Source organism: Seriola lalandi, unplaced genomic scaffold (assembly GCF_002814215.2).
Source record: "Seriola lalandi dorsalis isolate HSWRI2012SDOR001 ecotype SW California unplaced genomic scaffold, Sedor1 jcf7180002053690, whole genome shotgun sequence".
NCBI lineage: Eukaryota > Metazoa > Chordata > Actinopteri > Carangiformes > Carangidae > Seriola > Seriola lalandi.
In genome coordinates, this window is record NW_019524243.1 from 816,738 (window position 1) to 880,534 (window position 63,797).

The 63,797-nt window shown below is 40.3% G+C and overlaps 2 protein-coding genes across 2 annotated transcripts; one reads left to right on the forward strand and one right to left on the reverse strand.

The window, feature by feature from the left end:
* Positions 1–11,065: 11,065 nt before the first annotated feature.
* On the forward strand, positions 11,066–16,070 carry ccnh (cyclin H). The gene is made up of 9 exons (XM_023401534.2): positions 11,066–11,418; positions 11,514–11,636; positions 11,726–11,799; positions 12,312–12,525; positions 12,665–12,828; positions 13,296–13,366; positions 13,500–13,605; positions 15,652–15,715; positions 15,831–16,070. Exons 1-9 carry the CDS (start codon positions 11,302–11,304, stop codon positions 15,855–15,857), a joined length of 960 nt encoding a protein of 319 aa, XP_023257302.1. The 5' UTR covers positions 11,066–11,301; the 3' UTR covers positions 15,858–16,070.
* Positions 16,071–16,182: 112 nt separating this feature from the next.
* Positions 16,183–42,690, reverse strand: rasa1a (RAS p21 protein activator (GTPase activating protein) 1a). The gene is made up of 25 exons (XM_023401533.2): positions 41,442–42,690; positions 28,525–28,677; positions 25,875–26,010; positions 24,882–24,952; positions 23,984–24,101; positions 23,685–23,716; positions 22,929–22,981; positions 22,607–22,757; positions 22,310–22,388; positions 21,902–22,025; positions 21,617–21,773; positions 21,372–21,459; positions 21,068–21,148; positions 20,500–20,657; positions 20,251–20,327; positions 19,942–20,114; positions 19,681–19,840; positions 19,341–19,483; positions 18,645–18,760; positions 18,413–18,499; positions 18,186–18,253; positions 18,005–18,093; positions 17,804–17,881; positions 17,311–17,445; positions 16,183–17,222 (listed from the first exon to the last, which is right to left on the reverse strand). Exons 1-25 carry the CDS (start codon positions 41,978–41,980, stop codon positions 17,139–17,141), a joined length of 3,150 nt encoding a protein of 1,049 aa, XP_023257301.2. The 5' UTR covers positions 41,981–42,690; the 3' UTR covers positions 16,183–17,138.
* Positions 42,691–63,797: the final 21,107 nt, after the last annotated feature.

A 63,797-nucleotide genomic window follows, 5' to 3' on the forward strand; every position in this document is an offset into this window, starting at 1 on the left:
GAAGTGTTTTCCCACGATCATGACTCCAAATTGATTTGCACATTTATTACACAAAATGTGAATCAGAACAATGTAAAAACTTAAGCTGATATCTTCATATTTTTATGCTGAAACAACAGATTTCATTCTTCTCAAAAAGGTAAAAATGGCAAGTATAGAAATAAAGAGCATCTTTTTGGACAATATAGATGAGGATCATCAAAACTGACAGTTCTTATCCATAAGTCACTCGTCATGTGAACTTCGTGATTGTATTGGCCATTCATTTCTGACTGACCGCAAATTCACGTGAAAAGCAGACTTATAGGCAGAGAGTCACACTGTGCATTACCTATAATGAATCAGTAGGGTAGAACAGCAGCAGTACTGAAATGCAGTATTTCATAGCTTTTTACTCCCAGGGTTTGGTGTTGACATTGTTAGAGTACATCTACAAACCAGGCTGGATTTATCAACTGCCCCTGCTCTTATCCCTCTCGCTGTCTGTCCATTTCTATAAGCAAAAAGGTTCCAGGGAGCAAAGAGATGTACAAGGTGCAATGAAAGAGAAACACACTCTCTGTTAGAAGTCGAATTGCTGAATCCTTTCATGTGCCTGAGGCCACACTTGCCTCATGTAAGACTAAATAAACCTCTTTTAAACAGAGATCCCGTTATATTGCCGCTAAGAAGACCTCTCATTATGCCAGTTCTGCTTTTTTACATTGAGCCAAACAAAGCTCTGCCCCTAAGACTACCTGACCATATATGAAATAAATAAAAAAAACCACAGGGCTTAGACTGAGCTGGTGAGGTTTTAAGTTGCAAGAATAAAAGCAAAACTCCTATAACTAGATTTAAAAACATCTTGCACTGTCTGCTTTTTTTTTTATCATATTGGAGATATTGGTTACTGCATGATTCCTAAATAATCTCTCATGACTTCACTGTCTTAGACATTTTACTAATACTGTATCTCCCTAATGTCTTTCTCCTGCACCATTTCTCTGCTTCTGCAGTGGCATTTTGTTGCACTCCACACACATGGAACAATTACACTCTTGAAAATAACTGAGACGTGCAGGTTGGTTCTGACTCATGTACATGCCAGGAGGTGGAGTCAGGTAGTCTGATTGTCTGAGGCTAATAACAGTAGAGTGGGAGGAAGAGGTGCACAGAGGAGATGTTAAAAAGGCTATAAGGCTTACAGTGGGTGTAGGAGGATGTCTGGGTCTAAACGTGTGTGTGTGTGTGTGTGTGTTTGCATGAGGGCACAGTGTAAGTGTAGGCACAGTGTGATATGCTAACCCTATTCTGATGAATGTGTGGGATGTGAGGACAGTTGCGGAGCCCCAGAGCCAATCTGTTCAGGACCCTCACTGTAGCCTGAGGGCCTCCTCAGTGCCTTCCTCTACCTGTCTGTCTCTATTTTCCACTGTTCTGCTACTCAAACACTCCTGGATTGTCTGAATAAAAATGTTTCCCTTGTAGTTTTGAGTGGATGCATTTCTAACTTTTTTGTGGGAAATTCCACAGCTTAAGTCCTAAAAAAAAAAATCTGAAAAATGACTCAGAAGTATTAATCAATAAATAAAAGTTGAGATGTGTTGAGTTGTGATTTGATTTTATAATGCTCCGCGCTATTATGCAAGAAAATATGATTCGACAAATCAAATTCACATCCAACTAACTATTCTTCAAAAGATAAACCTTGTCAATAATTAGCTGAAAATGTATTTTTAATATTTCTCCAAGCCATTATTAGCATTATTTTTGCTGACAAGTCCATCCCATCATTAAAAATGGCTCACATTAAGCCAAATGCATAATGCCCTCCTCTGTTGAGACTGTGAATTAGCTGCTTCGTTACAATACAGTACAGAGGGAAGCCTCACGACAATCACTCCGCAGCAACACTGTAATAACTGTGCTGTGCATCAACAAATAGACATTACAAAATGTGTGAAATATAGATGACACAAACACTTTGTAAATGTAATTTTTGCATTTGAACTGATAAGTGGTGTAATATACAGAGCTGGAATCAAATAAAGATTGTGTGAGAGGAAGAAGAGAGTGATGCAGGATGAGTGTGTGATGGAGCCGAACAGCAGACAGAATAAGGTGGTTTTGATCAGAGTTTCTCTGGGATAATTGTCAGGATCTGCTGTTTGGAAGATGACTGACAAAAGGAAAAATATGACAGTGGAATTTGTTGAGGAAACATGAAAATGTGTCAAACATCCGTCAAACAAAGAAATGCAATATTTATGGATTCTTGAAGAACCTCTCTCTCTCTCTCTCTCTCTCTAGACACACACACACACACACACACACACAAACACACACACACACAGACACACACACACACACACGGCGACACAAACATGCATGCATATTGTTCAAGTCTTCTCAGCGCCTTCTCCACAAATCATTTCCCATGTCGTCATGCGTCTCCCTAACGTTCTCTCGTAAAGGGATTAACATGCAAAAAAGGCTGTTTACATAACAATGACAAGAGTGTTTAAAAATCCACACTTCAAAACATGATTATGATAAGCATGTGCAAGTCTTAACAGAGCTCGAGCACACGGGAGAGGATTTTTATTCTTCTTCTACTCGTAATGGTTTTGATGATTGAAGGACTACAGGTACAGTACAACACACTGACCGCTTCATATAATGTTCAGTGTTTATACCTGAAAATTGAAAGAAAACTGCAGCAATCCACTTCATAATGTGCTTTTTGATACTCTTTTTTTGTAGGACCTTGAATTCTTTTCTATTTTATCTTCACTATTATGAGAGTGTACACAAATCCTGACGAAAGGTTGGTAGAAACAAGGAAAATAAAATAAAATTACTTAACCAATATTTAAATTCAACAGATGACTTGATGTTTGATATTAAATGTGTATAAAAATCATATATTTGTATTTATGAAATATTAAATCAAAGTAAGATTTATTATGCCCACTCATCAAGCTATTGACACATAACACCCAACATGCACTTGCACAGGTGGTAAACAGATATACACACTGTCATTGCTAATAGTAATACAGAGAAAGAAAGAAAGAAAGAAAGAAAGAAAGAAAGAAAGAAAGAAAGAAAGAAAGAAAGAAAGAAAGATTTTTTTTTTTTTCAAAGAGAGCCTGTTGATTAATTAGAGCTAAAGTCTGAAGACCTCCGGGTATCCCTCACCTCTCTCACACACACACACACACACACACACACACACACACACACACACACACACACACACACACACACACACACACACACACACACACACACACACACACACACACACACACAAACAGTCACACACAAACAGTCACACTCACACACCTACTAAGAAAACAAAACCCCACTAATCATTTGAAGCCTGTGCTTTGTAGGTGGGGCCCAGTCATTATCAGGCCTCAGCAGTGTGGGTTTTTGTTGGTTTTAGTTTTGCATCCTCAATCAATCGCTAACAGGAAGAGCTTTAATCAGGGTTTTTAAAGCAGCTGTACAAGAGGTGGGCCGGCCCTTTGTCCGGGTCTGAAAGGCTGATCGGAGGGGAGTCCTCTCGCGTTTCTTTACATTCACCTGCTGGGCCCTATTGGGTCTCTTTCTGAAAGAAAAGGACAAGGGAAATGAATAAAGAACACAGGCAAAGTGTGGGTCTGCTCAACCAGCCTATGGGTTAATCAAGGATCTACTTGTCATCTCCACAGAGTCTCACAGTTCTGGTGGTTAAGCTCTCCCCTTCTCTTTCCCATGCCAATTCAAAACACTGAGGAGCTGGGCCGGGACGAACAACAGTGCGACATAACACAACCATGAGCTAATGATATGCTACTTTGAAATGAATGTATGAAGCGGGACGGGAGGGTGCTGGCAAAGGAGAAAGACAGAGAGGAGAAACTTTATGAATCACAGAGAAACACAATTTTGAGAGTCTGAATATATGGGAAAAAGAATGAAATGAAATCTAAAACAGATTCAAAAATATTGCGCTGCAGGAAAACGTGTTTTTCAGAAAGTTATTTCGTTTAATACAAACACTAGTTACAGACAGGCACCCACAATAGGCCTGTTTCAAACTGGAGTAGATGCTCCACATTGAGCTTACAAAATCACTAAGGCAATCCAACATGCGCAAACGCACAAGCACACGCACACACACACACACACACACACACACACACACACACATATATATATATATATTCTGTTTTTCTTTTTTGTTATTTTGATTTTTTCTTCTTATTTAGGCACTTGAGTTACTATAGCTTACACCCCAGCCATGCACATAAACTAATTTGAGGAAAAAACACTTCAAACACCTCCCTTAGAGATTTAACACATGCGCAACCTCCTAAGGTGGTGTAAGTTCAGATCTTACCAAGACCCTGAATTTGAAGAAAATCTAAATATATATATACATATATATCTATACATATGTATAGATATATATGTACATATATAGTTTTATCAAGAAATTGTTATTTGCAAAGGTGCAGTGGGGCAACATCTGCTCAGTTTCAAAACCTAGTAAATGATGCTCTTACCCCATCTAGTGAAAAGAGATAGTAATTCACACAAGTGAATGAGTCTGTGTGTGTGTGTGTGTGTGCGTGCGTGTGTGTGCATGCGTGTGTGTGTGTGTTTGAGCGTACATAGAATGTGGTGGTGGGTTCTTAAAAGAACCTCTAAAAGAACTTAAAAGAGGAAACAAAGGTATTAATATAATTCAAAATGTGATGCAAGCATTGGAAAATATTTATAGACTTAGTGAAAGGAAAAAAATCATTAAAAAAATTTAATAAATAAAAAAATATTACACTGTTGATTATATTAATTTGCTTCCCTTTAATATTCCTCACACAAAGACTAAAATAGGGTTTTATTTAATCAGGGCGTCATGGAAAAATCTGTAACAGATAACAAGTTGAAAAAACATATTATATTATTATTATATTATTAAACTATACTATACTATTATCATTGTTGTTGATTTGTAGTTGTTGTTGTTGATGATGGTTTTATCAACATTCATCGATCATCATCACAATTCAGAACAGCAAAAAAATGCTTTTCATAGCATTCAAATTTGTATTTCAAAAATGTGGTAAATATGAATTTAGAATTACAATTCCAATGTCAACTTTAGAAAAAAATTATTTAAAAAAATAATAAATTACTAAGCCATACCAGCATTATATGATGATGATAATCATTGTTAACAATTACATTTATTTATTTATTTATATGTTTTCTATTGCTATCCATTTGTTGAATTCAGTTGAAACTGAGCAAAGGTCCAAATCAACATTTTGTATCAACATGTTTTCTGTAAAAAGAGAAAATAAAAAAAAAATTCAACCTAACGTTTATGACATTTCCAGGATAAAAAGTGTGCAATTTGTGGACCACAGAGAGTGCTTTGGAATTATGCATGTACTTTAAACGTCAGATTTGTCAGAGACAATGTAGACTGGTGACTAATGGCTGATCCACCTGACAGGGCTTTTTGTTGGAGTCCACAGGAAGTCCACAGGAAACCTTCAGTGCTCTCCAGCAGGGACTGATGCACTTATAAGAATGCGCTCTAACAAAAGGGATGGCGGCAATTAGGAAAACAAAAGAGGGGAGGGTGCCAGTGATTATAGCAGGAGCACTTCAACAGCCAACACCCAGCTTTCACACTGTCAATTAGAGAAGCCATGAAGAGCATCAGAAAATACCCCTTCTACTGGTTAATATTTGAGAAATTTGTTGCGGTAAAAGGTCTGTTATTACAGTTAAAGAAAATATGAATAAAAATATTATTCATTTCAAATATGTATTTGTGTGTGATTATTGTACCAAGTTGGATGTTATGTCTATATATATATATATATAAAAACATGGGGAAAAAAGTATTTTGACATTTTTTCCTTCGTCTGTTATTATATCTGTCTGTCATTATATTTGATTTTATTTCCTGGAATGAACGAGGCATGTAAACTGTGAACCCGTCTGAGTAGAAAATTGAAAATGAACATCGTGTTAAATTCATAATGACTGCATTTAGACTCACTTAAGCATGCTCAATTAACAAAAATTCAAAATGAGAAAAATACACTGTATGCATATGCAGGTTTAATTTTATTCACTGTAATTTTTACAAGCTACATTTTAAAAGCTTGTTTTGGCTGATTTGCAGTGTTTGAGTGTTGATTTTGACAAGCACTCATCGCAGAAGGTCAGCAATTCACCTGTAAGTCGGGAAATTACCCTGCCTAATTTTTGCTGTCCTTCAGGTGCAGCCTGACAGCCTCCTTTGCATTTTAATGCAGACAACCTGATTATTAAATCTTAGAGGGCTTTTTTTGTTTGAAATAAATGGTTTGGGTTGCTGGGCAACCTGACTTGATCAAACACGGTTCCCCTCCCCCATTTTGAAGCTCATAATTCCTCATTTATATTCAGGCATCTAGTTCTTAATTAGATTAAGATGCATAACCCCCCACTGTGAGCAAATTCAGACTGATGTACAAATCTCTCTCTCTCTGTCTCTCTCACACACACACACACACACACACACAATATATATATATATAGCTTTGCTTTAGTGATGTACACATCCATTAAAAAATCGTGGCTGATTTTTTGCAGGTGTCTAGTTTATAAATTAATTAATTCGTATGTAAAATAACAATAAATAAATAAAAAGCATTAATTTTAAATGTAACATTTAAAGCATAATGTTTTGTACAGTCCACTGTGGCATTAAAGGTCACTTTAATATCAGAATTTCAGTTGCAAACTGAACTTTACCTTTGTAATTCTGACAGAAAATATATAAAAATATTATCAAAATAAATTAAACATTTTGAAAGGGGAAAAAAACTGCCACACAACACAACATTCAGCTCAAATGGTAGGACACATTCATGTTCAAAATCATAAACACACTCCAGCACTTTGGTAAGAAAAAGAGAAGAGACGAGCCATATATTACTCTCGCAGCACACTACATGCATCCATTTCACCCAAATGGCCTGGCTATTTAGAAAGGTGAGGGCATAGCACGTTGATATAAAGGGTCATTTGGAGGACTTGTTGGAGCTTTGCACTGTGAAGGATGAGGTTTTCACCAGAATGGCTGCACTTTAACACCGTTCTGTCCGTCCCTCTCTACATTTCACTCAAAGCTAAGACGCTCAGAATGATGGAGCACAATGTGTGTTCTTCACTCCCCCGTGATTTAAATCCTGGCAACCATTTACAAATGAGCATGAATTACTTTGTTTTCTAAATAAAACACTTCCATCTAAACTCACTGAGGGAAAAAAAATCAGAAACGTTTTTGCACTGTTTGCATTTATCTTCAAGGTAAAGTTAAAATGGGTCATCAAATTTCCTCCAATTCTCACTGGTATGACTATGGAGGAAAAAGTTGTATGCATATAGCAAACCAAGGACAGTTGGATTTGCCATAAAGAGCATGCCATTTTTGCTGTCCCTAGAGCTATGGCTTTGATTGAATCCTGAAATGAGTTGAAATGTCACAAATCCCTACCAATATGCTAGAAATGAAAATTGGCCTTGGGGTTTTAAGGTTCCCATTAAGGGTGTGCTTAACACATTCTGTTAAGTGTGGTTCGAGTGCATCAAAAATACAACATAATTACGTGTCTCTATGCACTCAAGCAAAATGTCCTTAAAATTCCTCAATGCTGAAGTGCAAGAGAGCACAGGATCAGGCCTCAACAGGACTGAAGCGAGGGAAGAGCCAAGAGGCAGCTGGGTCCAAATTAAACCTAGCAATATTTGAGCAAAACGGGAGCAATTATCATGTCAGACCTGTACCAAAAAATCTAGCTAATTCCTTTATTTTCCGGCAGAATGTTAGTGATATGAACTTAAAGCAGAATTTTCTGAAAAAAAATCTGAAATCACATTCAGATTGGAGCAACAAAGCATTGATGTCTGAATACTGACACTCCTGTAAAAATGGCTGTCATCAGCAAATTCATTTGTATATCATAGTATATCTGGCTACTTGTATGTCGAATTATAGTATATGACACGCTCTGCAGTGTCTTGTTTTATTATAAATAATAAACTCTGCCTCTACATCGGCATTTCCTTTCAGACTGGTAACGCCTGCCTCGCTGTGAATGCACTGATTTGATACAACCGTCCTCCCTCCTCTCCATCCCTCATCTCTCAGGTAGCTGTATTTTCAGGAAACAGGAAAATGATTTTCCTCTCTGCTTACTATTCACGTCACGTAAAGTGGGTCTGTGTTCCTCATTTAGTTCTGTACTGTACAGCTGGGGAGCTGTCCGGCACGCGGCGGCAGTATGCAAATGAGACTGGATTTGAATGGAGATGGAGGTAGACACAAAGCTCAATTAGGGACAGGGAGAGAGGGAGACGGTGGGGGAGCATTGAGTGTCTGGAGGGGCGGGGGGAGGGGAACGAAAAACCCTGGGCTGCTAAATGCCAACCTGAGGAAACCAATGTACGGACACATTGAAACACAAAGGCACACAGAGATGTGAATGCACTTAAATAGCCAGACAGATTTCTGAATTCTCCGGGCAGGCAGCTGATATCTGAGGGGCTCAGACGGCTCATCTCTGTGATGTCTTTTGGTCACACCAGTCACAGTGAGAGTATCCCACATCATCCATATCACACATATCATCAAAACAGAAAGGTATCATGTGCACTTCCTCTTTTGTTTCAAGCCCAGTGAGAGACTCTCCCATGCAGCAAAAAATATGAGGGGGGAATGGCGGCCATTTTGTTCTTGGGTGTTAGTCGATGCCCAGCAGCAGTACATATCACCTGACCCAGCGCCTGCATGAGTGTCCTTGGAGGAGTCTTTGACATCAGCACTGCCACCCCTGGTTGCCACAGCAACCGCAGCACTATTAAGGGGGGGGGGGGCTTTTGTGCAGGATGAAGGGCAAAATAATTAATATGCACATACAGGGAGTTTGAATGAGGATTTAATTGTATTTGTTGGTGTGTGAAGCTGAAATGGATTGAACGCTGCAGCAAAAACGAGGAATATCAGAGAAGGGGAAAAAGAGATTAAGCGAGCTCATTGGTCAGAGACATCATTTGCATCGTTGTCAAGGTTATTTCCAAATTCCTTCCTTTCATACAAGAAAGTAACTTAATAGATGAGACGGTGGGGAGGTGGGCCACGGGGTGGGGATTATCCTCCTACAGCTTCTCCTTCTCCTCCTCCTCCTCCTCCTCCTCAGCATTATCATCATCATGAATAGTTTACAAAGCTGTGTACAGCCAAGGTGATGCTTCACACAGCACAAATCTGTCGGTCAACGATTGAATTTTAGCTGACTTTGTGTACAGGTACTCTGTGCCTGGAGAGGTTTTCATATGCAGCTGAAATATAACAGACAAGGAGTGCAAACTTACTCAAGGAGGATGAGACTAACTTGATCAGGGAGGCTCAGATATCATTCAGGGGATCTGGTGATGGCACAAAGTCACCCAGGTCTGATTTCCCATAAAACACTGCCTGTCAGATTATATAGGCACAATCTTTACTCACAGTGGCACACATGCCTGACCCAACATTTTGTGCCTCTCTTCAAAACCCCTCACACACACACTCATACAGAGAACGAGACTTTTACTATCTGCCTCAGTGTCAGTAGCATCCAAGCATTTCTTCTGTACAGCCAAAAAATATCAAATTCACACATATGTAAATATATAGATTTTTTTTTTGTTGTTTGTTGCAGAATTATGCGAAATAGCAGAGGGAAATATGTTTGGTTAGACTGACAACACAGACGTAGGCTACATGCGGTCACTCATGCACGCACGCACGCACGCATTATACGCCCTATCAGCGCGCGCACATACAGTAAACGTTGCCATGGTCTCATCAATAATGCATCGGCACTTCATGTTTATGCAATTTACAGGGCAAGACCGAGCGATGGATACTGTAGATGCATCCTAAGCCCGGCGCACACTGAACGTATAGCGTTACACAAGCCTATCACAGACAGAGCTCAGACATAAAAGTTCACATCTTTTCCGCCTGTAGAGAAAGAGATTAAGATAATAAAACAGTCTCCAGCACATACCTGTTAAAGCATTATTTCTTTGATTCTGGTTTATGCAGGCTCGAAGGGCTTCATGATAACACCGCACTAAGGAAATAAAACTGTAGCTGTGGTGATATGCAAATTAACGGCTCCCGCCGAATGCACGGGCATTTATTATTCATAAATTACTCATGTTTATGCAAATTACGGTATACGGAAACACTGGTGGGGGGTTGAGTGGCTCCCTCTAAACACACTGCGTGATTCAATTTCTGTTCTGCTCTTCCATCTAAAATGATCCAAAATCCAAGCATTTGACCCACATGGTCATGAAGCAGCTCAGTTGTCAAGTTTCACCTAGGTAGTCAGTCTGGGGGTGGGAAAAGCAAAAAAAGAAAGAAAAAAAGTGGAGAGAAGTGTGCAAACCAGGTATGGGGAAAATCCTGAAGCATATGGACAATTAGAGGAACACACCAGTGAGTGTAGGCCTATATTTGTGGACAAACCTTGGTATTTTATCTATTTATTCACCCTATCTATTCCCTATTTTATGTTGTTCTTCAAAAGCATGTTGGCTATGGCTTGCTGTCATGGAAAGTCTCTCAACCAGTAGGACGCAAAGGGGATGCATAGTGATACATTTTAATTTAAAATATATATATGTTAAGCATAAAGTATAGACTGTATCACTTAACTATGTTTGAAATCTACAATAATTGATATAGGTTATAATAGTGTTAGTTGCTACATTTGCAAAAATGAATCCAAATTGCAAACTGTTCTTACCTCACAGGTAAAGTTATTTGTTTAATATTTATAAGATTTAAGTCTTAAAAATAAGGGAAACGAAAAAGTGATTGTTTGAGTTTTGTGTGTGTGTGTGTGTGTGTGTGAGTGTGTGTGTGTGTATGTGAGAAAGAGAGAGAGAGAGAGAGAGAGAGAGAGAGAGCGAGAGAAGCCCATTTCTTTTGCGCGGTGTAGCGTACACTACGGTAGTCATCAGTAGGGGACGGCGTTGACGTAAAAGAGTGGCGACGCGCACCAACTTTGTTATTGCCAATTTTCGCCTCTTTTTATTTTTAGAAATCACTCAAATCGGGAACTAAATGGACTAACGTATATTTAGTAACAAAAAGCTTAAGTTAATTGATGCTATCGCGAGTCTGTCGCACTGTGAGCAGTAAACCAAGTCTAATTTTCGCTCACTGCTCGTGTTTGTTCGCCTTGTATCGGGCAGTTTTCTGCAACCATGTTCCACAACAGCTCACAGAGAAAATATTGGATTTTTAAAAGTGAAGACGAAGTTGAGCATATGAGATGCAAGGCCAATCATAAATTCCGTAACAAGATACTAGAAAGTGGGAAGGTAAGCGGCATATAAAAACAAACCAGGGTAACAGGTCAGTGTGTGATAGTTTGCTTTACCTCGTACTCCTGCTCCTGTCTGTCTGTGTGTCTCAGCCCGGGGTGAGTGAGTCCATGTTCCTGGAGCGTCACGAAGAAGACGTCTTATTTAGACACTATGAGAGGAGGCTGCTGGATTTCTGCAACGCTTTTAAGCCTGCAATGCCCAAGTCTGTGGTGGTATGTACAGTACTGTGAACTTTCTTCATCACAACAGTGTGACCTTAGTGCGGGAAGACGTGTGAACCATGTGTGTCTCACCTGTGCAGGGTACAGCCATCATGTACTTCAGAAGATTCTACCTGAACAACTCTATTATGGAGTATCACCCCCGGATTATCATGTGAGTATAGTGCTGATCATAGGCCTTATTTAAAGGGACTGTATCTGATTAAAATAGAACAGTGCACTGCACTGAGAGATATGTTTTAGGGGAGTATAAAATGGTGTGTGCATGTAATGTGCCAGTTCCCAATATTTGATCAGATCTTCATTATTGGAAACAAGTGATAAAGTGTTGTGGTATTTTTCCCAACTGAGGCAACTCCATTTTGGAAAAGAAGCTTTTCTACTGATGCAGGTAGATGGATGTTAGGTGGAGAAATAGTTCAGTTGAACACTTGAACGTTTTATTCAGTTCATTATCGCACATCAATCCAGGCTCATCTCTGTGTAGAATAAAGTATTATAAAGGCCAAAAGAGGAGGAATTGTTAAGCGTGGTATTTAGAAAAGATTAAGTTTGTCTTTGCATAGGGTATGTGTACAACAACCAAACTTGCTGATCAAAAAGTATTGTTTGCGCTCGTTCTTACCAGTCTATTCAAGTTATTTCAAAGTCACCTTCTTGTTTCAGGCTCACTTGTGCGTACCTGTCCTGTAAGGTGGATGAGTTCAACGTGTCCAGCACACAATTTGTCGGCAACCTTCTGCAGGAAAGCCCTGCCGGACAAGAGAGGGTTCTGGAGCAAATCCTGGAGTATGAGCTGCTGCTGATCCAACAACTCAATTTCCACCTGGTGGTCCACAACCCCTACAGACCCATGGAGGGCCTGCTCATTGACCTCAAGGTGGGCGGGCTCCGAGAGAGTTTTAAATGTTACTTTTGAACGCATACACTGTTCCTTTGCTAATCTAGCTCACTTAGAAGTTCTGATTATATGTCTTGTCTCAATTAATTATTGTCTTTTCATAAATGTCATGCCTCAGACTAGATACCCCACGCTGGAGAGCCCAGAATCACTGAGGAAGAGTGCTGATGACTTTCTGACTCAGGCAACCATGACAGACGCAGGGCTGCTGTTTCCCCCCTCTCAGATCGCTCTGACAGCTGTTCTGAACAGCGCCTCAAGAGCCGGTCTCAGTATGGAGAGGTGGGCCATTTATTTGTGCTCAAGTGAAAACATTTAACAGTGATCTGGTAGATTTTGAAATACTGTTTATCCTGTCTATTACTACCAAGGAATCCAATGAGAATTTAGAGCCTTCTTCACTTCAGTAAAAGAATACTTGGAATATTTAAAAAAAATTGTTTTCAATAACAATAAATGCAAACAGGCAAATTCAGGCACAGTAAGTTGCTAATGGAGAAATTGGACCCTAAACGCACAATTAAATGTTACATGGATTGTTTTTTTAAATATGCTTGGTATATGTGATATATTAGGTAAAATTTCTCTGAATTAGTTCTGTTGTCTGTATATTGCACCAAAGTGTCAGTGACATTTTAAATCAAAAATTTCATGTGAAAAGGTTGAGTCCTGATAATCGACTGGCTGCTATAATTCTTGTATGTGTTAATGGAAAATAATCCCCTTTGTTTGTTGTTTGAAATTCCCAGCTACCTGACTGAATGCATGGGACTGAGAGAGGACAAAGAGACGCTCTCAAAGATGTATGAATCGATGAGACGTGAGTAAACTGCACTTTCAGTGTGAAGCCACATGATGGTGATATTGAACTCAGTTTTACATTTCGTTGCCTTGTGGTACACAGTAGAGGTCTTATGTGAGATTTAAAGAAATGCTTTCCTCTGTACATCCAGGGATGAAAACCCTCCTAAAGAAGTATGAACTTCCCAAATCGGAGGAGGTGAATCCTTACAAACAGAGGTTGGAGAGGATTCATGCTGAATTTGCCACTTCAAGCAAGTAAGGAGAAATGACCTGCTCATGTTTGTTGTAGTGCATACTTAAGAGATTTCTTAAATCCAAGGCACATAGTAATATATTATCATATTAAGTCAGAATTTGTGATTGAATTTCTATACCCCACACCCAAGTGAACAACTCCAGGTTTCCACTGTCATATGTAGTAACAGTTTTATTTTAGCCAGGTAGTCGTATCTAAGATCCAAAAGGTTCAAGGTACAGTATCAGGTAGAAAAATAAAAAGGAACACATCATCATCAGCTGTATGAAATACAGAAAGGAAATACAACAGCACGCCACATTCCTACCTACATCATCCATACCATGAAGCCCAGCTGATATTGGTATCGCTGATGAGGAGACTTTTAGGCTCGTTTCATTATCACGCATCTGTCGCCAGTTTGTCTGTTAACACTTGGTGAGGTCGGTGAGGTCCGTGGTATCTTAAGTGCAGCTACAGTAAACAGTCTGGTAAACTCTTGAGCTATGACAGGCACAGATTCAGACGTTGCAGCTGCTTGAATCATCAGGAGGCACGTGAGGCCAACCCTTACAAACTAGAAGTTGATCAATCTGTGCATGGCATGAATTCTCAGGATGAATTCATATGAAAACAGTTGGTGCAGAGGTGTACTGAAAACACCACCTGTGATGGCGAGAGCGCAGGAGAGACTGCAAAATGCATGAAAGCTTTTGTTCACATCCCCAAGGCATAGAGGGAGTTCAGGTGATGTTTGTTAGAGCAGCATATATGTAGGCCCACACACTATAGCAGTATCCATTCAAGGTTAACACATGCACAGGAAAGGTTACAGATATCTCCTACAAACTCGTAGACTATCCCTCAGTTCTGTTCAGCTATGTCATACACAAACACCTTTTACTTCTATACAAGCCTAAGTATATATCAACAAACAAAGCAGCATATAAAAACAAGTGGTTCGAGTGCTGCGTGGTAGTTCATACACAAACATGGTGGAAATGGTTTTGAAGGAAGAGCTTATCATAAACTCAGGTGATGTGGGCAAGAGGATGGTGTGAAGAGAGGGAGTTAAGGCTTGTGTCGTCTTGGAGAGAGGTGCTATGTTTAAATTCCCTGATGACGGCAGAAAAAGCTACTTCAATGCTTTGGATTGCCGCCCCTCTGATGTCCTCACAAGTTTTGTCCAAGTAAAGCAGTGGCTGATCAGTGTGCCCCCATTTGTCTGGCTCCGTGTCAGTCACCAGCCATTACTGGTGAAACTTGTGAGGGAGTGGCAGGCATACCAGGATAAAAGAAGCTCAGACTTCTCTGCAGTTGACTGTATCTCAGGTCCATCTTCATAGAAATCATCTCGTACGTGACAAGGCTTCTTCTCAAAGTTTGATCAGTTCAACACACTGTTGGTGTCTGAAGAATTTTGGGAAGGGCTTTGGAAGGACAGTATTCAGATATGCAGCAAGTGGTTTCCCATGGAGAACAGCCATATTGCGTTTGAACTGCCAGGAATCTAGGCCACATGCTTATAAATACAAACTGACTTTAGTCTTCGGTCGTGCACCTCATGGGGTGAGGCCTCACTTTGGCTGGCTGGCTGTGTGGTCTGACTACCACACTTTGATTCTCGGGTGGAAATCCGTAAAACTCACATTACCTGGATGGCAGCAGCCAGTGACATGATGGTGCACTCTGTCCTGTAAGATAAAGTGGAATTGTTTGTGAAAGGCACACGTTTAGGAATCACTGTTTTGGCGTATATTAGGATCAGTCTGTATATAGCTATTCCCACATGGTGTAAACTAGTCTAAATTAAGTCAATGAAGCAATTAAAAATGAGACATGGAGAACTACAACTACTCATGGTGATCATGAAAATGTAGTGGACACTAGATGTCACTCTTTAACTGAGTGTTGATAATGGACGGTTCACATAAACACTGAAGATATGAAACACCAACAGTTCACCAACAATTACGGCTTGCAAAGACAACTTGTGATACACAGATTTCTTTCCAAAACTAATTGTACACTCAAGTTCTCAAAGTAAAAATGTCTTTGTATCGCAGCAAACGAAAGCGAGGGTATGAAGAAGATGGCCATGTAGCAAAAGAACCACGTTTGGCAGAAGAGGTGAGACAGTGTGTAGCTACAGGCTGACATTCACGCAAACTTTGTCCCAAGGTAAATGCCTTATTTTTTTGGGTAGAATTCTTCCTAAATCGGATCAACTTTTGTTTCATTTCAGGAATGGACAGATGAAGACCTGCTATGAACTCAACATAGTTGTGGAATCAAACAGAGTTTTAAGTTATTATACTGCTTAATTCCAGGATTTAACTGTCAATGACCAAACCTAGAAAACACAATAGTGTGTCACAAAGAGTTTGCAAGTATGCATGTCATATTTACTTTTCTACATGACACTGCAGTCAGTCTTTGGTTTGCCTTTGTTCTGCAGTGAGAATAAAGATATTTTTCTACATAATGTCGTGATGTTTCTGTGGATTAAAGGCAGAATGGTGACATATTCCTTTAAAGTAACAAAGCCACATACATTTCTCCACCTTTGTCAGGGGACAATGAAAGACTCCATAATCTACTTTACAAAAACTGTTTAATAAGTGCATGCATGTCTGATACATTCTGTACTATTCCAAAAAATTTACTGCTGTAAACACTTTCATTTTACTTGGTTTCTCTGATTATGTGTCTTGTCTGGCATTCAGAAGTTTCAAAAAAGACTTAACCAAATAATCAAAAAATAGCTGATACAATCGGAGGAAAAAAAAAATTCAGCTCATCTCTCTTATATACTCATGATTCCAGCAAGAGAATTTATTCTTAATATAAAATAACCATACTTTTCTGAAAGACTTTGTTCCAATCTAGAAACCAAAGAAAGAAAAAAAAAACAAAAAAAAAAAACAAAAAAAAAACAAATAGACAGAAATGCTAGTTTCAGCACTTTGCGGATATTGTCACAACCTTAAAATAAATCAGTCACTAATTACAGTATAAAAAGCATTATCGCTCATAATCCAGTTACCAGAAAAGGGGACCGAGAGAACTAGCTTCTTCTTGTCAGTTTCCTCATATTGAGCCAGAAGGGGAGGAGGGGTACACTTTGGCAACCTGTGCTGTCAAAACACATAGTGGGTACAAAGAAACCTCATTTGAAATCTTTATATTTGGCCCTTGTGATGAAGGGAATGAAATGTACCCAAGTCAGAATCATGAACACAGTTTATGAAGGAAAAATAATTTTCCTGTGCATACAGCTGTCAGTCACTGGCGCAAGTTTTTTTTTTCTTTTTGTTTTTAAAATACTGCATCAGTTGTTGTACTCAGCCGCTGTTGTTGCATAGCTCTCTTGTGGTGAACGGGACAAGATGGCAGGTGGGTGGGGATGGGCGGGACTATCAGAGGAGGACATGATGGAGGGTGGAGGGGTTGCCATGGTGATGAGGGTAGAGCATGCTAGGTCTCCTCTGTGCTGCACTCCGCTGGAGGAGACTTGACGGAAGGATGGGAAGATGGGAGGAGGAGTGCAGTACTACCTGTTGCTGTTGGACATGGCATACTGAGCCTGCTTCTGCTGGAGGAGCTCTGTGATGGCCAGCAGCTTTTTCAACACATGCTGCAGAGAGGAAAGAGGAATTAGATCAACCTTCTGAAACGGGGTGGCATAAATCGTGTGCTCAGCCGAGATATCATGGGTCTCTGACCTGCTGCGCTCCCCTCTCGTTGCTCAGCGTCCGGAGCTCGTCTGAGTGTGTGGCACAGACCTCATGCAGTGCAGCCAAGTTCCGGGACAGGTCTGTCCTAAAGTGCTCTGTGGCTTCAGGGAGGTCAGGGACATTCTAGTAAAACAGACACATGACTTGTCTAAGCTTGTGAAACAGAGTCAGAGCTGCATTAGAGCTGCAACTTCAAATTATCATTATTATTATTATTTTGTTTGTTATCTATTAACCAGCTGATTATTTTTTTGATTCATCATTTTGTCTAAAAATGTAAGGGTCCATTATAATTTCCCAGAAGCTAATATGACTAATATTTAAATTGCTTGCTTGATTTGACAAACAATCTATAACCAACAATATTGACTCTTCTCCCTAATGAAGAAAAATATAAAATCCCCTCTTAAAAAGATGTAAAGTTACTGAAATAATCAATTATCAAAAAAATTGTAATTCATTTTCTGTCCATGTGACTCACCCCTAACTCATCCAGAAACATGATCATCCTATGTTTGTTGTTTTTGATGAAAGGGTTCACACCCTCCATGTAGGGTTCCTGTTTGAGAACAAAAAGACAGCTGTGAAACACCAACAATATTCAAAAAGTGTTTTGCTGACATGTCCACTGTAAAAACAATACTTCTACTGAATGCTACCGCTTCCGGGAAGGAATTCATACCTTAGCACCAAACTCAACCAGGTTGGCCAGGTTTTGGACAGACTTGGCCACCAGTGTGAGGGTCCTGCCTGCTGTTGAGGATGGAGGGTCTGCGAGAAGCGATGGCAGTGCAAAGCACACATTGTAACATGTCACATGGAAAACAGGAAGGTTTTGGGTATGCTTTTCAGTGGATGCTCACCAGCAATGATGTTGAACATTCTGGGGTTGAGGATGGCAGGACAGATCAGTCTTAAAAAGACAAAGCCACTGGATAAAGAATGGATACGGTTAGGACAGCATCAGAAAAAACAATATATCGCATGCCAAAATTAAAGATGGTGATTGGAGGACAAAGATTTGCTGACGGCTGTTAAACTTTCAAAAGAAAAGAAGTGGAGGCCACATTGTTCACAGGTGTTTGATTACCTTACAACTCTGGTCCGCATGGTGTTGTTGGTGGGCCATTTCTGCTGCACAGACTTCTGCAGACAGCCGTAGATGAACCTCAGTGTCCTGGATGGGTCATCAAAGAGAGAGAGACAATGATTCATTATTTGAGTCTCTTGGGCTAAAAATGTGCATTTCTGTTTAATGTACTAATCAAATGACTTAGTGACAAAACTATACAACAAAGCTGTGTGTGGGTATATATGCTTACGGTGGTAGGATCTCAGCAGCCATGAAGATCTTCTCCACCAGCTCAGACAGGATGTTGAGGAGATGAGCCAGGTTCAGGTTCACATCCTCATTCTTTTCCAGTTTTGAAGGATTCAACTTAAAACGGATGGAGAGAGACAGAGCGAGAGAGGGGAAACAGACAAACAAATGAAGATGGATTAATTCAAATTCACAATGTATGGTTGTGAGCCATGAGATAAGAGACAGTTAATTTCATGAATTCATTATTCTACAGTAGCAGAAAATATTCAGTGCATGACATGTTGATAAATATTGTGTATTGTGTAGATATGGATTGGTAGAGATCGGTAAATTAATTTGTAATATTTGTTTTATTTAACTTAAAGCTACACAAGTTAAGAAAAACATCTGTGAAACACAATAACTTACACACTTTCATCTCAGTGGGTGTATGAAATCTATAAGAACCACACGATTTAAAATATTCATTGTGGCATTAAGGCTCAAAGAGCAGCCTTGAGACTCCATGTTGAAGCTGTGTCTCAGTTTTATGTATTTCTTTGGAACTACACAGCAACCTTGTGGAGCGGCTGCTTTGATATCACATAAATGCCATGTTTTTAACCTTGCACCACAGATAAAGGAGTGCTTGGTAGACTTAAAGGACTTATAGTGTAGTGAGTGTGAGAGAGAGAAAGCCTTTGTAGGTCTTTACCTCACAGGACTGTTTGCTCTCCATGATCTTGAGGATGGTGTCTTTGAGAGCGTGGTGGACGAAGGGTGTGGCTGTGGCCTTCATGTATTGCTCCATCAAGGTACTGGCCAGCGTGGTCGCTCTGAACAATGTTGTGGCCTCGTCTGGTAACAGTGCACGAGCAGAGGGGGTTATGCAAATATATGGGCACATGGTTGTACACATTTCTGAGCGGACACAACTCAATGAACACATCAAACAATTAACTGAGCCCTGCAAAATACTGCAGACTGACGTGTTGCTATCAAGTCGGATTGTCAGGTTCACATAAGTCCTTTCTTTTGTGTATGTGGTTTTTTACCCTCCATGTTAATCTCTCTGTCATTGAGTGTCCTGAGGAGGGGGGCTTCAGCCTTCTCGTGTCTGAAGATCCGCAGGAGGAGGCTTGCCAGTAGTGTGCGGTCCTGACCGCACACATGGGCCAGGGCGTAAATGACATGGAACTCTTTCTGCAAGATCATCTGCAGAGGACACACAACAATGAAATTGTCATTTCAAGTGAACAACAGAGCAGAAAACTTAATGGACATTGCAATCAAAACCACTTTTCGGTGGATGAGACCTCTTTGAACTCGCTGTACTCCTCTTCGGGCATGATCTTTTCCATGGAGTAGCGGGCACGTACACGTAAGGAGCCCGGCTCGATGCCCTTCAGAGGCACGTGGGAGCTGAGAGGGAACCACTCATCAATCATCTGGCCCTTTTGCAGACGGTTCAGCTGACACCGCATGAACACTGAGAGGGAGAGAGATTGAGGTGTGGAGGAAGACAGAAAGAAAAGGTGGGAGAGACATGAGAAATAAAAAGAGATAAGGCGAATGCAGAGACTTACAGAGATTGTATCCGTTTTAAAATTTACAGAGGTACTTACAGATGTCACTTTCTTTGCTCTTTTTTGTTTTGTTGCTCAGGCTGATTTCAAATCTGTTGATTTCACTTGACAAGTCACTGAAACGACAAACACATACATTTTGTAATTTTGCAAACAAGTAGAAAAATATTATTAATTCTAAGCAAGATAGGCTGCTAGGAATGTGAAGATGATAAAATACAGAGGGAGGACGAACAGCGGAAGAATCTAAGGGAGAAAAATATGCAAGGAGATACACAACAGACTCACTCAAAGATGAACTCCTCAGTGAAAACAGGGTTTTGCCCCTCCCTAGGGTGCGTCTTAGCCACCTGGACGCTGTTCAGGTAGATGTTACAGTAAGGGTTGGTGAAATACTTCACCGGCAGCTTGTGGGCCTCCTCCACATACAGCACTAGGCTGCTCACCTGACAGAAAATAAGGATTTAGCACACAAAACATATCCAGAGAAAAGTGTGAAACTCAATTTCAACAATGTTCTTAACTCAGGTAATTAATGCTTCACTGTGTCAATTCATCAGACTTTTGAAAAATAACATACACATAGATTTCTTTAGCTGACAAATACAAATACGCTACTACCGACTACACGGCTCATCTAAAATTAAAGATGTGGGATCAAAACAAAAATTTACATTTACTCATTTGGCAGACACAACACTAAGGCTTACAATTTGCGTGGGAATGGTGTTATCATGCTGCAACAAGTAAATATGAGTCAAGCCAGTCAGGATAAAAGGTCATTTTGTGTGTGTGTGTGTGTTTTTTTTTTGTTTTTTTTTTTCCTTTAACTGTTTTAACTGATGGGTATATGTACCTGTCTAAGCCTCTTGTTGGAGGTGGGCTGAGTGGTTTTCCTTAGGTTACTGCAGAAAGTTTGAAGGCATTTCATCCAATCCTGTAAAAACAGAACATGGTCAGTGCAGTTGCAAGACACAGTCGACATGGGCTCTGCCTCTACACAAAGTCGCAAAGAAAAAGTTAGAGCTATTTATATGAATAGGAACAGCAGTTCACAGCTTTGGGAGTCCGTTTGGAGGTAGAACATACAGTTTTAGTTGCTTCTACCATGTTTAATGAGACAGTTATCAGTGATAGGGAGGTGCTGGTTCTTCTGTTACCTGTGCCTGCTCTGGAGCTTCTCCTGCAAAGTAGAATATGTACTGTTCCTCACTAAAGTGCTGGACAACAATCTGGAAACAGTTTGGCCTGAAAAAGCAAACAGCAGAAAACATTTTAAATGACTTTGTACGGTATGAGACCTCATAAAAATAATTTTCTTATGTGTGGTGTCTGCGCAACTGAGCATTCAGAGCTGAGGGACAGCACTTTGCTGCCGACTAAAAACAATACTTTGACATCTCACCTGCCAAACAGACTGTCATGCACTCCATACACGGAGCACACACTTAGGTCGATCAGCCCTTTTGGTTTGGTGGCTCTCTTCTCGCTCTCAAAGTAGATGAGCTGGGCGTCGTTACCTTCCAGGATAAAGTAAAGGTTCTTCCACCGTTTACCTTTACCTGAAGGTGAGATGGACCACAGCAAAGTTGATTATAATGGTAACCACAAGAAAACACTGAGATAATATTATTCATCATATTAGAAGGGGCCACTCAAAGTTTATACTCAAGACAGATGTTACATGTACCTTTGTTGAACAGGAGGTAGCCTTTCTTGACAATGTTTTTGTAGAAAGCGTCTTTTGTTTTCCGCCTGATAGTGTTATAAATTTCTCTCCCATCCACTGTGTCAGTAAGTACTTGTTCCTGGTGCTGCAGTAAAATAAAATAATAAATCAAGCCATCACATACCCACAAAGGAAAAATCAATTCCATTCAAAGGGCTAGATTACATTACATTCCTTTTTTTTTTTTTTTAATCTGTTGCCCTGGACAGATTCTAGAAAGTCTTGCTTTTGAAGAAAACAAACACGAGAATGTCTGATGCTATAGATTTTCTTCAAAATATACAATTACAGATTCTCAAATATCATCCCATTCAGAGAAACATATGGAATCACACAGGCGCAGTAATGCTACTGTACAACTGTACCTACCTGCACTGAAACTGGTTCTTTCAGGTTGTAGCCCTCGACAATCTGTTCCTTCTTGTAATGGTCAATGATGTCATCGACGCTGCCAGAGAGAGAGAGAGAGAGAGAGAGAGAGAGAGAGAGAGAGAGAGAGAGAGAGAGAGAGAGAGAGAGAGCAGACGAGATGCAGCACGTCAGTAATTGCAAGTTGAAATACACAAAACATGCTGGCTACAACTTAAAAAATGCTTCAGTTTGGCATAATCTTTTTTTTTCTTATTTTATTCTGTGGTATGAAGGCAGGCACACTGCCACACATACCTGTTGTAGTACCTCCCCCCCATCATGTACTGATTGTTGGGCGTGGGGGAGATCTTAAACCTTTGGATATTTTCATTGGTGCGAAAAAAGAGGGAGTAGTCTCCAGGTGTGTTGTCTGATGGCCGAACAAGAAAACTGCACACCTGACCAACTATGAAATGAGAAGGAGCAGAAGAACGGAGGGAGAGAGAGGTTTTAATGCATGTTCAGCAGAATATTGTGACTTTGATGTTCAGAACCTATTTCAGAAGAAAAATAATCCATGGTAATGTCACAAGTGATTAATAACTTTGGCCTAATGAAAGGCAGAGAGGAATGGTACCTGTCATCAGCAGGTTGTAGGCCTCTTGCTTAGTGATCTTTCCATGATACCAGCTGTAAGAGATCCATCAAAGGCAACAGAAAGACGAGCGACAGAAAATTGAATTTGCTCAATCAACAAAGTACAGATGTTCAGGAGTGCCTACGACAAAAACATCATCTCTCAACACTGAAATCTTTAATGAATGGCGCCTCTGCTGGAGACATTCATCAGAGTAAAATGACTGTCCAGTGTTTGCACAATTAATCACTACTGTATGCAAATATATCACATATCATCTGCCCTGTCACATGTTTGATGTAATGTTCACAAGTGCTACAAGAAAAAAGGTGACCATAATTAAATTTATAACTTCCTCTTACAGAGAGCCCTGGGCATTTGGCAAGCTCACTTTTTAAAAAAAGATTTATTAGCTAGAGTCACTGCATCAAACTTGAAGATTTGCCAACGCTGAAGGACATGATGTGAATGAAGTGAAGAGACGATGACTCATGTTATGCCCTGTGCCGTCATGCTGTTCTAGTCAATATAAAAACATAATTCATATCTTGAGGATTAAGAAAACTAGGTTGTGTGCATGAAGGTTGATTAACTGCGTGTATATTATCCTGTAATGATATGTTGTATAAAAAAAGTAAGTAACAGGTTGCTGCATCATAGAGGATTATAGCTACTGAGGTGCATTTTTATGGATGTATGAACTATATCCTGCTTTAAAATGTTTTGAATAATGGAGTTCAATGCGATAAAACTTACACTTTTCCCTCATGTGGATCCTCCTCCCGCCCCTGAAAAATATCAGAAACAGAAATCTGTCAAGGCTCTACTGGACCAATGACTGCAGGTCTTCTGTCATCTATATGCTGTGTATTCATGTATTATATCACAACACTTGCTGCTATGCTGATGCCAACTTGGTGTGATATGTTGTAGTCACCTCACATTGGGTTCTTTTTACGTTGTTATGTTTTATGTTTACAGATGCCACCTTTGACTTTGTGATACACATCTTCTAATAAATTTGATATTGCTTTCCCATCTTGCACTGTACTTACCACCTCCTCCACCAGATCCTCCACAATGAGGCCCTGCTCCTCTGTGCGAACGTTGGTCACCCACATCCAGCCGTCTTCCAGTTCATTGTGAACAATAAACATGTCCCCTTTTAGGAAGCTGAGGATACATCGAGTCAAAATGGACATTAAAAGAGGAAACATTGTGACTTGTTGTGTAAATTGTATGAAGAAGGTAAAAATAAAGAAAGGTGTAAAATGCACTGTAAACTCTGCTGTATATAGATTGTTATAATATTGCATCATCTCTGCCTATCACACTGTTGCTGCATCCAGACAATGTCATCCTGATATGAAGGAAATTCCAGATCAGCAGATTTATAACTAAATCTATTTAATCTTCCAACTGAAGAAATTGTCAAGTGTCTATTTACTTAGTGTCGATTGTAATACCACAACATTGCCAGCAGGTGTCCCCCCTGAATCATAACATCTGAGGTAAATATTGCATGTCTATCTACTCAGTTAAGCCTGTGGCTCACTAGCAGACTCAGAGTTGACGTTGACTTCAGACAGATGTTTATCAGATTCAGGAAATCAGGGATAGCTGGGATCATCAGTAAGTGTGCCTACTGCAGCTTAATAACAGGGACAAGACTGTTTTTCATTAACAAGTCAGATGATGTGCTTTCTGAGCTGCTGTGAAGGGAACAGCAGGTCTATCACAGTGAAACTATGTACCTCTTTCAGATCAATACGGTCAAATACAACATTTTAAACCCAGGAAATCATCAGTGCCTGTCTGTGTCTCAAAGACAATGCATCATATTTTTGATAATATTTTAAGGGAAGCAGTGACTGGATATGAAAATGGTATACATTTTCATATATATATATATATATAGGACAAGAAAAGTCTCCTTTGCACACTGATACTCACCTGATCTCATCAGTATCTGGCACTTTGGTGTATGGAAGTATGGCCCTGACTCTCCTCCTGTCTTCTACAGGCTGCGGAAACATGCAAACAAAGAATATAAAATCTCATTCTTAGCCTTGACCTTCCAAAACCACATTGATGTTAAATCCCTCAATTATTTCCCGAAATCAAGTACTCTACTACAACTCCCTCTGGGAGATACTGCACCCGTCTGAAATAGGTAATGAGCATTAGCTGGAGCTTTGCCTTAAACAGTTCTGACTACCGCCTGAAGGTAAAAGAAAAGGGGATAAGGAGGACATGAAAAGTACTCCCTTCTACACTGAGCAAGTGGCTGAATAAAATAATCAAAGGCTGACTTCAAGTTAACTCAAAAAGGAATCTCAAAAATATTTTTCCACCCATCTTTCAACCCTTCAAAACACATAATCGGGTTAAAGAACTTTTAATGGACAAAATTTCAGGAGACTGTTTTCGTATATTTAGAATTGTTCAAATTCAGTTTTGCTAGATCTCTGGGGAATATTCTTTCTATCACATTTTGACAACCTGCATCAAAATGCTACTATCAAGCTTAAAGATTTCTATTTTAAAAGAAGCTAAATCACATTACTGACATGCCATCTGTCAGTCATACCAACAGAAAAAAACAAAACAAGACCTTCTTACACTATATATAGTCTTTAAAATGAAACAGAGAATGTTTAGAGAATATATAATATTACACAATTTCAGCTCAAATCAACACCCTTGACCTACTGGGAGTACCTCATAATATTTAGACAAGGTGTATTTCACAATATTTATTTTGAGAAACAACCAAGACGAGGAAAAAAAGCAAATATTAAGTAATGTCATGTCACACAAGCAAAGACTTAAGAATAATGTAAAATTGTAAGGGAATCCTGCAAAATCTTAAATATGCTAGAATTGACCCATAAAATGTAGAATTTGGAATCTACTGTGTGCTCCAAGCCTTGGAGACAGTCTCACCTCGGGGGGCGCCACTGGTGATAGCAGTTTCTCTCCTTTTAGCAGGCAAGACACATAGCTGTAATAACCAATCAGGTCTGACAGAGAAGAGAACCGCCGCCCTCCAATGTAATAGTCCCCACACATGGCGATTATCCTGTTGAGAGAAAACACATAACGATAAAAGACAAGCACAGATATTTTTGAATGCAGGGTAATCACTGTGCAGTGAAGGCAAAAGATAATATTCAACTTTTATTCCTTTTGACAGTAAAATTACCATCATAGCTGTTAAGATAAGATAAAATATTATGAAAAACAAGACTAAAAATATTTCTACCACAATCCTTCAAAAAAAACAACCAGTAAATATCTTTCTAAAGAGGATTTCAGGCAGTGAGAGAAAGAGAGAGGTTGTCCAGTTAAATCCAACTATCACGATCATGATATTTGTAATTTGTGGCTCATATAAAAAATACAGAAAATCACTACAGTGAATGATTATAATGGTATGAGAAAGCACTTTTCTAAACCATATCCCATTGCAGAGCTACTAATCCTAATTCTCTGCTCATCAGTTGATTGAGGGTTTATATCAAACGCACTACACTATTACTCATTTGCTACATGCACAATCTAAGGACATCAGCCTTTTGAAGAGTAGGTATCACGCAATTAACCTTATGTTCATAATTCCCTTACAGAAACGCTCCCTCCTTCCAGCATCAATGACATCATGGGTACACACTAAACCAATGTGAGTGAAGGAGATGATGTCATTGTTAATAGATTGTAAAAATGCATTTCTGGAGAAAATGTCAGCGATTTTGCCTGAGCACAAACCTTCTGTTTTCTAAGGTGTATAACTAGGACAAGCAGGTCAAACATGAGCAGTAGAGTAGTAGAAGGTGATACTATGAAATGCACAGATTCCAGTTAACTTAAAGCGGAAATAAAACATGCATGTTTTTGGCACTGGTAGTGAGGAAATTTATTAGAAAAAAACACCTTACATAAAATCTGATATTAAAAATTGTGAAAACCACAAATATAATAATAATAATAATAATAATTTATTTTCGTAATTTCTAATTGCTAGCTAACTAGCGAGCAGCCATTTTTGTGTGACGTCATTGCCTACGTAACGGGGTTGGTTGGGTGCGTTGGCCAGTGAAGACAGTGAAGCATTTCTGAACCGAGTTAAACTGGAAATGGAGGACGACGGGATTAATAATGTTATCTATCTCGCTGTCTAACCCTAACCCATCCATAGGTACACAGTTACTAGAACTATTTTTTTTTTTTTTTTTTTCATCTGTCATGAAGTGGCGTCATAGCAGTCCAGGACCAAAAGAGGGCTCCAGTACAATTTGCATAATATCTAGAATTTCAGTAAAAGGCGAAACATTTCCTTATGCATAAATATATTATTTTGCCTACTGTCGCTACTATTGGTTCATATTGCTGATTTATTATTGTTATGGTCATGTTGAAACTTGGGTGCTACCTGTAAATGCGAAATGTTTTTTTTTCCAGTAACCTACTGATTGATCTCTTATACCAGTGGATACTTAGCCTTTATCATATCCAATCTTAAAGTAAGCCACTCTAAAAAAGTATGTTCATTTTTTTGAAGCAGAGAATGCCACATTGTTTGACCTTGCTGTGAGAGCACATCTCCAACTTTTATTTGTGAGCCACAGGGTTAATGTATTTTCATACTGAATTAGACATATCCATTGAGGGGGAGGACAGATTGTAACGCCTAATCTGTATTGTTTTATTGACTTTAATGTTGTAAATCACACCATAGTATTGCTGCTAGACAAGTATGCTGCCCTCTTTCTTTTACTTCAGGTCCACCCACTCACACTGCACGAAAGATCCTTTGCATCACACACAAGGGCAGACACACAGAGTAATGGGTTTCAGAAGACATTTAAGCATACAAGTTGACATGCATTATGAAAAACATTTTTCTAAAACGTACTGTCTGTTCAAATTAGCACGATACAAATAGGCTGAAGCAGTCTTCAATGGCCACGACAGGGGACTGGTAACCACGTTTCAAACCTGAACATTCTCACCTCATCTCTGAAGTTGCCCTTTCGTGTATGTGGCTTTCTGCCCTTTTGGTAAGCAGGTAATGAATAACTTCTGTAGTTCCCCTATCCTTATCTTCTAATTCAAGGTGGTGTGCTGTCTCCTTATTGTGAGATGACATGTTATGTTCTATTAAACCTACCAATAGTACTCTATGGAGAACAGACATGAAACAGTCCGTATTATTCTGATTTGCCACCCACAACGCCCTTTCAGTTGTAGGCAATGATAGACAGGTTAGCTAAGTCTGTGTAGCTTCTGTAACTGGTATGGTGAACACAAATGAGACTTCAGTGACCCTCCTGTTTCATGTAAATCCCCAGTTTAGGACCATTTTGGTTTCCTGGTAAATTATGGCAGCAAATAAAACAGCAGTTAAAAACAATTACAGCATTGTGTAGGCCACATGAGGTCATTTCAGAGGATACACCTCTGAAAATGGGCAATGCAAACATGCTACCTACTTTGTGACTCCCTAAAGCATTTAAGGAGGCTCTTGGTGGAGCTTCAAAATGGGCCTATTACTGAGGTTAAGTTTTTTCTGCTTGTTGCATGTACTCTGTCTTACCTGAAGTGGTTGACCACGTTGGTCATGCTGAGGAAAGACAGGACAAAGGAACCGGGCCGGCGGTCACTCTCCCTGATGAGGTAGCTGCCAGGGGTCCGGGCCTGGCGCAGCCGCTCCTCAGCAATGGTTCGGTCTAGCTTGCCATGGTACCACCTGAAATACACAGACAAGGAGGAAAAGATTAGGAGGGGGAGCAGGATGGATGGTGCATTAAGCCACTATATTTTTTTGATAAGTGAAACTATATTAAGAATAAATGTAGTGCTGGGTGAAACGGCTGAAAATCATGTTAAAAAATAAAAGAGACCACTTAGAACCAATACAAGAATTGTGACTATACAACTGACAACCTCCTGAAGAAAGCATAATGTGAGAAAGATGTGATTCATTGTTTTGAGAGGCTTATAGACTCTGGAAACATGCCAGTAAGATGTGTTAATGAATAAAAAAATAATTGAGCCTCGGGCATAATACTTTGAAGAGAATGACTTAACACTTTGAAGACACAGTGGTTCTCTTATCAGACATATTTATATGTAATGATGCAGAACACAATCTTTTGAGTCCTTCACAGTCCAGTTTATAAAAACAAAACAGTCTATCAACCAGATGGACCAAAGAAAAAAACAGAAATTGTACAAACTTGTACAAGATTACTATAACAAATGATAATATTACAGAATCACAAAACTTGACATCTTAATATATGTCAAATAAGCACCATCATCAATTTAACTGATGTCCTGTGTGGTACTTAATAACTTTTACTTTGAGACTGTAACGCTGCTTTTCATTTTCAGATCAGTTCTGAACTTGTTACGGGAAGTATGTAAAGAAGTAAATAAATGTTAATTATTGACAGACTGATTGATACTGAAATCAATATTAGACACAAAGCTTTATCAAATTTTACTCCCTACTTTCATGAGAGTACAACCCAGACAGAATGAGCAGGTCCTGTATTCTAAAAAAAAAGGGGGGGGGGGGGACGGCACCTAAAAGCTTAAATCCTGAAGATTTTATTTTTGACTTTCCAGTTTCCAGCACACCATTAAAATCCCACTTCTTTCTGAATTAAACAGAAGCCTTAAGAACAACACTGGTTAAAATTTCAGCAGGTGAGGCTGAACTTGACAGGGCCTTGCCAGCTGGAGTAAAAAATTAACACGCTTTTCCAAATTTAGGCCACTGGTGCCTCTCAGAATGGAGGGCAGTGACTGGAAAAACATCCAGCGGCGAGAAGATGAATGAGGTCCTGCAGTAGCTTTTTTTCACAAGAGATCTGAAGGGCTCCCATCTGGTTTTGGTGTGTATAGGTTTCTCTTGTAAAGAAAACATGATCAACTCTGCTTTCACAGAGAAAGCTGGAGAAAGCCAGCTGAAGAGGACAGGGAGAGTTAAGTGTCCGCAACGGGGCTTTGGGTGATAAGAGAATTGAAGAGGGTGATGGAGAGCAGTTGGAGTGTGAAGCCAAGCAGCCCTTAAGAGACTGAGGAAGCTAGGGGGAAATAATACTAAAGGGGAATAGAACAGAGGGAATGATGGATGACTGCTAAAAGAAGAATGGCAGAGCTGGGCACATCATCCTGCATGGGATTTAAGTAGTTTATGCCCTCCCAACACAACACACACAACCCATTAAACCATGTATATAATGAAACTAAAAGACAACTGAGATACAAACGCCTGCTGTAACTAATCCTGAATCAGGCCAAGAAAGACCCAACTTCTTGGAGCCAAATTACTCAAACCACAACATCTACAAAAGCAAAATTTGGTCAAACTAGCCACTATACAATTTGAAATACACTGAGAGGGCCAGTTATTGTTTCCATGGCTTTAAGCTATTATTCAACAACTAAACACATGGAGCAGCCAGCATCAGGCCTGCAAACTGGGAAACAGGCAAGGCACAACACGGCAGTTTGTAACAACAGTCTCTTCTCTCTGTCCTTGTTCTCTTTACCAACTCCAAAGCCCTCTTCTGCTAATGTTTACTAGCACCAATTTCTAGAGGAATATGTGGTTCACTTGTCAAGACACTCCAATCCATATTCAAAAGAAAAAACCCTGACATGAAAAAAAATAATTATCCCTATACCATTCATCTAAACAGCAATCCATACACACCTTTCTTATTATGTGTAACCAACACTCTGAAAAGGTGTGAGTACCTCAGATTTATCATGGTCAAGTGTCCACCACACAGGCATCAGGCATTTATCAGTTATGTTCCTAGCTGCACATGAACTTCAGCTAATAGTGTTGATTGCAATGGGAAGTGCTATGCAGTCAGGCAGGCAGCATGTGGTGCTTCCAGAGTGAACTCTGGGAACCTGTTATGGCATGCTTCAAACTTATAGAGCAAATAGAGTCAGGGCTTCTTCTACACGAAAACAGGCATGTGGCCCATCAACAACCATCGGAACCTTATAATACCAACACATGTACAGGAATCTGCAGTTTATACTTTATATACAAGCAAATGTGCAAATTACAAATCCTTGTTTTTGATTACATCCATTATGTGTCACTTCAGGCCTCTGGTATCACACAACCATTACACTAAACATGTTGTTATAGCAGTGTATAAGAGCTAAATTGAACAAAGCTGAAAATATTAATTGCCATCTTTTCAATTTTTGATTTCATATTCCTAGTTAGTGGAGAGTATTCATTTAGTATAAGAAATATAAAAATACTAACATGCCATTTACCATAAAACAAAGAGTGCTATCCACCACACAGTCTAACCAATTCAACAACAAGTCTAACATCTGTGTGTTAACTTCAGTATAATAAGGTTTAAAAATTTAAACTTTACTAAAAAGCTGTTCATTTTATTGGTGGTTTTAGTATCAGGTCCTATAAGTATTATCAAAAAATGTTATGTTGACAGTTTCCTTTAATTTTATCATCTTTATTTCCTGATTGAATGCAGTTGAAAATTGTTTCATCATAGACGTGAAAGTATTCAACTATGGAGTAGTACTGTCCTCTGAGTCTTTCACAGAAGAAAACTGTCCATTTGGATTGATATTTAGACCATAGAAATTCCAAGCCTTTTCCACGTGTGGATGAAAAAGGACATTTGTTAGTGTCATGCATTTGCACCAGAATTCAATATAAAACAATGCTTGGGGAGTTTCAAAGATGGAGTTTTGTGGAGCTCAGCGACAGGTGGGTTTTCAAATTAATTGTTAACTGGCAGTGTTAATACATTTGTTACCATATTTTACAGTTATAGCTCTGGCTGTGGGGCAGACATTTAACGATAAATGGCTCCTTGGCATCATTTACTTATCAAATCCCACTCCTAATCAATGCTTCAAATACATAGAGTGAAATGCAGACCTTGTTATGCTGTTCACTGGGTTTGCTGGGTCAAGCAGTGCATGAAGTGCATTCAAACCAGTCTTGTTTTTAAGGTTCATTTTAATCCAGGATTGATTATTGGCATTCGGCACAAACCTTCCACTGGGTTATGTGTTGGGAGAGGCTGCTTTGCTGTTTTTTCAGTTTAGGTTGCTGTTCATAGCAGTAAAACATACAGTTTATGGCTGTGGTATTCCTGACTTACTTCACAACAGTACACTATGATTTCTCTCATTGCCATAGCAACCTTGGCCATGTGGATTTGTTGTTGTACAGTGCCTTGAGGTCATCTGTGTTGTTTTCGAAGTCTTGATGATTTGAATTACTATATATCTAACAGATACACCCTTAGCATCATGATGTCCGGACCCTCAGAAGAAACGTCAGAATGAACTGTGGTGTTTTAACAAGTAACTGACATTTTGTGAAACTTTAGATGCTTCGCACTGTACACCACAACTTTCTGTAGCTTTGTGTATGAGCTACAATCAGTTATTATTATTACACTGGCTGTAATGACATGGGACGTGATTGGCTGAACCTGACAGAAAGGGTGCTATGATAAACAGAGGATGAGCATAAGCCGTGACAGTGGTAACAGGATACAGTTCCACTATCAGCTTGAGGAATGCTCTTTCATGTCTGTACATGAACAGCGGGGCAGCACAGTGACGTCTTGGATCTCTCCTACTGATGCGCAACCCAGGATAAGGCATTTATCTCTCTGCATACAGTTCCCTCATGGTCAACTGAAACAGGCTAACTAATAAAAACCATTATAAATTAAAAGTCCACTGATCATCGTCCATGCTGTTGCAGCAACTCACTTGCATAGCAAATGATTATGCTTACAACACTAACCAAGTGACAACTACTTGTCAGTGGCAGCACACCAAATCATGATTCAAACTGCTGAGGTGCATGAACAGGAGGAGTTACCCGCAATGGCATCCTTCACCACCACAGTCCACATCCTGAGCCTAATTTTCACACCAATTTAGACATTTCGTGAGAAAAGGGGAAAATATAATCTTTCAGCTGTTCCTGTGAGCAACAGAATATAACACAATGTAGAGAAGAGAAAATAATAATTATTTTTTATTATTTAATTATAAGAGAAAAGTACCGTTCCCACAAAGTAATTGAGTAAAATACTTAACATGGTTGTTTTATTTTAGAAATCAAATGGATTACAACTAGCCTAATGTGTGCAGTAATTGCAGTGACTGTAGTAAGGAAGTATGTGAGCGCATATCATGCATGTATGCAACTGACGTTTTAATTAAATGGGCAACAGCTGCTGCGGACACATGTTTTTATATGGCAATATAAATAAACTCAAGGCAAAAAGCATACAGTGCTTGCATTGTTTGGGTCATTAATGTGCACTCAACTCATTATTAAGGTATTTTAGAGAGCACTTGAAGACACCCATACCGGCAGAAGCATGCTGTATATTCCCAAGGAGGAATTAGGCAAGTACCTATAAATGGAAAAGGAAAATGACTGACAATAACACCAATACACTGATCTGAATAAGGAAAAATCCTGCAGAGAAAATAAAGGATATCTAAATTTTCTGGGTTGATCTGTGTCATCCCAAGGTGAAATTATTGCTATAACAGCACATATGTTGAAGAATTGACAAGCTACAGTTTGAAAAGGAAACCAAGTGTTCGGAAAAAATTTGTGCTCAAAATGAGGACACGCATACTCTACTGACCCAAATCATTCAAGCATAACTATTTTTTTAAAAGTAATGAAACCCAGACTGTTTGGTCGGATTTAACCATTTAATATGCCTCAGTTAATGGATTGGTGAGACTGTTCTACATCATCCATTCTTTTAATATGACTACTACTTAATACTGTAATGTGCTGATAATAAAATCACGTTTTGACAATTTCAGGTAACCAAAGATTCTACAATTTGTACTCTGTGCTTAAAAGTTACCACATTCTAAAGAAATCTGACAAACAGCTTGCTGTGACTTGGAGTGATTTGGACCTCGTCTCTCTGTCAGTCTGTCTATCTCTCATTAAGGTCTTTTGTGAACTCTCTCTCCCCAGCTTATGTCTTTCTTATTCATCTTCTTCTGTCTTGATGGATGTGGCTGTACTCAAACATCTCCACAGACGTACTGTCAGCCCTCATCAGTATCAAAAAGTAATGAAACATTGCATTACTGTACATTAGCAATGCGCCTCAGTGGAGCTGCCAACTGTCTATAGGGGCTACTGAGTACAACATGTTTGCTACACACAAATTTAAGGCCCAGTAAACACCCCACTAACATTCTTAAATAGAGCCAGTGTACTCCATTAGGTGTCTTGACATCACATATTACTATGTAGTTACACATGTAGTATGACTTTCTCGATTTCCACTTGTAAGATCTGTGAACTATGTGTAAGATAAAAGTGTACCATCATATCATAAGCGTTTGACTATCCACATAACACATTTCCATGCAAAACAGCAAGGACATAAAAGATCTATGATGAATTTCCTGTGACATTTGTACTGAAAAGTCAGATGAACACAATTGGCTGAAAGATCTCATATAGAAGAAAGTCACCTGAATAACATTAAATAAATAAACTGCACACATACATACACACATGATTTTACCTATTTAACAAACAATATTTTTTAACATATAGCATAAAACTGTATTACTAAAACAAAAAATATCAGCCGATTGTTGGGGAGGCAAGGTATGAGTTGCGAGGTGATCTGATGCCCCACTTACGCTGAGTTCGCCCTCTGCTGCATCTCCCTCCAGTGTCCCGTGGTCTCACAAGGTACACCTACTCCACTGATACTGCTGCTGCCCAGACAAAAACTGTGAGCTCCGACGTGAAAAGCAGAGCAAGGGCAGCTCTAAATCCATACAAGGCATGATGATGAGACCCTGCTGTCGCCCTGGTACAGTCATTTCTCATAACTAGGGTCAACGATATCCATTGAAGTAAGATGATCAGAAAGACACAGAGATGGAGACTGTTACTCCCATGCATTTAGATATGCTAACTAATTTGAGGAAAATTGGATGATCATGTCTGGTTCTGTTATCCTGTTCTGAAGAATTACACAAGTGGATCTTTCAGAGACTGAGGCAGACAGTAGCTCTGTAGTCTTTGCTCCCACTTCATCCTCCACTGACTTTCTCCTTCTCTTACTCAGTGCTTTTTCTCACTCATAAAGCCACGCATCATGAGCATGCTGCCTATTGGCTTTTGAAGCAGTGGGGCAGCAAGGGTAGGGAGTGGCATCTCTGCACACACATGGACATTTATGTGCTACCCATGAACACACACATACACAGACATGCATTAATGGAAACAAACCACCAACTCGTGACCTGTATTAGCCTTAGGCTGAAGTTTAAATACACCTCGCTTCAATCATGCCTCAAGATCAAAACACACAATTACATTAAGATTGTTCACCCTGCAAATGTCAGACTAGTTTCAAAACCACATCAAACATTCTTTCAGTAAATGAACAAACGCCTCAGCTTTTAATGTAAACTGTTTTGGTTTAGCACTAACCAACTGGCCAAACAACTATTATGCAAATTGTGATCCCTTAACCATTTACTTATATTTGCATGCTCAAGTTTCCACAGTGGAAAGAAAGTCGGTGGAGAGCTCTGGAGGACTGACGGCAGCTGTGAAATGGTTTTGTTTTGCTTTGCACACAGTGGACTGCCACAGCTTGTTACCCAGTCAGGGTAGGAGAGTGACAGCACACCGCAGCAAACCTAAACTATACAGATGGAGAGATGGGGAAGGGCCATCCATGCATCTTCAGCCTCGCTCAGTCTGAATGCTAACCGACCACCATCATTTTAATGCACAACCAGGCACGCAGGGACCAAAGCCGACATCTCGACTTTCCTGCTGTGAATCAGCCTCCCTGAAATAACATCATTACATCAGTGATAATAGGCTTCACTGTCATCTGCCCATACAATATTCCTCCTGAGATTTCATTTCTACAAGCAGGGGTGTCCAGTTAAGAACATTCTCTTCCTGCTGAATTAAAGCCACCATTTCTTGACATATTGAATGTGGAGAGTAACGTATACAAATATACACAGTCGCAAAATCAGCTTTCAATTTTGTGGCTGTTCTTTTGCACAAGTAACAATGCAGTTACATCACTGTTAAAAGAAACACCTTTACTGTACTTTCTGTGGAGGAAGTCATGTCTGTCTTACTATATATAAGGGCACTGTAACACTTTCTCTGCAAAGTCCCCAATCTATCACAGGTCTTGAATTTCAGTGCGGAGTTGTGGGAATAGCACATAATTTCATCGATTCCCACATATCTAGATCTTACAGTGTGGGAAATTCTCGCACACATTTACAGCAATGTCTAATAATGTCCAGCCAATGTTTGCACCGGTGCAGAATGCGAGATAAGTAGTCGAAAGCGCTGCATCAGATGGAGCACCCTCTGCCCTGGACAACACACTTGGCGCACACTTTCTTGCTCTCTCTGCTGTTGCAGCACCTCTTTCCCATTCAATGGGAATGGGAAAGTGTGTCCAAACATATATCACAGAAGGGGAACCTGCTCAGAAAAAAACCCACCGGAACCCAAAAGGACTAGAAAAACAGCAGTGCCTGAGATGTTCACTAAGAGAGGAGGAGGAGAAAGAGATAACTAGGATGGCACTCAGTAGAGCACATACTGATTCACTACACATCTTTTGTTTTCAAGTATAGCTTTATTAATTTATTGTAATAGATTCATGTTCAATTAAATACTGATATAAACATTCCTAAATGCTGCTGGTGTCTACACTGTTACTTACTAATAAGTACAACTCTGTCTGTAATGTGGATTCATCCTTTCCTTCCAGCAGATATGCATTTTTATCTCGATCTGCACCAAACTGTATAAACACACAGATGTAAACAGATGTCTGATATTTTACATCACGAGCCATACATTGTCTAGCAATGTTGAAGAAAGTCCACCCCTTTAATCAGATCTGCCCCAAACTTTAATGTTTTCTTCCCTGGCTCATGCCTCAGAAGCTCACAAGTTATACCACCAAACTTATGTGAAGCATTTAAGGGGGGAATTTTACCCTATATTGAAAAATGAATTGTAGGCTCTGTATCATTCAGTCATGTGAAAAGTCATTCAAATTCCAAAATCCTAGGTATTCTCTAAAACAACTGAAATGATTCTGACGATCCTGTTAATGCCACAATGAGTGGCTCAGAAGTCTTGAAAACAGGATGTTGGAGAGAAAAGGCAGGGCAGTGTGGGTATTGGAAGGGCATGACAGGACATTGCATAACTCATTGAAAATGCATGGAAACCATAGGCTTTCCCTTATCAATGCACAACACAGATCTTACACTAATAAATATGGGACTGGTATTTCAATCAGTGGGTGAAGTAAACCAACCCTAAGCATGTGCATCCTCAGTGACAAAGTGCAAACACAGTTTAATATAAGCTACAATAGTCTATATAGTATACTAGCATGGAATATTGCAGTAATTTCAAAAAATCCAACAGGAAATTACAGGCTTAATACTAATTGCTGGGCTCACCAGTCATCAAAACGGTGTCATGACTGATCCAATCCCATTTATAAAACCCTGCTTTGTTATAAAAGTGCTGTAACATTTTGGCCGGAGGGAACGGCCTCCATCAGGGAATAACCTAGTTAAGCTATGTGACATGATCCCTGTGCCATTTCAGAATTCCATTGTCTCTGCAACCCTACACACAGGGCAATTAGGTGGCGCGGGTACTCAATTAACACAGGAGTTACAGAGATGTTTCCACAGCCAACTGCTAAATCTGGTAAACTCATTCACAAAGCCACTGATCTTCAAATCCAAATTTTCTTTCCCTTCTTTCTCCTTCCTCCTACCACCAGGGAAGCCCTTTATGACTTAAAATCCTCTCTAATCTTCGTGGAAACTCAAACTCAACGACTCGTTTCCCAACGAGCTGTTTGTTTAAGCTCAGGCATTGGGCCTGAGGCTTCCAAAGGCAGCAGGAACGCGCACTGTGAGGGCCACCTGGTATCTTTGCTCTTGGCTCTTCGTTAAGCTATCATCAGTGTGAAATTCTTATCACAGTGCTGTAGCCATTGTTTATGAATGGCACACTGGTGTACAGAGGTGTGAATGAATGCGACTGCTGTTTGTGTCTCTCTCTCACTCACACAGACATTTTCACTCTACTGCACTCTGTGCAGCAGAGTGCATATAGTCACTGTGTAACACACACTCGGACCACTTTCAATAGTGTGGAAGTTTTCCACCATCATTCTTCCAATATGCACTTTGCAGACTTTAACATAACTCAAAGGAATACAAGATCAGCCTGATTACAGAAGGCATACACAGCTAGCTACACAGCTGAGGGGGCAGGGTGAGATTCAAAATCACTCTGGGTAGTGTGGGTAGTCAGCTGTGAATGTAACACCCATTGCTGCCAATGGTAGATTTGCCACTGGCAAATGCTATTATAGGCACAGTGAAGAAAAGAAAAGTCAAAAAACAAATGTACGCATGTCTTGTATTACACGTAGACAGGATGTTCATATAAATAGCATGACACAAGATGAGTTGATTGTATGCCATAAAATACAGCCATCAGCTTCACTATATTGCCTGCAGGCGAAAACCTCAGCTTTGTACATGACTGTGATCCATTTTCCTCGCAGATGGTCCACATAACTGCAGTGTCTATCACAGTGGATCACTGACACAGTCTGGAGGGATGACATACCCTTGCTTTAACTGAATCATCATTACAAGGCAAATACAGCACCTTATAAAATTTCTGTTGTAGAGAGTCATCCACTGCCAGATGAGAAGATGAATGAAAAGTGTGCCTAACTCTTTGGAGAGCTTGTGTCTGGCCTTGCGTATATATTGCCATTGGTAAGTTCTAGTGATGAACACACAAATACATTCAGCATTTGACCTCAGTCTTTTTTCTAAACAAGGGACATTTCTCTAATAATACTGAATTATTAAATGTCACATCCTTCCACATATTTACATGTGCATTTAGTGTAGTGTTCACATTCAATGTCCATAAAAGGCCATAAAGGTAGGTCTCATTTCAGTAAACATTGTCATACACTTCACAACACTATTGGGAAATTGCGGGCTATTAATAACCACAAATTAACCTAGAAACCAAGATATATGGACCATCTTTCCTGTGAATTCATCACCACTGCAAGCAATTCACCAAAACCACAAACCCAATATAGCAGAATATAGCTTTGGTTGTGTATGTGCCTTGCACAACTTGATTGAGTAAAGCATCTCAGAGTAGGCCTGAGTGAGTCAGTAGATTCATTTTGATTCTCACTAGCGTGTAAAGTTATGTGTTAGTGAATGTAGCAGATACACATTTGAGTACAAGTCACTCATTGTGAAACAAGCAAGACCAAAGAAAATCAATCCCATTCATGCACAAGTGACAACTGTTCCACTGCCTCACTGGCAACCCTGCAAGTTGATAAACTGGAATGCAAGTGCAAACCTATGAAGAAGTCCATATATGCTTGACCAGAGAGTTACTTCCATAGAAGCACTATATGTAAGAACTTGGATTCGAGTGCAGTTAATTCCATTTAGGGTTGTTCATTACCAATACAGGCAAGACTGGTGAAATGCTGGCCTTCCCCTTCCCCTGTAATCTGACAGGGAGATATAGAGTGGCTCCTAAAATAAGAGCTGAATCCACACTCCAGGCCCAGTCACTTCCATATCTCACAGTATGAGGGCCAGAAATGACAAAGCTCAGCAGTTCTCTAATGAGACTGTAACAAATGGGAGAGCTGTATTTAGGTTATTACAACACCAGCCCACACACAGGTGCTTGTGTGCATGCCTGATAAATTCATAAAAAATAACTATAATTAGAGATGCAATCCTAATACAATGCTTAGGGTGCATTTTCCATGTTGCAATAAAAAAAGGTTTACAAATAACCTCATTCAGGCTTGTGCTACTTCAATAACAGAGTGATTAAAGTGACACTGTACCAATCACAAGTCAGCTATAAAAGAATGGATGAACCTTACTCTAGATAACAAATGTAAAGGGGTAATTCTTGTTAAATTTATCAAAATTAAGCATTTAATTAATTAAGAATATACAGTACTAACAGAGTCAACAGGAAAGTATTTGTGCATCCACTGAATATCAGGCCTATCCATACAGGTGCTTCCCAGCACCTTGACTCAAGCTCAAGCATACGGAGCAATTGTGGTTAGAGCCCATGATGCAGGCATGACACAAATGGTTGTTGATACTACAGGAAAGGTACAGATTAAAACTGTTGCTTACCTAGATGACATGCACTGACCTCATCCAGACTGAAGTTAGCATTTGTCATCTGAAACTCTTCAAACCAAATCACATTAACTGCTTCCTCTTAACATTCATTTATGGCAAAACTGACCTGCTGATTTTTTAATATTTTTTTATGAAAAGACTGCATAATTAACCCCCTACTTGGTGGATGTGCGCATATTCTTGAAGGAAAACCAGTAAGACTCAGGGAGAATGCAACATTCAATACAATTTTTTGACATGACGTATGTAGGTCTATGTGTATAGACTGAGTTAGGCTCTGCTTTGAGTGTCTTGTATCTTTAGTCTCCTCTTATTTATGTAATGGAAAAAATCATAGTTATATGCAATTATTATGTTTAGGACTTTTAATATTGTTAGACCATTTGTTGAATTATGATAACAGTAGCAGGAGAAGCAATTTTTATTGTGTTATTTCACTTATTCATTGTTGATTCATTGAATAAAGTATCTGTATTTATTATTTACATACTTATTACTTGGGTTGTGCTGTGATAGTAGCTCATGCCACTTGTTTAAACACAGCTTTCCTGGTAGATTAAGATGCATCTCAGTACATTCAATATATTTTTCATATTTAATCAGTTATTGTTTAATAATGTGATAGACAGTCAGTTATGAAAAATGCTTAAAACTGGCATCCATAGCATAATTGCATCACTTCTTATTTTACAGATAGATTAATACTGCCCTGCTAACTTCATTTTGAACAGTGGTTGAACAATCCAATCTATTAACAATTTCATTTAACTTTGGCTCAATGTATAAATCAACATGCATATTCTGCTACCGATTCAACACTAAGTAATTGGGGTTCTTCCAAAAATTATAACAAGTTCGCAAATGACAAAAAGATACGTGGTAGATACCGATTTTGATACATTGGGATTAATTCATGGCCACAACTGTTCAGTTATTGGGTAATAAAAACCCACAGTACTTGGAACAGTGATTGTGGGCTGTAAATTCAGATCATACCTGATGCCAGCTGTGAGTAGCACAAGTTACTATTGGACCTGCACGAGTCAACATTAAATCAAATTCAGACCTCAACTGTTTGACAGCAGGAAGGAAGTGAACACAACAGAGAGTACAGGATGCTTGAAAATGTTAAGTTCTAGGTATCAATGAACAAGACGTAATTTTCACTGGTGATATACTTACTGGTTCGTGGGAGGTGCAGAGAGGGGGAACACCACCTCTTCTTCCTCGTATTCCTGTCCATCCTGCATGTCGCTTTCATCCATAGTGCCACTGAGCCCCCCACAGCCTGGAGGGGGAGGAGGGGGTGGTGGCAGAGGGGGGAAGACAGAGGGCCCGTCTGGGTCGGTTGATGTGGGTGAAATCCGACTAGCTGGACCCTCCAAAGTGGGAGAGCAGCACATGCCGCCCACGGTCCCTGAGCTTGTTCCTTGGAAAACTGAATGTCCACCTCCTGCTCCGCCACTCCCTGTTGCGGGCAGCACTGGTCCAGTCATATCCCCGCTAGGCATGGGATAGATCATGTCGGGAAGTGAGTCCGGTGATGTGTTTGAATGTTGGTGGGGGGTTGGTGTGGGTCCTTGTCCCAAATCAGTCACTCGCATTCTGTTCGTCTTGGGATAGTAGGGGAAAGGGGCCGTGTCCGGGCCTCCTCCGCCTGCCACCCCTGTCCCTGTCGTGACCGAGCCCGTATCCTCACTGCTGACCTCCGCAGCCATCATATTAGGAAAATACGTAGAGGGGAAAAAGTCCAGAAGGGAACCTGCCCTTCCCCTCTGTTCTTACAATACTCCTTCAGTGTTTGGGCTCCGGGGCAACAACACCAAAAGTTTCTCAAAAACGCGTTCAGCTAGCCAGCTAACGTTAGCCGATAAGCTAACTTAGCTTACTTAGCTGCACTAGCGGGCGTTAGCTTTACCTCGCATTCGCTCGCTGCAAGATAGCCACGCTAAAGCTAGCGGGATGGCTAGTAGCTTCGAGACACTTGATGAGTTCTTGCTTGCTATGTCTTCATTGTTTCCTGAGTTTAAAGTTCATACAGAAACGCTATCTGGAAACTCACATTTAAAATGTTTCAAATAGAATATTAATTCACCAATATTTCCTGTTCTTGTTCGGACTTCACCCTCGGCACCAGACAGACCACTTGTCGGGAGTGTTGTTTTATTGTCACTGTTGTGTGTAATCCCCGTCTTTTTTCCAGTGTTGTTGTTTTCTTTCCTTCTGAGTTTCCAGTCGTATCGAATAGAGTCCACAGACGACCCAGCCTTATTTCCTGAATTCCCGGACCGCTATATTATTCTGTGCGAACTATCATGTCGTAAACCAAAGTATTTTTTCTTGCGTATACAAGCTGAGTTCGCCTTTTTTTCTGGGTTTCAGAGCTGGTGGCTTGCCCGCTGCTGCGCTGCTCTTTCTCCCCTCCCTCTCCCACTCCTCTCCAGTCACCGAGCAGACACAGCCAAGTGAACACAGAGCGCCAAAGCGCCGACTCAATCCATGACATCTTCAATCAGTGCTCCGAGAATGGGACTTGTATCCTAATTGATTTTAGGATAGATTAAATATGATAGTGTTCCCATTGTTTGAAACACAGCTTCCTAGTTATTTTGTCATAGGGTCAGAGAGTAGGTGCAACTTGTAAACCTGCAGCAGACAGGCTTTCAGACAAGCAGCACAGATGTTTGTCTAAACCAGAGGCAAACAACCATGAACAAGTCATTTTTTTGTTATCTGATGAGTAATGGGTATCGTGAAAAGGATTACTAGGATAAAGGATTAATTTGCAATCTCTTTTGTTAAATCCACAAATTGATTTGCTTCTTATTCTCCAAGGAATAAGGTTTGTCAGTCTACTGGATTGACATTCAGTAACTCCAGCCTGGCGGATTACATAATGTTCATTCTTTGCTTCTGACTGCTTCTGACTGAATGAAATATGCATATGGTCAAATGGGAGTTGTTAATTATCACTTTGACACAATGCTGAAGACAGTCTCAATATAACTCTGGCTTGGTGACAGAGAGTCTGTTAATTTTAGCCACACTGAGTATTTCATTTGAATTTTCACTCATTTGGCCACTGCATCCTGTTTCACAGACTAACGCAGATACTCAGTGGTTACTTACAATACAGTCAGAAAATATGTGGACAGTGATAGGTTTTCGATTGTTTGGTATGTTTTGGGCTTACAGTATTTGCATACATAGTTGCCTAATTTTAGGACATTGCAACAGGACAATGATCCCAATCATGCAGACAAGGCAACTGAGAAGGTTTTTTTATATATACTCAAATGCTTGACTAGCAAAGTCTGACATATGGCGACAAAACATCTAATGGTCAGACTGAAGACAAAAATACCCCCTGAAACAAGCAAGAAGTGATGGCTGCCGTGCAGGCCTGCCGGAGCATCGCCAGGGAGGATAACAGAAGTCTGCTGATGTCTGTTGTTAGTAGACTTGGTTTTTAGGGACCACAAAACAAGTGTAGAACAAAACGTGTTCACTTTTACTGGACCTGCACATGAGCCTGTGCACATAAACATGCAATGAGGGGCATTTACAAGCAATATTAAGGTCATAAGGTTTTAGCAACAGGACAAGTAGCATCTCTTAGAGGTTTTCACATTTTATTTTAAAGACTTCTTTTGTTCATATTGTCACTTTTAACATATTTCCTTTAGAGCACAGTTTGATAATGACATCTAAAAAGAATTTTGAGGTTGAACACCTACCCTTTTTAAAAGAAATGGAAGGGATACAAAAGTGAAAAGAGAGAGGGCATGTTGCCCAAGGGGTACATCAGCCAACTCAGCACACATAAATCACACCAGCTGCATCTAGATTGAGCACAGTGAAATTGCCCTTTTTTCTTAAATACCCCTTTAAACATTCATATGTTGTTTGCAGGCTGGGAAGTTGAATTGTTAGCTCCAGTAAGTCAGCAACAGGCTGACCTTGACCTGATATAGCTGATATGGTTTTGAGCAGCCAGAGCAGTGGGCCACTGTTGTTTTCCGCCTACCATCTCCAGTCATGCCCTCAGGGCAGCTGCCATCACCATTCCACCTCCACATTGATCCGTCTCAGAGCAACTGGCACTGTGAAAAAAAAGGGTGTCTGGATGTCCCCTCGTTGCTCACTGGAGTTTTACGTTGTTGTTTATTTATTATCCTTGATAGATAGATAGATAGATAGATAGATAGATAGATAGATAGATAGATAGATAGATAGATAGATAGATAGATAGATAGATAGATTGATAGATTGATAGATAGATTGATAGGTGACATCTGCTGTCAGTCTCCCTGAGTTTATCCAAAGATTTGCTGATTTGCAGTGTTCTCTGATCTAATGTGAGTGACAAAGCATCAGTGCCCTCTCCTTCACTCTCACTGTTTTCTGAGTGCTCCTGTCATGACGAATGGCTCCTGACATGCACGGACGGGCCAGGGTGTGAAAATACTATACTGCCAATCAGGAGGAGGCGCACCTTGCATTCCCATGGGTCACTCAGGGAGCTGATGTCTACATTCTCCACTAAAGCACAGGCTTCCCTTAAGTCCGGTGACACAGAAGGTCAGCGAACTGTGAAATCTGTGTGACACTGACTTGACATACAACCATAAGAGCCACTCCACATGAAAATACACAAAGACCCAGTTATAAACATGCAAAACAAACATGTACCACTAACCGTAGTCATACACTCAAGCATGCTCATTAACCACGTAGGAGACTCCAGTGTAAGTGGGCTCTTGAAGTGACACAACAGCCTGGTCGTATTTTGTTTTGTTTTTTCATTAAGAAATCATTCATCCTTCATTCACTGTATGGTCATGCTATAGGCCCCATGGCTGTTTGGTCCAGTAGTCTCAGGCAGGATGTAGCTAATTGTCTTTCCCAGGCAGACTGCAGATGTGAGAAGGCCAGTCTCATACCTGCTGAGAGGTGGAGCTATCCTCTATTCCATGTTTGACATCACCCACTGACTCTGTACATGTGTGTGACAGAGTATGAAAAAGGCGATTTCACAGGTTCAATGATCGAGGTCCAAAATCCAATCACTGGAATTCTATCCGTGTGTGTGTGTGTGTGTGTATTCAGTGATTTTGTCTGTACACTTTCATGTCTTTGTCTTTATCTCTGTATCTCTGCATGTGTGTCACAGGAGGGGGGGTGTGGCTCTGACAGACTGCCGAGGGGAGGAAGGCTGCGTGAAGGAGAGCGGCAGGGCAGCCTGGCTGTTCTGCTCTGTTTCACCATAACTGCATTGTCAGATATGAGGATGGGCACTGATTTGAGTACCATGGGAGCCTGACTGGGTGTCAACTGAGGGCTCTCATCCATATTCATTGTCATATTATCATAACACTTCATTGCCCTCAAAGACAGCACATGGGAAGCTCTCCACCCTCATATGCCTTTGAAGACAGTGACGGGTTTTTTTTCTTTTTCTTTTTTTTGTTACTTACTTACTTACTGACATGATTCTTGTGATGTAAGGCAGCCACCCTTCACTGCTAAATGAATTATCTATTGCAATTAGTCATTGGTCTGTGTAAGTTTGAGTAACAAGATATTTTTTTCTCTCCTCATAGTCATTTATGTCAGAGTGAAGTGGGCAGACTGTTTCTGCAACCAAGGTTTCAGTCATTTTCTGTGTGGTCAGGATCTGCAAGGTAACACTCATACATTAGACATAAACTGTAACACATCAGTGAGTATGACCATAAATGCACGTCAACTTCCTTCCACAATATCTCTTTCGGTCAACTCCCTCACACACACACACACACACACACACACACACACACACACACACACACACACACACACACACTTTCTTCAAAACAACCTTCATAATTGGTGTCTTATTCAAGTGCTTAAGCGGTGAGTGTCTGAGGTGAAGTGCATACACTGACATAACTGCATGTTCCAAGTTCCTGGATCAAGCACATAGGCCAACTTCTCTTCCTCAACTCAATCAGAGGATACTCGTGGGCACATCGGGACATCTGTGAATAATTCACCAGATTAACATAAAAGTTTAAAAAAGGGAGTGAGTGACACATGGATGGATAGCGTGAGCAAAGGTCCTCGGGAGTAGGGGCCTGGATGTGCAACATTACTTTCATGGGATTTATGAAACCCTCCCATGCCATGTCCAATGTTAACCAGATGCTTAAAATTTTATGTCATATGTGAATTACCCATGTGAATTTGGAGAGATGTGACATGAAACTTTCAGTAGTTATCTGAAAAGATAACTCCAGTGAGCGTGTTTTTGAGAATATGTCTCAGATCGTGCCAGGATGTACTGTGTAGTGTTTGTGGTTCACACACATACATTAGCTCATATTAAAATCTATTTTATGCATTAAAGCTGCATGGAATGACTCAAGCAAACCCATACAAGATATCGTGCTGATTATAAATTGTCTATGTCTTGTTTTTGTATAATTTATCCATACCATTTGAGTTTCATGTCATCAGTGCACCATGATATTGTTGGCTTCAACTTTCTGTTGCTAGTTTGACTTTTGTAGGCTATGACATATTTAAACTAGGCCTTGAATTAAAGATACTTTTTTTTCTGTTACGTTTCATCCTGTCTGTTTAGTATACAATGAATCCACATGGCTTCAGTTCCTCCTTCGCAGAAGATGGGTATTATGCTGCAGGAGGCGGCAGGTCCTTCTGTTGCTGAACAGATTTGGTGTGTGTGTATGTATGAGGTGACATTTCAGTGAGTCTTGTGGTGTATGTGAAACAGAGAGTATGAGTCCTGCTGCATATTTGTGTCTGTGTGTGCAGCACAGCCTGCTTATCTTGTAATATTCTAATTGTAATTGGGGCCGAATGCGACTTCCGCTGGCGTTGCCTCAATGTGTGCAATATGTGCCGGCCCAGCCTCTGTGTGTCAGTGAGGTACTAATGGGTCAGGCAGGCTAAGGCACAGTCTACCACTCTACACCTCCTGCTGTTCCCAAAGGGAGTTAGAGAAGGCAGATGGGGAGGTGTGTCCCTTTATTAGTGGATAACTGCAGGTTGTGTGTGCTGGTGGTGTGTGTACACATGCACGCGTCGGATGCATTGACTTAATTACAAAACAGTGTGAAATTACAAAAAAAAAGAGACTTTCTGCATTCACAGATAAATACTGGCAACAGAGTTCTTTCAAATTAGTGGTTTACTGTTTGCTACAGCAATGGACTCCAAAAGCCTTCTTCTCTTTTCTTTTTGTTTTCATTTGGTTTCTTCACTCTCTCTTACAGACGCAGCCAGACACAGTCTGACCAGAAAAGCTCTCCTACTTTCACTGTGGTGTAGAGAGCTGTTTTTCACTTTCTTTTTTCAGAGGGCAAGCGGGGGAGTTTGCAGCTGCCACTCGAATGCACATATGGGCCGAGTGGTGGTGAGATTGTGGGGTGGGGGGTTGGACACAGAGCACATGGCCCCCTCAGTCACACGTTTAGAGAAGCTTAAGCTCTCTGCATGCACAACTTCTCAATTTATGATATGAGGACAACATTGACAAAGGAGACTGCATGAGAGTAGAATTTGCAGTATGCTGAACTCTAGATGCAGTAATATTTCTGGAAAATCAAAATTTGTGCGATTGCATTGCCTTCATTTTTTAAATCTTATAATTACTGACATTTAGCAGCATCAGCAGTGACTTCTATATTCACCCTAATGGTTTCTGAGCCTTCAGATAAAGACAACTTAACACGTCAAACACAGCCTTGTTGCACCAAGTGTTTGGTGTTGTGTATTGGGTGACACATGGTCACAGTTTTTTCTCTCTTCGTGGGAACGTTATGTTAACACTCTTGTGCACATGTAGAACAAAGATACAACAAAGAAATTAATGTTGTCTGTCTTTCTCACACTCACTCCTACACAGATATTCACAGACATTCAGAAACCCATTTCTAATTTGTTCTTCAAAAGAGAAATGTGGATTTTATTTTTTTTTTTTTCAGAGCGCTGGAGTGGAGGATATTTAATCCATTGCATCCCCTCTGCAAACTCAAGCACATACTTTGTTTAGTTTCTTAATGATTGTGTGTTGGAAGAGGGAAAATAAGGTTAAACGAGGACATCAATTCCTGTTTTGGCAAAGATCGCAAGTCCTCTGCTATTCATTTATGTAATTAGACTTTATTTTTTAAATTATTTTACATTCTGCATTGATCTATGTCATTGAAATTCTTCATGTAAATGCACTGGCATGTCATTGCTTCACTACTTAGATTAAATATGCTGCAGCAGGGTTGGGAATATAGACGTTAATTCAGGAGTAATTGAAATGATTGCATAAATGTCCAGCTTGCGTGATGCCTGCCTGTAAATTTTGCATTGTAGTGCCTTGTCATATTGGTTGAAAAGATGCTTGTCCAGATGGGCTCTGCAGGGAATTAAGAGCACTCAAGCACAAGTAGGATGACAACTGATACTCCACAGACAGACTACTATTACAACTAATGGACTGCATCAATAAGAGGAGATACATTCAGCTTGAGGTTGAAAAAAAAGGATTTTACGGATTCAAGTTAATAAGTCTAATTTACTTGGCTTCCATTCAGCTATATAATGCCCACAACTTCCCATTTTATATGACAAGCTAATTTCACTTGTTCTGCAGGATCAATATTTGCAGAAAAAATGCTCTGAATATAAAAGGGGGAAAGTGAAGGATGAAGACCTTCCACTATATGAAAATGCACTGTGTGGCTCAGAGCCCATGTTTGAGGTTGATGATCAGATGATATCACCCTGGCACCAATGGGCTGGGCGGTTCCTTTTCCCGTCTGGGGTTGCCATGAGAGACAGACAGCAGCTCCTTGGGGGCCAATGAAAGGGGTTGTCATTAGAGGCACTTCCTGTAAAAAGTTACTTACAAATATCAGACTCATAAAACACATATGTATGTGTGTGTGTGTGTGTGTGTGTGTGTGTGTGTGTGTGTGTGTGAGAGAGAGAGAGAGAGAGAGAGAGAGAGAGAGAAAGACATAAAAGCATGGTCTCATCCTGCAAATAGCCATTGTATTTGAGATATTACATGCACAAGCTCATACTAATCCACATCCAGGGTTAATCCTGAGACAAATGGTAGCATTTAGTATGATTATAAATATGCAGCATGCATTCAATGTAAGACCCTTTATTGATATAAATGTATGCAGGAAATTCATCATCGGTCAAAATTCAACATTCATGTCTGTGACCTCAATACCCATTAGTCAAATTTTAACACTTCACTAAAACAGGAATGGTATTGCCGGAATCTTTTATTGCCCATAGCTACGGTGTATTGGTTTGCTGCATCAGGTGATGAGTCACAGTCCAAATGAGGTTATCCTATCCATCCGGACGTGCAGACATGCTGACACCAGGAGCTACTCGCTGCCCAGCCTATTTGAGCAACAGCTGAGACATCACACACCCCACTAACTGTCCACTGAATGCATGACATCATCCTCACTCCTGTATTTTATATGCATCAGTAAGGGATTAATGTCTCTCAGACAAAATTAAGACTGCTGTTGCTCTGTTAGCTATTTCCCTCCTCTTGGTCGGTCTCATTACAACCTCCTTAGAGAATTTCTGTCAGCTGCTGTTTTCTCCTCTTGTCTATATCTTTTCTACTGTTTCCATCTTCATTCTACTGCTTCAGCAAAATCTTTTTTTTCCCCTCTACTTTCTCATCTCCCCCTTCGTGTCTCTTCCTCCCTGCCTCACCTCTCTCCAGCCCCTGAGGCCGCGGCGACATGTGCGTTGCAATCTGCAGCCCTAGTGCTCTGCTGTCTCCTCGGGCCTCCCCATCACCCTGTACCCTCCCCTTGTGCTTTTAGGCCCTTCTGTTTAATTCATGAGCTTCCTGTGGCTCCTGTCATGTCTCATCGGGGCCACACGAAGGCACAGTGTAAATAATGGAGCATCCCCAAAGACGTGTTCAATGCTGACTGTCACAGCAGCACACCATGTGCTCCCATGGAGAGGACAGGACAACAGGCTGTGTTTCTGCACATCTCTAACACATATGTCATACTCATAACATTTATTTTTACACATATGGTGTAGTTACAGTAGAGGCATGCTGGCATGGGAAAGCACATACCGTGTTGATGTGCCACATTTCATTTCAAAGACATTTTGTACTTTGCACATTATACATAGATACATATCCAAACCAATGAAAATGTAAAGAAAGTGGAATTCATCTATGGCTTTATGCACAGGTATCAACGTTGCACCTTAAACCATATTTTTCACTTTTAATTCTAAATAAATGACATTTACTTTTTGTGTATTCACACTGAACTTGTTTTATTTCAGGATTCTTTATACTACATTCCTCATAACAACAAACCGGGGTTCATTTATCAAACAAGTATAACATTCTCCCACTGCTAGAATCTTTACCATTGATCACCTCTGGGCGTTTTATTGGTATTATGCACAGCAGAGGTGGTTCGAAGCAACATCCCATCAGCGATCTTCTGGGGTATCCCTCCTTAAACCCCATAACGGGATGCGCAGATCAATATTGACAAAATGAGAAATCACGGCAGTGGTGAGGAGGCAGGGCCCTCACTTAATTCTCACAGGGTCATCTTCAGAAGCAGGTCTTTAAGATGATCTGCTTGTTAAACACAACTAAGCAATTCCTCAAACAAAAGAACGATCCCTTTGTCTGACTCACATATCTCCCTTTAGGATGTTTGTTCTGTGTACATCAATAAAGAATGGATCAGTGCGAGGGACTGAGCTTTCGATAGGATAATAAAGCTCCAGGAGCCGAATATAGTGTCCTTGTAATTCGTCTTCTTTTCTTTGCAATAGCATCACTCACCCTGCAGGATTTCTCCATAATCAATTTTCTGGGCATCAGGCACTTTTATGACTTACAATAAATTGGACAAACAAGCCAGTAATGTAAAGAGGCCTCAATACTGTGATGTACAGATAGAAACTGAGTCAGCTATGGAGTAAAAATAAACTGAATTCACATTGAATCCAAGCTGACCACAGCTTTTTTCTCTCTGTGGTAGAGCAAAGTAAAATCTTTTGACAACCACTTTTCAAATCTGCAGGGGGTGAGTGTTTCATATTTAAAAACAGATTTGGAGAGGTGTGTGTGTGTGTGTGTGTGTGTGTGTGTGTGCGTGCGTGCATGCGTGCGTGCACGCACGCCTGTGTGTGCGCATGAATGCGTGTGCAGGTTTACAATGGGCTTTGGTCATATTTACACAGTGAGGCTGTTATTTTTACCATCTCACTCATACACCCCGTGCAAAGTATGACACAATCTGAGGTAATAAATTCAGTGACAGCCTCCTGACAGTCACGTCTCCACACTGAGCTGAGATGAGCACACATCAGAATTTAATGTCATGTTTGTATGCACATGTATGTATGTGTGTCTCCATATGTGTCAAGTAGAGAGTGAGAGAGAGATGTAAATGTCATGGCGGTTTGATCAGATCATCACAGAAAATTCTCTCGGGGGTAACAGCCCGGCGGCTCACCATGTTCTTATTGATCTGCGCTATGTTCAGCAAATCCGCTATTTAGGCCGACTGTGTTTTACAATCACCTGTGTAACCCCCCCACTGTTCAACACTGAGGTGTATGCTGTTTAATTCTGCTTGATCTGGCTCCCAATTAGTGTAGCTTCCCATGTTAGTGTAGCCCATTTGGTATGTACACGGTGGAATGTGTGTGTGTGAGTGTGTGTGTGTGTGCGTGCGTGTGTGTAAAAATAGACTTATTCTTCAGCATAGCAACTATTTCGCAACTTCTGCTCTAGTTCACTTCTCTCTGCACTGTTTCTTTACCAAAAGATGATCTAATGTATTAATGTTGTACTTCAGAGAACATGATATGGGCTATTTTTAACAATATTTAAATTAAAGATGGCACCAATTGTAGTAGAGTATATTCACATTAATGAACATACAAACTGTTTTCATGAGTTGTCAGAGTCAGATGAGAAATGCATCAACACAATGACAAAACATTTTTAGTAATGACTGTGTGACCACAATGGCAATTTGTTTCAATGAGAAATGCTAATATGTGTGGGGAAAGGATGAACAATTTTGAGAACTACATTAAGAGTGGTGAGAGTGATATTTCTGGTGTGTGAATTGCATCAAAACAATTGAGAAAAACTGTAATATTTTTTGATTTATACAGCTTTATGCAGTGAGAATTTACTCTACTATAAAGGGCTCTACGTTTATTTGCATATTTTTCTTTGTCTATTTTGCGAAGCATAGTTACATGCTTGTAAGTGTAACATTTATAACATGGAAATGTCCTTATTCTGTTTATTCTTTTCCATTTTTAAATGTGCAAGCTCAGTTCGTGGCAAAGGGAAGGGTGACCTCTTTTATACGTTTCTACAAATTAAGTTTTACCATGGTCAGAATAAAAGAAAAATAAATAATTTGCAAATTTCTTGTAATTTACACACATATTGCAGTGGGGTGTGGTGGAGCCTAAACAGAGAGGAAGTGAAGGTCAGCATAGCAACTAAACACAAGGCTTAAATTATTTGGCATAATGAGGATGGCAACAAGACAATGTATGTAAGTGAAGTAAAAATAAACAGTTTCTCCCTGAAAATGCATTTCTGCCTTATATTCAAAGCTGCGGTTACAGGAAATAGGAGGAGGGCACTGGAAGATCAAGGGACCTCTGCATGCCAAGAGATGCAGTTTACACAGCTGGTTGTGACATTATGACGGTAGCTGCTAATGACTTACACACCGACTCTCCGATCTGGCAGCAACATTTTCTTTGATCACTTCAGCAACGGTGGCCTACATCAAAAACAAAATGGCTATGTACTACTCAAGTTGAAGCTCTTTATATCATTCAGTGGCTCAATAACAAGCAAATTATCCCACTGAAAAAAAAGTACATTTACACATGAATAATGGAAACCAAATCTAAATAGATTGCATTATAAATCAGCAGAGTGCTTGGAGGCAAGAGGTGAGCGCCTGCTATCTATTTGGCATAATCCTCTCCCTGAAATGGATGTCATAAAAAGTGTTTTACTTACAATGTGATGAAGCTGGGTCTCAACAGAGCAGCTCCCATGGGCTGCCTAGAGTAACACTGTAGGAAGCTTTGTTTTGTGTTAAGTGGAAGAGCGATGGTGGATTAGACACCACTGTGAAAAATAAGGGCACTGCAGGTGGGGAAATCTAGGACAAGCCATTAGAGGAGGAAGGATATTCACCTTCTGTGCTTAACCTGCACGTTCCAGCAGAAATAGGTGTGAAATATCACTTTTCTTTAATACAAGGCAGCTTCTCCTGCCGTTCTGTTCATCTTGCCACTTGCCAATATTAGCTTCACTGACCCAAATAATAGAAAATGACTTATATACTATATATAACTATACAATACAATATAAACTACTTATTAGTAACTGAGCCATGCAGCTGAACCTGTGCCCTCTCTGGCACTCACTGTAATGATCTCGTTGATGATGTTTAGACGGATTTCAGTTCGACTGGAAAAGGCCCTGCAGCAAGGATATTGTATTTTCACCAGCGGTAATGTTCTCAGGGTCTCTTGAAAATGGCAGGCATACTTTTTTTGCTGGAGGGCAAAACTTGCTCTGCAATTAATTAAAGAGTATTTTATCCGCTGCTTTTACTAGCTAATGTTCTTACCACCCTTCACAAAGACACACACATAAACACGCACTCACAGTCTCAGTCCTGCAGCTGCAGAGCTGCTTTGTCTCTATACAATTTGTCAGAGCACTCCTGGCTTGGGTCTCGAAGTGCTGCAACTTTTGCTCCTCTGGCGCACCTTGAGATACAGAGATCAAAAATAAGGATTTTAGACAATGCAAAGAACCACTTCCTGTAGACTTTAGTGGTGTGTTTTGTGCATTGTCAAATAGAATAGGAGGTCTTGAATGTTGCTCTTGGCTTTTGCTCTTCAAAGCAGATGATGGTTCGCTTCCAGATCAGCAGGTATGGTTTTATCATTACTGGCCAGACAGGAACTATTTTTATCCGTCCTTTTCTTCACTGTCTTCCAAAACACTGTAAAAATGCCTCAAGACACGACTGCAGCTGTACTGTGAATGAGGTGGTTTTGCTGTTCATCCTCTCTCACTTTCCACAACAATGGCAGCTTATGAATTCATAATCCAGGACTGTTTGAATACACACACACACTGTATGCAGTACAGAAGTACTCTACAGTAAGAAGTTACACTCTCTCAGACTCGTGCTGCAATTATGGCACCACACAGATATATCTGTGATGAAAGGCCAGACAGATAGATAGATAGATAGATAGATAGATAGATAGATAGATAGATAGATAGATAGATAGATAGATAGATAGATTGATTAATTTCTGAATGCACTGTCTGAAAGTTGGTCCTTTATCTCTGTGCCATGTTTATCTTGTGACTGGCAAATCCAGACTCACCAGTGTTGTTCTGCTTTTTCTTTCTTTCTTTCTTTCTTTTCTTTTTTTTTTTTTAACTTTTCTCCTCAGACCTCCCCAGGCCAGCGGTATCCAAAAGCCTCTTTATGAGGACCATAATGAGAAGTAAAGCTCTGCATTCAGTTGCGGTGCCTCGGGGGCCTGTTGCATTTCTGAGCTTAGTTTCATGTCCCATCCCATTCAGAAGGGTTGACGAAAGGGCATGATGCACAAACAAAAAAAAAAAAGCAAACAGCAGGCTATTCTTAGGAGGCCGGGGCACAGCCTGTGATGTGAAGAGAAACAGATTCACATTCTGCTGTTCTGAAACAATTTGAGCTCTAAGTAGGTGCTATGAGTGAAAGTAGTTAGTTAAAAGTAAATCCACAACTTTAAATGTCTTTACAATATGCATTTACTGGCACTGAAACACAAAAAAACAGCAATGCTGACTGATTTCAGTTACACGTGTATCATAACTTGATTTTAAGTTTATTTGAGGGACCAATTTTAAGAAATCTGACAGAAGGGTATTGTGACTTGTTGGTCTCAATACTGGGCATAACCTCAGTCAGAAGAAAAGTGTGGGTAAAGCCCCCTCTCCTGGTCAGTTTTTGCAGCCCTAAAACAAGAGGTGTTTTGTCTGAAGAAGACTGAGAAAAGAAATGACACAGTGTACTCTGTATTCATCTGAAAACATCCTACTGGAAATATTTAAAAAGTAATCATAACTAATGACAGATAATGCACATGGAATCTCGTTTTGTTATATATTCTCTAGTAGATATAATGCGATGCAATTTAAAAATGAAATACCTACAATGATAATGTCGTGTGTCTCTTGCTTCACAATGCCCGTGCTCATGAGACTCAACGTCCTCCTGAGGCGACAACAATGCCAACAGTCACAGTGTGACTGTGTGAGTCTGCCACACGGCAGAGAGCCAGCACACACAGACACTGCCATGTGTTCTGATGGTTTGACACAGCGATGGGAACAGTTGTCAGAGAGAGACTCTGTTGTTGTCAGTGAAAACAGGCGTCGCACACAGAACCACGTGTTCTGATTTATCTTGTTCTCACCAACCGGCAGAACCTGGAACATTTTAGACCCACCAGTAGGTGGCACTGTAACATCAAAGCTGAAGAAAGTGTCCTTCATATTGTTTTGTGAAAGAAGCAGGGAAATACATCACCATTATAGGAAATGTCAGACTTACATTTCCTCTCAAATTAAGGAACAGATTGGTGGGAATAAAAAATGTGTGTTAAGAGGAGATGATAACACAAGAAAATGCATGGCCTCAGAATACATTTCTAGCAAAGGTTTTCTGAAATTTTAAATCATCTTTAAATAGCAAACATACTGGCCATCTATAACCCAAAGTTGAGGCCATTATATAATCCAAAACTGACTTACAAACCAACTATAATTAATATTCCAACACAAGAAGTACAGATTTGTGATAAATGTAAATAAACAGCCCCACCAAGCAAAACATGTAGCCTACATACTCAGGAGTGCTGCTCTCATATCTCGGGAACAATGAGAAGTAAAGGACAGAAATTACGACCTCTCTGTTTGGCTCACACTGCCATGAGTTCCCCATTGCCTGCTTCATGCAGCTGTAAATAAAGGTAATTGTACAAAAGCGTAATTAAATGACATAAATCTTGTTTACGACGTCTGGGCTTTACTGAGCCACTGAATCGCGGGAGGAAGGGGAAGTAGGGCCTTCTGTATGTGTGTGTGCGTGTGTGTGGGTGTGGGTGTGTGTGTGCACAGTCTCTCTCACACACACACTACAGTACACAGTGAATGCAGACCACAAAGCCTAATGTCCTCTCCCTTCCCCTCTCTGTGTGGATATGAGGTACAGCTTTATTGTGGCTCTTGCTAACGTCACTTTCTGTGAAACTCTGGACACCCAGAGCAATAATTCATCTGTTTCATTAGAGCTGAGTGTGAGGGGTGGGGAAGTACGGCCGTCTGACTGGCACTCAGTGCTTGGGCTTCTCTGGTATTCCACACCACAGATAACTCAGACAGCTCAACCCGGTGTCCATGACCCTGCGACCTGATGTGAGGGTATTTAATGAGCACAGGCAAGCGAATGGAGCACGCAGACAAGGACATCCCCAGTTTAAAGAACAAGTAAATACATTTATGGAAGGTCAAACAGAGTTCATGGCTGTGTGCTCATTTTTGTTGTAAAAATCATAATGCAAAGCCAGGTTGTGGGGGACATTTAGTCAGTTCCTCAATCAGTCACGATGTAGAATATGCAGCGTCTGTGTATTGGATTGAGCTGGCTGACTGTTTTTTTCAGCACCACCGACTTCAAGAGTTGCAGCTGAAGATTACAACGCTGATTGCATTTCAATTTTTAATGGAAAGTGCCAAGATATCCAGCGTTCTTTCTCGTGAGTTCACGCAGAGTGTTTTGCGCCATTAGCGACCCTCAGAAAGACAAATCGGTTGCATTACCAGCTACCTAATGTTTCATTTATTATTTGTAATAATAAAGTGGCACGTATTTGTAGTCTCCTGAAATTGATTATGTTGTACAGCGCACCGTTCGTGGAGGATGATGCTTTTTCACAACCTCATAAGTCATTTGAGTCTTTGTGGCAGTTACTAATGTGTCTGTGTGATGAGGTGCCACTGAATCAACCGGGCCTGCTCCGGTTGGATTCAGTGGAACATGCAGTACGACATGATCTCACTGTATGTGCCTTAATGGCAGGCCGCCTCCTTGCCCAGTCAGCTGTGGACCATTAGATCTACATTCAGTGTGTAGCTGATAGGGATTCCCCACAAACTGAATGGATGTGCATGGCAGGGGCGATGATTAGAGATGATGCATTATAGGAGCAAACAGGTGAGGAGCTGCAGGGTCTGGTAGAAGTGGATGAACTCTTTAAAGCAGACCGCATCCATTCATCAAGCATCTCTGAGCCAAGTTCGGGAAGTGGAGCGAATGAAAGAATGAAGATAAAAAGGGCGAGAGTAGTATGCTACAAATGTGTCATATAAAGCGCATTTAGTGTGTGAAAGGGTGAGAAAGAAAGACAGTTACCTGCATATAGTGGTGCAACATTTTCTAATATTGAGCTCCCAGCATATGAAAAAGCTGTGATAAAAGCACTCGTGATAGAGTTAGCTGTTAGAAATTACAGGTGAAAGTGAATTAAGCAATCCAGAGAAAGATCTAAATCATTTCTACAGTAATGTTACAGATGAATAATTCACCAGTAGAAATGGTTCTGTTCCCACCAATACATCTTCAGTTCTCTCCCTGGCAGACTATAGTGAAGCTGCCCGTAATTGTTCAGAGCATGAAGTAGTACTTAAAGCCCAGAACTGTGTAGATCAGAGTGCAGTGCACACTACAGTGACAGGCACCACCAGTAACTAGTCCATCATGCTAACCTCTTTACTGTAGCAGATGAAAAAGTTAAGGGCTCATAATGCCGCAACGCTGCTTGTTCTTCATTGTAGGCCATATCCCCCATGCGCTGTATGGCAAAAAGTGCAGAGAGGAGCTTTTGAATCAAAGGGAGGAGAGTTATAGCACTAGTTAGAATTTAATGAGGGCCCATAAAATGGAAATCTGAGTGTTCAAGACCTCAATGAACTGCTAGCAGGGAGGAAAAAATTCATCCAAAAGCACAAGGAGGACGATTTTTGATCCAGCTGGAACAAATCTGAGCACTCGCAGTGCTCTCTGGCATCCTGGTTATTTTTAAACTTTGAGATAAATGAATTCTCACATAATCATCAGAGCTCTAAGACCGAGAGATCAAACACCAACAAGCACGTACAAGTACAGAACTCCACAGGAGTGCCCAGGCCTCCATCCTCACAGTCTTATCTTCTTCAGCAGTGTGTTGAGGAGTACTTCTCTGCAGCGAAAGTGATCCCCCCCCACCCAAATATTATACCCCCATACCCCCCCACCCAACCTCCCTCCACTCTGTGGATTATTACTGTATGTAGCTATTCACTCAAAGGTCAAGAAAAGCGATTTGTCTCTCCACCACTCTATACTGTCTCTCACTCTAAATCCCCATGGTGTCTGGGTGCAGATGATAGAGCAGTCTGTCCCTTCCCTCCCAGACTCCCTGACCCCCCTCCCTCTCTCCCTCCCTCCTTACTCCCCCATATTTCTCCCTCAATTGGTCATTCCTTCACTCAGTCTCTCAGTCACTCAGTCCCCGTATTGAGAGGAGAGCACAGTTGTTCCTAAAAGCATTGTGTGGATTCTGTGCCAGTTAATGCATTTCTCTCATGATAATTCAGTCCTGGCTTCAGTCATGCGTTTTTTATAGTTATACAGCTTAGCCTTGTGATGGAAACGAGAAAGAGATGTTAAGCAAATATTTGAACCTTTTTTTTTGTTGTTTTTTGCAAGTCTAATAAATGTCCCTCTTCCACTGAGAAACCTTGCGTTATTTTCCCCACTACATTAAAAGTAGGTCTTCTCTTCTACTTACTTTTTCGTTTCATTTGCTCCCAGCTCCACATCTCACTTTCCTCCTCTTGCAGCTGGTGGTGCAGATTTGATTCAGCACTTCCAGAGTTCCCAAACTCCCTGTTGCTTATTCTCTCTGCTTCACTCACAGATGGTCTTTGCGGAGGCTCCAGGGAAACTAGACCGGCTGGATACTCAACTATAATATGTATTTACAAAATCCAACTGACTATTGTTTTACTTCCTCTGTTCTTGTCTGAGTCCCTTTCATCACCCTGAGCTTTAAGAGTCATTCATTCTCTGGAGATGTGCAGGAAATTTTATCCATGTATTTGTTACGAGCTTAACTGCAGAGGATAAAGTGTTAGACTGTATAATTATGGAATGTTTAACAAATATTTAACTCTCACTTTTGCAGACTGTAATTGCCTTAATGTGATAACCTCAGGTCAAGACTGAGGCTTTTGTGGTGAGCCTACCTATATTTTTCACATTTATGTGTCCATGAATAAATGGAATATAACTCAAACCTGTTCCATGTGAGTAACTCATTAAAAAAAAAGCCAGAGGTTAACTAGAGTGGTGGGGGACAGTGTTTAATTAGACCATCTTTTCTTGCTCTGTACAGCCATTCACCTTAACTTTAAGAGACCTTTTTGGCATCTTACTCGGGAAAGCAAATTAATGAACCATTGAAATTTTTCAGCCACTAAAAAGAAGGGGGTTCTTAAGTGTGAAATTCAGAGAGAACACAAGACCAATTTAGTAGCAAAACAAAGAAAGCGATACTAAAACTAAAAATCTCACACATTTCATTTGCCAATGGATAGACCCAGATTCCATTCAACTCAAAATACAAAAGTATTAATTTCACCTTGCAGTGAGGTATTTGACAACAGGGCAGCCTGTGAGTAGAGATATAAGCTAGGTGTCATAAATGCCCATTTTATATTGCTGAACAACACCAGCTGAAAACGCAATTAACTTCTAAGAATAGACATTGAGAACAAAGACACTTCAGAACAAAATCACATTTAAAGTCAAAGAACTGAGCTTAATTGTGTTACCAGACTTTGAAGGTAAGTGAAATTCAATTTCAAACTTTAAAGGACCATAGCTGCATCGAATTAAGCCAACACACTCTGCTCAATTTATTCTTGTGAAAATTACACCAAAGTAATGAAATATTATGATATAGCCATAGGGGAAGCTTTTCAAGGATAGATGAAAACATTAATTCAGATTAAGGGCTCTCTATGATATGATGACATAACATCAAGATAATACTGCTGAGAATGCCTTCTTTAAGAGCTTATAATGATAGATTAGATCTCCACTGGAAATGATGAAACAACAGTGAAATTCTAGCAACGTGTGGCTAAAGTTTTTTTATTATTTTTTTTTTTAATTTTTTTAACAAATTCTGGTTCCAATTTTCGTAAATCATTTTATCACCTATGCTTTCTTAAGGTTATCATTACTTGAATTCGTGGAAATACTTTTCTTTTTTTTACTTCTTCACCTTCTTTGTTTTGAATATTTTTCCCTTTCTCCACTTTCAAAATGCACCATTCAAGAAAGCTCTGGAGTCTTGAAGCCCCCTGTAGCCGAAGGGCTACATGTTCTATTCAGAGCCACTTTCCTCAAAGTTTGAAAAGAAGTCTGACTTGGATTCATAAACCAAAGTATGAAAGATGTGATAGAGATAGCGGGATGCAGGGTGAGTGGGGGAAAAAAAAAGAAAAGAAAAAGAAAGCAGGCGGGAATATCTCTCAGCTTTCTGAGGCAAAACTGCCGTCAGTGTCTGTATATGAATTTAGGAACAATGGCTGTGCTTGAGCATCGTCCACAGCTGCTTGTAAGAGTGGAGACTGGTTTTCAGTCCCAGCGAGGTGTGTATATATACCACATTTTGGTGATATGTTTTTTGCAAGCTCAGAAATTTCCTTTGCAGAGTGGAGAGTCACTTGCTTCCCGGATAGAGTGATGAGAGTGCTGCTTTTGATTGTGTATCCATGTGGTTGCTCTGAAATAGAGAGAGCCACATGCCACATCAGAAAGCCATTCCCTTCATGTCCAAGTGCTCTGGACTGAGCGGAGATAAAAATACTGCTGACAGAATTTTGTTGTGTAACAAACATTGGGTTAAACCATGATTTTTGGCAAAACTGGAAATCGGCGTGACATTTACTGTATGTAGAAACTTCGCGCACAAAAAGACCCATTCCGACAATACAGTACAAGCTGCAGTGGACACAAAGGCTTAGTTTTGGTCTTTGTTGTAGCACATGGTTTTGTCCTGAAAGTGGCCTGATCGTTCCCATTACAGATTCAGCAACTCTTTTTGTTCAGTCGGCGCACTCATTTGCCATGCAAGCTGAGCTGTCAGGGGGCCGCAATCTTTCCCTCAGTCCTTATCATGCTTCCTCTCATCCATCCCTTCTCCTTCACCTTGCTTTTCCCCAAGTGGCCACCCACCCCTTGCCATGACTTTGTTCACCAAATTAACCAGCACACCTACTGTGATTGGACCAGCCAGTGGAAAGTCAACTTTAACCCCTCTTATTAATTGGATACCTTGGCCTCTCCAATTGAAGTGAAGAGGCAAAGGAGCAGTGGGATAGTTTTGTTTGTGTCGGACTCCACGCACATATTAAAATCAGCAGGTAACGATTTGATCAGAGAAGAGGCTTTTTACTCTGTATCTTATGTCTTTATAATTGCAAAGAGGATGAGTAATTCTCACTTGTTAAGCCTGCATGATAGAAGTTGAAAGATCAAATGAGATGAATAACTTACAAAACTCAGAAGTGGTCCGTATCCTGTTAAAAATTGAAAGGCAATTAAATTCATCTAACTTTGAGTAATTGCTGTGAAAGATAATGTTTTGCTCTTCACCAAACAAAACTTTCAATGGCTCATCACTGATAGCAGATCTGAAGGATTTTCTGGAAGAGTTCTATTTACAGTGTTATTTCATGCTGGAAGTACCAGAGGGATTACATGTCCTGCAGCGGTGCATCCGAAATATCATCTAATTTGTACAACAAACATTTGCGCCTGTTTAGGATCCAAAATGTAAAAGAATAAACAAAGTTTTTGATCCTTTTATGCTAGCAATATTGAGTTCGTCTACTGAGGCTTTGTGGCTGTGGTCCTGGGCGCCATGTGGTTCAGCGGGGCTTTGAAAGGCACCATTCACAGACCCAACTGAACTCGGGCCAACCCGAACTGTGCCTGCTCGTTTCATCCAAACATCTGTGATGTCCAAAGAACATCCTGGAAGAGACTGGTCTGCGGAGAAACAAACCATTCTGAGCACCCTGTGTCTTCCTGTGTCCCGGTTCTCCCTCCCTGTCTCTGTGAGACACAAGCCTTTCATTCATATTTCCCCTGCACAGTCAGCTCTGCCTTTGTGACTTGTATTGTATCTCTGTTGGTGCTCTGTTCCCGTGTTCAAAGGAAACAATTATTGTTGCATCCCGCACTCTGAGCTAACACTATGGGAGATCAAATTGTGTTTGTATGGACTCTAACTGTGCTGCTCTAAGCTTTCTATAATGAGTTTGTCAAAGTTTGACCTGCCCCAAGTTATTTATTATTGACATGACTATGTAACAATCAAAGCACATGCGTGTGATATGCGAATCAAATGAAAAGTTGTTTAAACAATAAAAAGTGTTGATTCCAGCAGAGCAAATTTGTCACTATATGCGGCAGCTGTAACCTTGTCACTGACAAGTATTTCAAGTCTGCTAGAATTCATCACGTTACTGCCTGATGGTTTGTCTTTGACCAGATGGGGGCGCTATCAGGCTGCCCAACAGCACTACAACAGTGCACCACTGCACAGCTCCTCTGCCTCTGTACCTCTGCATCTCTGTCCTGGGAGACTCCTGCAGATCTACATCAGAAATCCTGCAAATATGGTAAACAGAGCAGCAAAAACTATAAAAGTGCTGATTCTCATACTTCAGGACAGTCCTTGTTACCAATGGGGAACAATTGTAGAGATACGGTTCCTGTACCAGTGCATCTCCTTTACCCATTTCTGTACTGTACATCCATCGATGTCTCTCTGTTGTCTGTCTTCAGTCCAGAGAGTACAGATCTAAGATATATTCAACTGTTCTCCCTCTCTCACTATATATGTATATATTTATATATACGTGTGCGTGTGTGTGTGTAAAATAAAGATGTTATACCTTGCAGACACTGCTAGCTTGCATTATGTGGCACCATTTCAGGGAGAGCTGTTGATGCCACATCAGTGGCATTTAATCTGCTTAGTTTTCTCTCTTAATTTACTTAAACATGATAAATGCACTCGCAGAAAATTAGTTTGGCTGTTGCTTTAACAGATATATGAGATATTTCTGGCGGGTTTGGACTTGTGGATTTGTGTGTGTGTGTGTGTGTGTGTGTGTGTGTGTGTGTGTTTGAATACTGTATACATATTTCAATATTTCAGTAGTGTTCCTGTGGATGTACTTGAACAATGTTTGTGCATCTGTTTTGGGGCTTATGTGTGTGTGTGTGTGTGTGTGTGTGTGTGTGTGTGTGTGTGTGTGTGTGTGTGTGTGTGTGT

What these genes read in the sequence shown, in the direction of transcription:
- ccnh (XM_023401534.2), top strand. Translation starts at nt 11,302, where the DNA reads ATGTTCCACAACAGCTCACAGAGAAAATATTGGATTTTTAAAAGTGAA. An exon ending in CAATGCCCAAGTCTGTGGTG is followed by an intron (nt 11,637 to 11,725) that starts GTATGTACAGTA and finishes TCACCTGTGCAG; the next exon opens with GGTACAGCCATCATGTACTT. An exon ending in TATCACCCCCGGATTATCAT is followed by an intron (nt 11,800 to 12,311) that starts GTGAGTATAGTG and finishes TTCTTGTTTCAG; the next exon opens with GCTCACTTGTGCGTACCTGT.
- rasa1a (XM_023401533.2), bottom strand. Translation starts at nt 41,980, where the DNA reads ATGATGGCTGCGGAGGTCAGCAGTGAGGATACGGGCTCGGTCACGACA. An exon ending in TCTGCACCTCCCACGAACCA is followed by an intron (nt 28,678 to 41,441) that starts GTAAGTATATCA and finishes TGTGTATTTCAG; the next exon opens with GTGGTACCATGGCAAGCTAG. An exon ending in ACGAGAGGGGAGCGCAGCAG is followed by an intron (nt 17,223 to 17,310) that starts GTCAGAGACCCA and finishes TCCTCTCTGCAG; the next exon opens with CATGTGTTGAAAAAGCTGCT.